We start from the raw sequence: 71688 nt of genomic DNA, 5'->3' as shown, positions 1-71688 counted from the left end.
GTGGCTAACGCGTTGCGCTGCTGAGTTCGAGGCCGCAGGTTCGATCCCGTCAGTGGGGGCCGCATTTCGATGGGGGCGAAATGCAAAAAGGATGCTCGTGTACTTTGATTTGGGTGTCCGCTGAAGAACCCCAGGTGGTCACAATTAGTCCTCTTTGACTTTTTTGCCCCACTGCGGCATGCCTCACAATCAGTTTGTGGTTTTAAATCGTAAAACTCCAGATTCTAGTTTTCTTTATTTAGAGATTATTGGAGGATGAAAACTAACACTTTCCCCTAGAGTGCAGAGCATTGCTAGCGATAGTTTCTGGTAGTTCGGATGCCCATCGCTGTTAGCCTGTTTCCCTGGGTGTTAGTTCGTGGTTGAGAATAGTTTAGAACAGGAAGCTTGTATGTCACCAGTGATGCTTGTCGGGCACTGCCTAACCCTGCGACCCCCATTGAACGTGTTACGAGAGACGACCAGCACAATTTCCGGCTAGTGAAGACCCCGTTACAGCTATAGCGTCACAAGGAGCTGGTGCCGAAGCTTTTTTTTTTTTAAATTAAGCTTCATCTCACACGTAACAATAACCACTTTGCTGCTGAAGAAAGACACTTTAATTATACAACTTGATTGTGCAGACACACTCCTTAATCGAGGAAGGACAACATATGCTACTTTCCCCTGTCCTTTCAGCTCCTGTTCCTCGTCCGCAGGTGTTTTCGCTTTACGCAGTTTCAAGGGCGTTGACTAAGCCATCAGCAACTTGTCCTAGAACATTTTTTTCGCTTTTAGTAGCTACTTGCTGGGGCCGCATTTTCAGAACATCCGATAAGTGAGGCACTTCCCAAACGATTACATCGATAACATGTCTCAGCGCCGAAAAAGTTGCCGAAATGCCGTCCTACGAAGATGTCGAAACGTGTGAGAAACGTCGATTATTTTTATATTTTCGTCAGTATGTGTTATGCACACCTAAACTGTTCATATTCTGGCTAAGCGTGAACTGAACAGACGTGGTCGTTTCCCGTAGTTTACTGCTGGTCGCCGCTAGATGCCCAGCGTGGTTGCAGGTAGGTTGGACGCCTTTGTCACAGCTGCAGCGGCCGCTTCGCTGGCTTCTTTGCGTGTTACACTCAGAAAAATCTGCTCCAGCGACGTGTCAGCGATATAGAAGTCCTGCAGCTTGAAGCGCTTCTTGGTCTTCGCCATGCGAGTGAACATCTCGCTCCACAGCATCTGAATCCCGGATACCCGGAACTCCAGCAAACCCTGCACATGAGTAAACGATTTACGCAAATTTAAAAATATTTCTGTATTTTACAAAAAGTTTATGTCATGCAATGAACAATCTTGATAAGAATAAACAATAAAGTTGAGAAAGTATGTAAAGTGTCTTCAAAGTTAACGCTACTTTTAATAATGCCCGATGCAAAATATGCGTGCGCGGGCCGTTTATGCTGTTTGGCGCAGACAGTTTTCGCGAACAATTTCAGTAATCAATCGCATAATTAGTAAAACCTTCTTAATTATCTCAATATTCCGATTGTGGCATATGTTTCTGTGCGAAAAGTGAAAACAGTCGTGTTTGATAACAACTTAATTTTTTATTCTTCTGGAGTAATTTTGTTCCGAGATATTCATCAAATTTGACGCTCAGTAAGCTGATTTTGCATTCAGGGGCGCGGCCGTTGGCACAACGTGAAGCCACCATTGTTACTCAATGAAGCCTGATGGCTACGCTGCAGCATAACTGAGGGAAAGGGCAGAAAGTCATTCGTTGCTTGTTTTCGCCAGCCAAGAACAAGAAGTGCAGGTGTTATCAGCTCCGCCCTGCTTGCAAATGATGTGCCACGCGCAGTAAACTTCGTATCCATGGGGGCTTGACGTTGTGTAGATATACACTCGTATACGGGAGGTGATCACAAATTTGTGCTCGGTAAGTGTCATATTAGCCCGTAGGCCGTCCGCCGTTGCAAGCAGACGGAGCCGCACGGATGGCGCTTGGATTGGCTCGTGTCCGCCAACTAAAGCTCGCCCATGGCTCAGGTACGACTTCCCCTCAGTGACAAATGCCAAACTCGAAAGCCATGCTTCTGAAGCAGATGCAAGTCGTGGAGGCAAATTCCGTTTTGTTAAACGCAGTGTGGCGCTGCTGCAGTGTTGTTTGGAGCACATTGGCTGTGCCCGAGTGCTCGTTGCAGTGAGGCGGTAGTTGAATTTCATAATAGAACTGCCAAGACAAAATGTGCTCCTTATCGTGTGCATTAACCATCACACAACCTCTGGACTCGTGTGTGCGCCGTGTGTTTCATGGGATGCGCCGGTGTCAACAGTGTCTTACAACAGCACCTGTCCGAGCTGCCTTTGTTACCGCCTGCCAGCGCTCTCTCGTGAAAAGCCTGGTACTGGGGCTTCGAATTATAGTGTATGGAAGAATTTGTTAAAGGTTGTGCTTTCGTGGTGCTGGAGTTCATCGGCAGTTCTGCAGTGCTTGCGCCGGAAAGAGCGTTGGTGCCACGGTACCTGTCAGACGAAGGAGCGTCTACTGACTATGTCATGAAAGGTAAGCAAGTTAGGCGCTTGTGAGCATTGTTGTAGCTTATGGTTGATGTAAAGAGCTTTGTGTAACTAGAGCAGAGCAGCTTTCTGAGCGTAGGTTGTCCATGTTTCTGTGCAAATTTAGTAAGCACTTCACGGAAGTTTTCGTTGACGTTACCGCGTACTTGTATTTTCCTGTGAAGTATGCTACCCTGTCTGATTGCTATGACTAAACGGGAACACAATTATGGAATCGCTGGAAATTACTGCTTGTTGGGTAGTTTCCTGGCAGAAAATTATTCCTTATATGGGCATATCCGTGAGTACACTGCATGTGTGTATACCTCGATGTGTTATGGGCTTCGCGCGTTGGCGCTGGATTGCTATGTTTGACGCTTGCGCCGATATTAGCTTGTATGAAGATTTTTTCTGCATACAGTTCAGTTTTAAGGCCCGCGTCGCGAGAACCGGTCTGTATTGTTAGTTTTCTATATTGCAGGGCAGATATAGGCCGCGAATGCAATAACGAGGTTTCTTTTTAATCGAGACATCTCAATTAGACGCTGGCTTTTATTATATACGTATCATCTTAAGAACAGTATTTGAGCTCTTGCAGTCATAGGTTATGACTTTGCGTTGCAGTAATAAAGTAGGGGCTACGATTTCGTAGCCATACTTGGCGCTCGATTCTACGCCACTCTTACCACCCGCCGTGAACGGCCGACTATTCCAGTTCATAACATGGGCGGAGCGTCGGATCAAACCACTGAGAAAGAGCGCAAAGGAATACCATCAGCTATACAGTCACAACTTAGGGTTCAAAAGACTTTTCATGTGCTCAATAATTTTTTTTTCATAATCCAATGCTCTTTTGTTTTGCTACATACTTGATTTTGGTAATGCATTTTTCCTGGTAGTCTGTTTGCTGCATTCTCACTTGGAATCACACTTGTTACAATATAGCCGTGTACGCTCCAGAGATATAATGAGGAGATTTGTAGGAGACGCAGATTAATGTAGCTGCTTGTGTGAGGCTCTTTTTGCAGTTCCGCATTACACTGGTAAATCACAAGTTTCCAGATTCCCATTGAAATAAATTATTCATTTCTTGCAGTTGAAGGCTATGCGGATTCTGGAGGCATCCAGCAGGAACTTGCAGCACTGCTGCAAGCTGTAGAGCACCACGATAAAGCACCTGATCTGCATGCTTTCACAAAGGTGCGTACAAAACTGTCCTAGATTGTGTGTTGTAGTATACGTTTGTGTAATATGCAGCCATCTTACTGTGTTTGCCATTTCATGATTGCCATCTAGTGGCAGATCACTTGCATTTTATCTATAGGTCACCTGCTGTTCGCACAGTTTAATGAACTTACCTAAACTAGCCTCCTCTGAGTTAAATATAACTCTGACTTGAGTAACTATGCATGATATACTCTGTACATGCTGTATATTAATCTAGTGAGGCTGCCTTTTTAAGATAATCGTTGAGAAGCATGCGGTCTCCAGATGTGTATCTTTTTGTCATTTTTATTGTGCAGTCTCTTGAAGCTCGCTTCTCACACTATTGCCTTTGCGCTTATATTGTTCCCTCTAATCGGTCAGACTTATGTATTGCATACCATACTTCATCTCCTAAAATTAGCATGCAAACAGCAAAATTTTATTCTTTATTAGGTAGCTGCTGAATCTCTAGTCACAGTATGCGAAGGTAATACCTCAAGCATATAACAAACTACATAACCATTTATTGTGACAAGTTCAATATGTGCCCCAAGTGCAGGTTGGGTTCAGGCTGGAAGCTGGTCTTCTTTGTACGTTACAGAAATTTGAGGTGGTAGCTCGAACCGCTAAATCATAACGATCCGCCGAGTGCAGTAGTTGCAAGCCACCACGACACTGCAGCTAAACACTGAGCGTTCAATGTTACATTGTTTTTTTTTTGCGTGCAGTAGTTGCAAGCCACGACAGTGCAGCTGAGCGCTGAGCGTTGATTGGCGTTATTTTTCTGCGTGTCTCTGCCCTTCTCCAGTTGGCATACTATAAAGCTTGTTCTTTGCTGTCACTTATCTGAAATGCAAAGAATCCTTTCTACCTTCTCTTTCTTATTACTTGTCGGCTGCCTAATTCACAAGCTTCCGGTGACATGGTAACAGTGCTGACTACTGTCCAGAATTGGTGCGTGCGTCTGTGGTTTGTGGTACCACATGCTCACCACCTCGGATGTACTGAGATGTCACGAGGAAGCTTGCTTCATGCTCAAGCTGCCCTCCACTTGGTGGAAATTTTGAAATAGTTACCTATGTAGTGTAATCATTTGTTGTGCTTTTAGCGAAATGAGGTTTCATACTGTGAATAATGCGCTCTAGAGGGTCTATAAAAATGTTTTTCTAACACCTAAAGACGGGGTTTAGGCAAAACGTGCTTTACGCTTGTGATCGCATTTAATGACAGTTAGGCATGTCTGGTTGAAGCCGTTCTAAAAACTTCTTTCCTGTAACTCTTTAACTCTGTAAATATCTTTCCTGTAACTGATTTACGGCTACTTCACAGAAGTGTACGATGCCTACATGTAACAGGTGCATATTCTGTGTGGCAGTACTGCTTCAGTCACTTTTTTGGTGGCGTTCCAATACCCACAAGGACGTCGCCCAAAGAGAGGATCCAGACCCTAGAGGTGTGGACGCCATTCTAAGTATGTGTGGCAAGGCAGTCAGTTGAAATCTTCGCTTTGATTTTGGGTTATTTGAAGTCAAATTCTTCTGGATGACTGCTTCATGCTTTCTCGTCCACATACACAATTCACAAAGCTATTCTATTTTCGCATTTTCCCTCCCTTAGGCTTGCAGCAAGGCGGATATCAAGAACACGGTGGATACCAAGAACACATTATCGTCGCTGCTAGCTTGTGGCTTCTGAGGACATGTATGAAAGGGTTAGAAAATAGATATCAGTGTTTGAAAAGATTGATGTGTTTCGCTAACAGCTACATACATTTATATCCCACTTATCTTCAAGGTTACATCACAACACTACAAAAAAATTTAAAAAATGCGGGAGAAAGTGGGTAAATGTCACAAGGATGTTTCTAGGGCAAGCAACAGAAGCTTATAAAAACGTTACAAGGATGTTTTTAGGGCAAGCAGCATAATGTAGGAAAAAAGTTACTCGGATGTTTCTAGGTCGAGGAGGTCGAGTTCGAGGAAGTTGGTAGAATGTTATTGTGTAGATTCTAAGCTGTATTAAGATTGTTAGTAAACCCTACTTTTCATGTTTGAAGGATGTTCATCGTTTAAAGAAAGTTTGTAACAAATTTTTAACTCAATACCTGTGGCCAATAGTCAACAGGATGTTGGTATGAAGTATTTAGGAAGTTTAAGAACGGTTTGAAAACGTTCAATAGACAGTTGGTAGGTTCTAGTAACATTTGTCTAAAAAATTTTATTCAGAGTTACTTGAAAGTTTTGTAAGGGCTTCGATAAAAACAAGAGTGACCATTTCGCAAATACAGACGCGAAATTTACCAATACAGCTTACCATTCTTCTGAAGTTTCCCGTTAATGCCTCTCATGTTCCTGATTAGTCCAATTAGGTCCTTGTTTATGAGAGAGATAAAACATCTTTATTCAAGAGTCCCTGCTTGGTTCGAAAGGGGAACGGATGGACCGGGAGGCTCGTCCCGTAGAGCTCCCCTTTCCGTCAAATATACTCAGTGGACTAGCAAAAAGAAAATCCTGCGACACGCATAGCATGCAGATACGTGGTACATTAAGCAGCATTTTCTGCCTTGGATGAATACGTTACGACCACTGTGCTACGGTAGCTTTATTTGCGTCTAGTTCAACTTAGGCATATACTCCTCTAGATAGGGCCTCTTGTTGAAAGCTCACCTCGTAGCTGTGCATGAGTTCTGCTCCGGGGAAGTTCTTCCTCACGTCGTGGGCCACATCTCTTTGATACATAAAGTCCTGCTTGCGGTCCGGGTAAGTTTTCACCGTGATTGTGTATCCCTTGCCGAACTTCTGCTTCAGATGCGCCAGCGAACCGAGGCACTGCAGCTTTCCCGCTCGGAGTATTGCGATGCGGTTGCACAGGAACTCCACATCCGCAAGGCTTGAGGTGGCATGTCGAGAGAATTTTCAAATACAAGAGACCAGGTATACTTGCCAAGCCGAGCAAATCTTCATGGTTGCAGCGTTAATCAAATAAAGCAGCAGAAAGGCGTTATCCTCGATTAGTTATGTATATGCCATGACATCGCGCCTGATATGCAGAGCCACGTGAATTGCTGAGGATAAATAATAGAAGCATTTTAACTCGATAGCGCTAAGGGCCCCGGGTCGCAGAAAATTAGGTGTCGGCCCCGTTATCCATATGAGAAAAATCATCCCGAACGACGCATCCCGAACGAAGCATCCCGAACCCCGCAGACCCTCTGCTTGGCGCATGGGCATTACTGAACTAATTGAACTTCTCAAAGTAAAACGCGACAGAAAATTTGTAAAGTACGACTTACACACAATCTAGAGACATGATGGCGTCGAAACGTAATTTGAATATACGAGAAAACATAAGTGTGTTACGCGGAAACACAAACGCCTTTTCGAGCTGCTGTTTGAGGTCTGTCTTAGTGGTCGTGTTTCTACTAATCAAAGAGCAGCGCGCCCAGTGCTTTCTACGAATCATAGCGCGGCGCCGCGGCAGCGGTGGGGCCGGCCGCGCGAAAAAAAAAGAAGCTTCATCCATAGCCGCTTCATCCCGTTGGCGGTTACGACGAGCGGCAGTTCGAGCTGCTCTAGCATCTGCCGCCATGGTGTACTTTCTCGGTCTTCCCCGCCCGCGACTAGGACCTGGTGCATCGTCACCCATAGCTATGTGGAATGACGATCTGAGCTCACGCAGCGACGTATACAAGGCGCGCGAACGGGCTGCCACCGTTTCCAGAACGTTCTACGCGCGCCGCTACTGACTTTTCCCTCTTCCTCTCGTGCGCCGCTGTTGCCCTTTCCCTCCACGCTCCTACTGCGCTCTGTCGCCCTTTCTCAGAACCCTCCTCCAACGCTGGTGTTTCCCTTTCCCGGCGCGCTCCGTTTTTCTGTACCTCACAACGCGACCTTGAAACAGAGATGTAAGGCTTTCGCCTTAAAATTGAGCTGCTCCTCGGTGGAGCTATCACGGCGATACCTTTCTAAATATTTTTCTCGCCACAAGCACATGCGGTAAACACCGCCATTCGCTGCCCGTTATCATTTGTTTTTTGCCTCAGTGCCTCACTGATTGCTCGTTCACTAGTATGCACTCTCGATTGTTATTGTAAAGTCCATGCCAATCGCTATCATCTCGGTTTGTGATGTCTGTCCGACACTGAAAACTACATCAGCCTATACCCTATAGATAAGATTCAGCAGTACAAAACCCTAGATAACCTCCAAGGCTGCAAATTACGTGGGATGAGACTGCATAAATGAGCCGATGTTCCCATTCCAAGCTAAACTTTGTACGAGTGTCTGCACAGTTTTGCCTAGTATAAGTTGCCTAGCAGCCTTCCTGGGCGACGTCCCATCGCGTGGGCAGTCCCGCTTCAAAGTGATTTATACTTGGTAACATAAAAATTTAGAACACGATTTGTCTATATACTGAAAGACATTCGCCCCCGGCATGGCGTCGGTAGCACATTTGAGTAGCGCCATGGTGTAGTAACTACTGAATTCTTAGAATTACGCCAACTACAAGAGGCATCGGCTTCGCTATAGAGTTTCGTCCAATTAGTGGAGGGAAACTTGGCGCTGCGATCGTTCAGCCACCGTGGGAATAGCGGGCAGTACATGGATTTGTCTCATCTTCGTGCTTGGGTTTTCAGACGTTCTTGTGGTTTCGTTTACTACGCGTTTCTTGGCCTCAATTGGCCTAAATGTCAAGGCGGTTTATACTTTTTTGATGCAGTATGTAATAAGGCTCTGAGTGCACGCATAATTGCTGCTAGTTGCAGTGGTTCCGCTTCTCCATGTGTCCGTGGCGTAATGGTTCCAAAATCGCGCTTCTGTGGTAAGGGTCCTGTGTTCGAATGCTGCTGTCTGACAATTTTCATTATGTTTATTGAATTATTTATAATGCAGTACTTTCGCAAACGTTATCACTTACCACTTTGCAAAGTGACGATGTCATTTAAAGCCAGAAGGACGAAGTTTGGGCAAAAGCATATACTACCCATCATTCCATTCCCCCCTGGACTGCGCTGCATGTAGCTCCCGTAGATACTAGCGCCCCAGTTCCCTCTAGTAATTGTATGAAACTCTATGGGCGTTCGTGGTCTGCGTACGTCACGTAGGGATATGGCAAAATTGTTCTGCGGGAAGGCCGCAAAGCAGAAGAAGGCTGACAAAATAAAAATGAGTAATCCGCTCGAATGTGAGCACAGAACTGTCCAAAAGTAACCAATTCGTCCCGTAAGCTTAAACCGTGGCCCGTATACCTGTGGGATGAAAGCACGATAGATATCTTTGCGTGCCTCTGCAGCGAGCTGATGTAGTTGACGATGCGCTTTCGCGAGAGAATCCCCATTCCGGAATAGGGTTCGTCCAGAAGTAGCATCCTCGGCATGCCGATCAGCGAAACGCACAGGGAGAGCTTGCGTCGGTTTCCTGCACTGCACATGAACGTAGCATAAACGCATACATGTGTTATCTACGCAGTTGTGACATCAGCTGTACAGTCGTCATCACTATGAAAGAGAACACCTAATTTTTTTAAATGCTCTGAGGGTGTAAACACACACGCCCTGCATAAAAGTATTCAATGATACTAGAAGTTCATCAGGAAAACTTATTGTATGTATTAAGTTCCTAGATTTGAACTCACGGATCACGAATTACTGTCAATTAAAAAAAGAAGCTTCGCTTTTACCATTGATATTGATGACGACTGTACGTACTGTGCCACTCTATAAAGACTGCCTTAATTGTGACAGCAATTATATGCACCCTCTCGGCGCATTTTTGCCATCGGTGTCGCCGTGATGTTCAGTATAAAGTGCAAGTGCGATAACACCTTCGCCGCGCTCCGCATGCTGTAGGTGCGAATGAAAGCGCGCCAGGGGAGCCGACGATCGCGGCTAAATCTCGCGTGCGCAAGGGAGGAAAGCGGGAAGGCAACGCACCGTCTTCCGCCGCGCGAAAGGCCCCGAGGGGAGAGGAGGGCGGCGTTGTACTCCGGCTGCAACTCCACATTGCGCGACGGCGCCCGAGGGGCGCCGACGATCGCGGCTCATTCTCGCGCGTGCAAGTGAGGGCAGCGAGAAGGAAACGCAGTTTTCCGTCGCGCGCAAGAATCTAGGGGAGGTTGCGTTGTGTTGTTTTTAATGGCGCATAAGCAACTAAAGCTATCATGCGCGAAACAGAAGGTAAAATTTCTTTATGAAAGTTGGGTTACCTGAGCGACAGTCCTTGTCTGGGCAAGGACCCCTGGGGTCCCCAAAAATTAAAGACCTCAGTTTTCTTCTCAGACAAGAGAAGGTGAATGAGGTGTATCATAAAATGACGTGAAGCGCAGATCCAGAGTTCATAGTTTCTCAAGGACACCTGTTTTCCTTAAGAAGCTAAAAACGCATGCCGGAGAGAGGGGCGGCGGCGTTTTACTGTGGCAGAAACTGCGCATTGCGTGGCCGCACGCGCCCTGTCTTGAAGGTTATCGGCGTCGGGGGCTGAGTCTAGGCGCGACGGCGGCTCATACCTTTGTACGTGCTGCGTTCTCACCGCTCAGTTTGTGTGGAAGTGATAGACAGCACGAAGGTCACTTCGTTCGATGCTGCTGCCGCGCTTCCTGACGCCGCTGTTTTGACGGCGAGTGCCCGGCGGTCGTCGAGTGTGATGTGTCCATGTTTGCCGGCGTGCGCTGACACCTTGCTTGTTCATTTAGATGGTAATTAAGGGAATTTTTGCAAGTTTATACGGCCGATAAAACTACTATCCTTACTCTGTATAGCTATTTAAGCACTTGCTATCGCAATAGATGGCTCGAATTTTGGGCGCAACTGCGACTTTTCTTTAGACCATACATAATTTTTATAAAAAGGCTGTAAGCGCACCGAAGGTGGCGTTATTGCGGAGGAGTTCCTAGGCGAGGTGGACATACTTTACCGCTAATATCGTGAGCTTCAGAAGACTAATTAACGAAAAGTAATTCTTACGGGAAAGTGTTTAAATGGCGAACTTGAAGGCAGTCACGTTTGAATTTTGCTCTATAACAAGTGCTTTGGCATTATGGAACTTGTAAATCGCGATGTGGTGCCACTTCGTGTCTTCCAATTTACAGGAAGCTAACATATCTTCATGTTTGAATCCTTTTATAATTTAATTTAATTATGGGGTTTTACGTGCCAAAACCACGATCTGATTATGAGGCACGCCTTAGTGGGGGACTGCGGAAATTTGGACCACCTGGGATCCTTTTATATCCGCACACCCTTGCGGATATATAAGGGTGTCCTTTTATTTCCGCACACCCTTATAAACAAGTGATTAGCGTTAATTGGTTGGTCTACATTCTGTCCTCAGTATGTTATTGATGGCTGCATGGTAACAGGTATGATGAATTCCAATATTCGTGTAAATGTTAGCGTTGGACACTTGTCAAACTGTTAGCGCATTTAGGTGCTCAACCACGTGGCGTTGACGTGTAACCCACTAAGAAAGTTCTACATTTTTTAGGTCTTAAATTATCGATTTCCTTAAGTTGCTCTAGGTTGAACGTTTCTTACCTTCACGCACAAGATCTGTGCATTGCTAGTGCACAACGGCACGACAGATCGAAGAATGACGAACGATAACAACTACTTGCAAAATGGGGCTTATTACTGCCGCAAAGGAATGCCTGTTGAGTTATTCATGACCTCATAGAAATGCAAGAGACAGAGAAGGTAGAAATACAGATAAGGAAAACAAGCTTAAAAGCACTTTGCTAGATGGCGTTATGCCGGAGTGTCGTGCGTTGCACGAAAATTCGTTTTGAAGACCGACTCCGGGACACGGGTGGAAAGATATAGGAGGCTAAAGTGTCTGCGCTGTGTACACGCTGGAAGTCGCAAAGGTTTTCTTATACGATGCACTTTACAAAATAAGGTGCAATGGCGAAATTAATTGCGTTAATGGAGCACCATGTTGCGACTTGGGAAGCACCTGTACGTGCCGACGAGCTGCTCTCCGATCTCATCCATGTTGAAGATCTCTAGGAGCGCGTCCACGTACTCTTTGGTGACTGGGATACCACGCAATCGGATATACAGCATCAGCGTCTCAATGCCCGTCAACGTATCCAGTAGCGCATTGCTTTGCGGGCAGTAGCCGAGGAATGCCTGGAACTGCGAGGGTTGACAAAGTTAACGACGGCACCACGCATCTGCTTCCCTCAGTATGTGCATCTGCATTGCATATGTTGACGAATACAAGTTGCAACAACATCGTATGCCTTACTGCTAAAGAGCCATTATCTTGCCTTTATGACTTTACCGGCCTTCGCAAAGTACGAAGAGCATTAACAACACTGTGGCATAGGGTAATGCCGGTCTGTCAACAAGTTCAATGTAAACACTGCACGCTATACGCGAGTGCGAGTTGATGCTCTATAAGGAAACACACCTGGCAACAATTTAGTGTCCATTTTTGACGTTCGCATGTAAAGTTTGTGTCATACTGAGCATGCGAATATCGAGGGGATATACTTCTGTTCTCAGGTGCGTTCTTAGAAACTGGAAAAAATTCCGTGCCTAAGACCAACGCGGTCATGCCATACATCATGCATGAAGATGAATTACCTGACCGCTGACAAAATATGGTGAACGTTGTTAAACGACTCAATAGAGAAACAAGTGCACGGATCACCTGAAAAGAAGCAAACATGTGTACGCTGGTCAAGCATTCTCCGTATCAAGAAAAAATAAAGATGCTGTTTCTGGACATGTCGTAGCCGTTTGCCTGTGGCATCTGACCTGCGCCGTGTCGTGGTGTTAAATTTTTTGTAAAACTTATTCTGTGAACAATATTTTACGACTGCGTGCGCGAAACAATCACAGACATGACCAACATCGAAGTAGTTTTTACTACCAGCTATACTGTTCGACCGGCTAGTCAGTAGTTGGAAATGCAACACACGTTACAAGCGTGGCTGTACATGTTCTTGGTGTGTATTTAGCCTTTATCTGCAGTCGCGTGGCCCCGATAATATGTTTCACGAGGCCCAAGTGAATTACTGTTTATTCAATAAACAGGATGGCAAGCGCATAGACAACCAACTGTCTCGCGAATTTAGCCTCCTTCCAAGGTTTCATTCACGTGCTATGACAATTTAGCATTTTATTCTATATTGTTGGGGGAGAATGCAGTACTTTGGTCCAGCTGCCCTAATACTTTATCAACTGAGCGCAAGATCGATTGAAGGTGGCGCAGCTCTTCCAAGACAATCTACGAAGGCAGGTCGTTCATTCTAAGGCAATTTATGCCGCTAGTATTGAGTCGTCCAACAAAACTAAAGCACTTTTAACGCGTTAGCGTTAAGGACCCCGCGCCGCAGAAAATCCGGCGTCGGCAACCGGCGTCGGCGTGCGATGTCGGCGATTGGCGGAGAAAGTCATCCCCCACCACGCAGGCCCTCCGAATATATTTAGGTACATGTATATGCCACGCCTTCTTATATGACATGCGGTATATATGCGGGTTATATTGCCCCACCATTCTATCATTAATGTTCTATTAATGTTCCATTCTAGTCCTCGGAATTTTGAGAATGACATTCCACAAACCCATGCCATGAAACAAAACACCCACAGCGAATTTTTATGGTAAATCTTCTCAGACTGAAATATTAAAAATGGGAAACAAAAACGGTTACCTGAAAATTTATTGGCGTGGCTGTGCAATATCTTCAGGATCACCCACGCAAGAGGCCGCGTTTCTACCAGAAAGCTCGCCTTCGTGCATAGCGTTCGCCACCAGTGTTTCGCGGTAATCATTACGGTTGCTAAGCTGCAGTTGTCGCGAAGCGAAGTCAAGGATTTTTGAATGCTATCGCGTTCCACTCTTAAACGCGAAGCTTAAGCGTCTTATAATTTTTGTACTTCACGGCAAGCAGCGCCTCGAAATACGATGAGCTCACATGAATATCAGTAATAGCAACATCTTTATGGCATGCACCATAAAAAGAAACAGGCGCGTCCCAAATAAAAAAGTTCGCCGCAGAATAACCAACTCTACCAGAAGTGATGAGCCTAGCAAGTAGGCGATACTTTACTCCCAAAATATCCACAGTATGCCAAATAAATTCAAAAGAGATTAAGAGATGAGCCCCCCTCCGCTTGGCGGCCAAGAGAAGCGACACCTGATTGTCCTCATCGGCGCCTGGCGCGCCACCTGCGGTGCTGCAGATGGCGTCTACCATACAGCATTCTACGGGTCAACATTTAGGTTACTACGAGCTGTTCAGTGCTAATTAGGCGCTTTTTGCAAAATATGAATGACCCCGTACACAGCAATGAAAAAAGATGCACGAAGTCGCGACCTCATCTGCTTACCTCGTACACATTCCGCACGACCGACACGTCAGCGATAAAGGCATCACCTTCGTGGGGCAGGATATCGCCCGTCAATATCTTGAAGGTGGTCGTCTTCCCGGCGCCATTGACTCCAAGGAGGCCGAAGCACTCGCCAGCACGGACAGTGAAGCTCAGGCCCTGCATCGGAGCAGAGAAATTGGCCGCATATCTGCTCGCTTCGCTGCAAATGACGTCGAAACACGATAGTCTTCTGCCGCCCCTGATACGTAACACCCTCTGCTCTCCTCCCTCCCACTCCTCATGCTCTCCCCTCCCCTCTCACTCCTCCCATGATGGATGCAATGGTGGTTTTGCTGAATTCAATTCAAATTTTCCGCGTTCGCCCTGCTCTCGCACCATCTGTTGGGACCTTTTATTACTGTTGGCTTACAGCCAACTACTGAGCCGCGCCTTCAGTCGGCTTGTTTTTAACGCGTAGCGTCTCTTCGACACTATTTGTAACGCGTTGAGACTGACAGACCGACAGACCGACAGACAGACAGACAGACAGACCGACAGACCGACAGACCGACAGACCAACAGACCAACAGACCGACAGACCGACAGACAGACAGACAGACAGACAGACCGACAGACAGACAGACCAACAGACCAGACAGACAACAGACCGACAGACAGACAGACAGACAGACAGACAGACAGACAGAGACAGACCGACAGACAGACAGACAGACAGACAGACAGACAGACAGACAGACAGACAGACAGACAGACAGACAGACAGACAGACAGACAGACAGACAGACAGACAGACAGACAGACAGACAGACAGACAGACAGACAGACAGACAGACAGACAGACAGACAGACAGACCGACAGACAGACAGACAGACAGACAGACAGACAGACAGACAAAGTTTTTCCCGTTTAGTTAGCCCAAGAAACACTATCGTCTTTAAAAGCTTCGAGCTATGTTTCACTACTGTCACAAGCAGCTACTCTAACCACATATTATTTTTGCTATGAGACGGTACAGGGTTTAGTGGTGTGCAAGTCATGCAGTGGTGCGAAGTATAGGGAGTTTTGTCTATGTAGGAATTCCATGCATTGTTTAGGGAAATAGGGTAATTGGTTGATGTCAACAGAAATTTCGCGCTAGGACAATGGAATGGTGATAGTGCTAGCGTGACAGAGTGACTTCAGTCACCGGAAATTACATTCACATTATCATGCAAATTATGTCTTTTGATCGTACAGCAGCGCAGTGAACACATCTCGCCTAGTATATGACAGGTTGTGGAGGCCCTGGAACAGGACAAGTGTGTGACACAAACCACACACACATGGCACTATGTTCGTGTGTGTTCGGTGTCGCTCTTTTGTCCTATGTCGGTTGCGCTACGCTTAACGCCTTCAGTATGTCGTACTGAGAATCCCAACGTGTGGCCTTACTCAAGCAGGAGGCTGCGTCGTTGCCATAAGAACTTGCCAACAATCGACCACACATCAATAGACACACATACGCGGACAGAAGAGTCGATCACGTCTTCACAGAAATAGTACCGCAGTGCAGGGAAAACACGAGTATATTTATGCTTAATATTCACAGCACGCCCAAGGATACGCTGGGCCCCTAGACAACTTGGTGCAGCAAGCGAGGCAGCTGGCTGAAGAAAACAGCATCCTCATACTAGGCGACTTCAACGCTGCGCACGAGGCGTGGTTGTACGTCAGGCACACCGAAAATGGTTGATCTCTTTTTCATAGAAATCAGTACAACAAGAAAGTGAAACGAGTCTTCACAGACGCTGTTGCATGCTGCTTCGTGAATTCACGCTCCGATACAGCGAAAGGCGACACCTGTCCCGATCTTGTGCTCGCGTCCAGCCTTCGGGACGTCGAGTGGGAAAATACTAACGAAACGCTAGGAAGCGACCACTTCATACTCGGCATCACGGTACACAAGGGAAGCTTCTCAAGAAGAAACGTACGCTCGAACGGGACATAACGCGTTCCGAGCTGACGCGAGCGATCGCAGGACTCACTCGAAACACCATCCCGGACAAGACAGGGTTGCACGCTAGCTTGCTTGCACGCTAGCTCATTGAGCCGAGGAACTGGTGCTTAAAAATCCGTCTGAGGAAGGTGGATCTATGATGTTCCTAAAATAAAGCCTCTTAGAACAACGCCGTTAATGGTAGTTGCCAAACACGTTGGTAAGAACTGCACGGATAAAATGATAAATTATTGGATAAATTTGCTTAATTGTTGTGACTGCTAATAATGTGCTAGAAACAATATTTAATCTGGTTGATGCAAACCGAGAGATAACGTCGTTGAAGTGGTATTTACTGAATACAATTTGCCTGAGCAACATTGAAAATTGATAATTAGCTCATCCAACCTGACTTATTTAACAGTCACGACAGCGGTTTATAATTTGCGTTCCTGTTCGTGCTTTGCGAATTTCATACCCTCCAAACTGTGAACAATGAAATTCGTCATAAAAATTTGGCATAAAAACGCAACCCAGAAGGAATAGAAAACTTGGTACGGGAAAAATTGACAAGCAACATACTGTCTTTAGATCCCAGTGACTCTTTCGGCGACTTTGCTGACGCCGATTTCGCCTACTTCAGGAACTCATCTGAATAAACTTTCTGAAACAAGTTATGTAGCTTTCTGATATATCATGTTTTGCGCTGACACAAGAAGGCTGCTTAAATACTTTAATAATTTATTTTTCTGTCCATTTTTATTTTGCTGTCTGCGCACCAGCCCATCTTTCAACACCTTTAAAACATTTTTTTGCGGATTGAACTTATTTTTCGTGAAACATGACGTACCACTAAATTGTAGAACGGGCCCTACCTCGTGAGGCTTACAGGAAGTTCGGAAGGATTGATAGACCTGGAACTTTCTTAGCGGAGTAAAATTACCGTGCGGCTTAGATGCGGTTCGCCTCGTCCATTCTTTCAAGCAGCGCTGAAACACTGAGCGTTAACATTTCTGAACGCTTGTTGTATGATGTAAGTCAGGTGTTGTAGTTTGCCTGCTTTGCTTCAGCGCGAGAACTAAAGCCCAGCATTTATCTATCCTCCTTCTTCCCGGGAAACAAGGCCTGCAGTGTTAAAAAATGGCAAACATTTGATGGTAGTATTTCTCAATATATTTTGAGTTTAAAGATGTTCTACCTGTTATGTTGTTGAAAAAAGAAAACAAAATGATTCTTTTTATGAGTAAAGGGGATGGGGAGGGGAGGGAGTCAAGCGTTTTTACTTGCTTTAATCATTGTGGAAGTTATGTTTCATGCTTCTGTAGTAAATTACGTAAATCGTTCATGGTGTACTGGTGAATGATCTTTGGTCGAACAGGAATTACTGCGACAGCGTTTAAAAAGCTCGATACTGCGTAGTATTTTTTTGTGCTCACTCAAAAATGATGTTTACCTGCAGGACAGTATTGTTTTCCACGTAACCGTAAGCTTTATGGAGGCGGTATACCACCATGGCTGGCGGGGCGCTATCAGGACTCGGTGGCTGATTCTGTGGTTGCGGCTGCATCTGCGACGGCATCTGCGACTGTTGAATCGATTGCGGATTCAACGGTGACTGATGCTGCTTCTGTGGCTTCTGGACAAGCTCCGCAACCAGTTTGTCTTCATTCACTACATCCGTGTCTTCGTGCTTGGCAGCCGTCTGTAAGCAAGGTTGAAGTGGCAGAGAAAACAATTTTTTGAGAATATGACGGTATTCACGGAAACGCCAAAACAGAAGATGACAAAAGATGACAATAAAAGAGGCAGCGCGACGGAGGGCCCCATCGCTTTTATAAGAAAACTCGTGTAGAAGTAACTGTATCCGTTCAATATGTAATAGATGAAATATTGACGCGAAATAAGATGGCAAGTGATGACACTGGCCATTTGAGGCGAGAACGATGAAGTTCGTGGTTGCGCGCGCGCTCTCCGAGGATCAGCCATTGCTAAAGGCAGACGTTTTTTGCCAATCTGTCGCTGGTGCAATGCAGAAGCGTCATGTAGGAACTGCTCGTGAGCGACATCGCAAACGGTACGACAAGGGTCACTCGCACCTGTTTCAGGACGGAAACTGAAGGCGGCCTGAAAAGCGGTCAGCAGAGCCAGTTGCGCTTCGCTGCAAAAGAGTTGCTCTCCGCTACTTCGACTTAGCGAAAAATTCTGTTAATTTGTGCACCGCAGTTTCAAGTTGAACATGTGGCGTATGTTGATATATTTGCAAAATATCCGAGCAACCACTGAAACGACGAACGCATTTCCACCAATCACTGAAGCGTAGCGGAACGTATAATTGCAATATTGCCCAGTTGCGAAAAACACCCGTTGTTATAGTATTGCCTCGATAGACAGTGAATAGAAGGCATTTTTCCTTCTTTGAACGCGCGCATGAAGATGCGGAATGAGATGCCACACTTGTTGGAGCATCGATATGCGTCGACCGCGCTCACTCAGGCGCGTTACACTGCAACGCACACTGCCGGAACATTCAGGCGAGCCAGGCGTGTATTTCGCGGTTCCGCGCACTCATCTTCGACGTATCTTAACGTGAAATGTGCAGAAAACAACGAGATACGTCGGACATACTTCCATAAGAAATGTTCTGGATGCGTCTAACGTACCTGTTAAAAGATGTTAGAGTACGCCGGACGTAACTATAGCCACAGCCTTGTATAAAATAACGCTGTGGTGTCCAGAGATGAAACGTAGAACAACCATATAATTGACGAACATGACTGAGGCGTGCTCCCTTAACTACGCTGCAGCTCGACAGGATTCGTAACAATTTTCGGCGCTGTAAAGAGCACGCATGTAATGACGGTTTTACTCAGTGTTTCCACTTTCGTGTTTCTCACCGCTCGTGTACGCATGGAATGAAGACCCCACTGGACGGCGGAGACAAAATGCGAGTCATTACGCATGAAATCGTACTTCGCACACAGTTGAGAATGCAAACAATATTATTCTGTTGAAAGCCATTTGGAGGCCGGGGTAATCAAATTCCACAAATGTAAAAAATTAACATTAGGTAAGAATGGTCAATTAGCAAAGCAGCTCACGACCAATAAGAGATGGCGTAGTGAAAGGTTCCAAATTAGTGAGAATAAATAAATAAATAAAAAAACGTGGGCAGCATGCACTAGTGGTGCAAGGCTGGGGTAAACAGCGGAGCTGGTGATCGACCTAGCTTCTTCCAGGTTTTACTCGGTTTGGCTAAGTTTTGCTAGGAAGTACTAAGTGCTGCTAGGCACGATATTCCGAATCTGTTCGACACCGACACGCAGATTCTCGCTTGGCTGCGCGACGCGCTTCAAGATGAGCGGCGGCTTCTTCGGGTGTCCGGATTTTCTTTGGTCGTCCCATGCCAAGGCTACATGTACTCGCCACTGAGTCAACGAGAGTTATGCCAACGTCGCGGCGGCTCCAAGCTTTATCTCCCCGGTGACGTCAAGGTCAAGCTGCGCCTCCACACTTGCAGGGGCGTGGCTAGTCGAAACCTGCCGAGCCGCCGCCAGGGGCGCCGGCGGCAGTCACGGACGCAACAGCGCTCGACCGCTATAGATACAGCGCTCGACCGCTAGCGCCCCGCTGTGGCGCTCGCGCGTACCGCGTTTCTAGGTGGTTTCTTTCGCTGAGGGCGCTCGAACGCAATCATATGGTTCGCATGAATGCAAGCGTTGGAAGCGTGGCTGTATGGCTGAGTGGTTACGGAGCTTGCTTCGGTATCATGCGTAGATGGGTTCGAATCCCGCTCTGGCAATGAACTTTTCTTATTAATATCACGCTTTTCCATTTTTTTCCCTCTCTGTTTGTCAGCGCGGTCGGTTGAACCCCGGGGCCACGGCGAAAGCCGTGGTGCCGGGCGCCGACGCGAAGCGGCGGTCGTTGGGGTGGTTGCGGAGCGCAGCGTAGCAACACCCCAAATAAAAAAATACTGCTCCAGTCAGGTAGACTGCTCCCTCCCTGATAATGAGATTAGATTTGGTTCATCAAAACAGTGATGCGTTTATAATACCACCGATCCCAACAGCAGGCTAGTCACCACCAGCCCAGCGTTTTCTCCGTCAACGCCTCCTCCGTTCCAACTTCCAACGGCTAGAAACATGGTACGCGCGAGCGGCGCAGCATGGCGCCAGCAGTCGAGCGCTGTATCGTCTAGCAATTGGACAGTCGCGTCGCGGACACCGCGCTCGCTCGCCGCGAACGCGGGGAACGTGGACGGCGTCGGCATCTCTGCGCGTTGCCTCGTTGGTGCTGCTACAATTTCTTTCTCTCTACATCATTTTGTCTTTCTCTCTCCCGAGCATAGCGAGCGTCGCGCGCATGCTCTCCTTCACTTTCCTTAGGGTCCCATGTCAAGGCAACATGTGCACGGCACGGAGAGGAGGCGGAGCACACGCCGCTCCGCGATGAGGTTCCTAGGAAACACGCGATGATCTCATCGTTCAGCGAGGTTTTTTGTACACGCTCCACGGACTGAGTGTCGGCTTATTAATAATTATCGGGTTTTACGTACCAAAACCACGATTTGATTATGAGGCACGCCGTAGTGGGGAAAATTTGAACCGCCTGGGGTTCTTTAACGTGCACCCAAATCTAAGTATACGGGTGTTTTCGCATTTCGCTCCCATCGAAATGCGGCCGACATGGCCGGGATGTGATCTCGCGACCTCGTGCTTAGCAGCCCAACACCATAGCCACTAAGCAACCACGGTGGTTGATGGTCGGCGTGAACGGTCGACTTCAACAGCTCCGCTGTTAAAAAGACAGTAAACGCTACGCAATCTGGAAATCAATGTTACACGTGGCACTTTGCTGGTAGCTGGCTATACGACCTCGTTTGGGGTTGAGCAATGTGTTGCCAGATGGCACAGCGTGTCCGTATATAAGGAGTGACTGCGTGTGTGTGGCGGAAGCGAGTGAGTGGTGACGATGACAATGCGTATACAAGTCGATGGTGTCATGACGACGACTGTGCCGACGATGGTTTGGCGACAACCACTTGTCGACGACGACGGTGGTGACGATGGCATGAAGACGGTAACCTTGCAGAAAAGCCAGAAGCGGACACCCAATGTGTCGGTAGGTAGCCAAAGAGTGATTCGAATAAAAAAAAAAGAAACCGAAAACATTGAATCCAAATCAATGCCTAAATAAATAAGCCTTAAAGAATTCGCTATGTAGAAAAATGCTGCAGAAGTCAAAAGTCTTGGAGATCGCTTATCATGCAGATTGCACACTTGTGAAGAACATTGTTGTACAATCACGAATAGGAAATTATTTAGTGGTCTCATATTTCTATCGTTCTACGCCTGTGTGAGCTTGAGTCTGTTCCTGTGAGAGAGATTGCAGCAGCGAAACAGCCAGTACCTACGTTATGCGCTCTATGCAACTATGCTTTAAGAATACATTGTCATGTTTTTTTTAAACATTGACTAATACTTATGTACCTTCACAAGAAGCGTTGCGTTCTATCTGGTGAAGTTGAGCTGTTCTTTTAGCGCTTGTAGCAGTGAGCACGAGCCTTGGTGACACTCAGCACACGTCCAGGAACTTGCCTGCCAAAACGGAACGCATACGACGGGACAGATTGCCGATTCGACCAGCCGATGGGCATGGTGTATCTCAGTGCCGCCGAATCACGCCATGCACAAGAACTGGCGCCGACGAGTTGCTAGTGGCACTATTCGCGTCAGCTCCGCAATATCACGGTCGTCTGCGGTCTGAATCGGCGATCCGTCTCATCGTGTGAATCCAGCTTTAGCCGGCGTACCAGCTCCAGAAGGAAAATATAGTCCCATAAATGGCATCATGTGCTCATTCCACAAACCTCGTTGGACGGGTAGAACTGCGTCAATAGGAACTTCAATCAAGCTTTTTTTCGGCAGAGGGCTTTCTTGTTTCGAAGAAACAATCTTTTCCTGCTATGTTTTCACTCAATAAAAGTTTCGCGTCTGTTGGAGATTATCTTCTTCATAAACATTAACCATCACCTTGAGTGTGTTCCTTTTTTTACCGCTTCGTTCCCGGTACTCTCGGGTCACAAATGACAAGCGCCGTTTCAGTGTGACACAATGTTCCAGACAAGAGTGTAGCGAGCTCAGAGAGTGAAAGAAAGGAGATGCACGCAAATAGTTGACGGTTGTTGCTTGGAGACAAGACAAGCCCAAAGTGGTGTAAAATTAGTGTACAGCTTTTTTACAATCCTGGTATTGTTAGGTCTATTCCTGCATAATAAAACTCAACACGCTTATCGATTCATAAGTCATTAGTCGAAGGCAATTTTTGGAAGCGAACAGCGATCGACACGGGTCACATAACGAAAGGACACATGACCCAGAACGACGTTGTTCCCTGTTCTGTATTTGTCGATGTTTGCTCCTAATATGTGCACCAAATAACTCCCCTATTTGCGCTGTTCTCTTGGAATTGCACGAGTTGGTGACTATTTCCAACGCGGCACAAGTAATGGGCCGAGGGTTTACGGCTTCCTTTTGTCCAAAAATACAAGCGCTTACATGCCTAAAAACCGCGTTTTGAACTAATGCTACCATATACAATGAACTTGACCGTCCTTAAGAAGCAGCTCTCTTCATGCAGACGTGATCAAAAGTGATCCACAGATATGACATGATGGTATATACAATGTGTTCTTTGTTGCTTCGGCAAACCCAAGGAACGAACAAATGAATGAATGAATCGTGAGTGAGTGAGTGAGTGAGTGAGTGAGTGAGTGAGTGAGTGAGTGAGTGAGTGAGTGAGTGAGTGAGTGAGTGAGTGAGTGAGTGAGTGAGTGAGTGAGTGAGTGAGTGAGTGAGTGAGTAGTAGTAGTGAGTGAGTAGTGAGTGAGTGAGTGAGTGAGTCAGTCAGTCAGTCAGTGAGTCAGTCAGTCAGTCAGTCAGTGAGTCAGTCAGTCAGTCAGTCAGTGAGTCAGTCATTTCAGTTTGAAAATTTCTCGATTCACTGTGCGCCCTTGGAAGCATAAACATACCTTGGAGAGCGACAGTCCGACTTGCGCCGCAGGCGAGACTAGGAGGCGTGGTTCAAAGCCGGGTTCCGGCAAGCTCATATATCGGTCAAGTCGCCGCAGCCAGTGGTAGTCAGCATATAGTAGCAGACCGAAAAGCAGCGGACCTTCCAGGAACAGGGTGATTACCTCGTAGAATGCCGAGTATCCGTGAATGTCCAAAGGGCTGATCGCGTAGCGCGTACGTTCAGTATCGGCGATGTCTGCACCGATAACAAATAAAAAGTCGTAACAGACCCCGCAGTCACCCTGAGACCGGCTTCCGAAAAGCGCAGTAATTAAAATATAACATCCAGATTTTAGGTACACCCGTGAGCAAAAGTATACGGACCATGGAGTCTGCGAACAAAGTGAATTTCTTCATAATTAACAAGCATAAACTGGAATTGACGGATACATTGAAAAGTCCGCAATGCCAAGTTTGGACTGCAGTCCTCAATTTTAAGTTGCGTTCATAGGCAGAGGAAAAAAATCAGCTTTTTCGCGCAACCCCTGGTCCGTATACTTTTGTTCACGGGAGTACATGTTCGAATCGATGGGAAGCGGAGCGTGAGTGAATCGGTTAATGCAATGCTATACGATTAAATACGATGCGTACAATTGTGCTTATTTTCTTCATATGCAACGTGTGATATCATGTAATGTTTATGGTTTATGTAATGTTTATGGTTTATGGCTTATAGTTTATGCAATGCATAGGTGAGAAGTTATGCTGAAATGCAGCCAACAAAGCTGGCGGATGCATAGTTTGTGGCCTTGACGCAGCGCTATAACGAGCACGAAGGCGGTGTGGTGATGCATGTCGATAGCACATATCTAAATACATTGAAGGATTCTATATCACTTGTGTAATAGTGGCACGTATCCATTCTGGAGGACTTGTCAGGAATACATACTCGGCACGGAAGAAAGAAAGAACCTAGGACAGATCATTGCGCAACACGATGGAAGCGAAACCAGTCGGCCCACCTGAGCAAGTGCGACTGAACAAGAGTGCATCGATTAAAATATACTGGAAGCCATACATTCTCGGACAATAAGCCGAGACTCCGAGGACCACCCTGGGTACAGCCCTCTGAGTGGGTGCCAGCCCGCTAAAGGCTCGTTCACACTAGGCCGACACGACACCGATTTTGGTCTTCGGACTGTTGACGACAGCGTTTTCCGTCCTGTCGGCGGCTCTTTCACCCTGCACCGACGCCAGCAGTCTGCAGACGGATCGTTGAAGGCAGTATCGGCGGAGTGACGGCCGGAACGGACTCGTCGGCAGGGAGTCGGGCGATTGTCTTTTCACACTGCAACAAGACTACAGTGTACTAGAAGAGTTGTAGTGCGCTCACAACGTGGCAGAGCTTGACGCACTTCGTATCGCCGCCGACAGGTGGCGCGGTTCGCAGCGTAACCTGAAACTTTCCTACGCGTCGCGGTAGAACAGCTACCGGGTGTTGCTGTTTTCACCGGGTAAAAGTAAAATGCGTGACGTGCAGCGCACGAAAGTTCTTTTGGTGCACCTTCGCATTTTGCAGTGAAATAAATTACTATAGTTGCGGCTGATCTACAGAAGGTTGGCGTTGTTTTGAGCCGGAGGCACAGATGAACTAGCCTTGCATGCTATTCATGCTGTTAAAGGCTTGATACGGCCGCTGCAGTTACGGTAGCAAGGGGCACCAGAGTTTTTTCTGCAGCTGATCGATAAAATGGTCAGTGTGGTTTCGCCACAACGACCGCACATCGGCGTTTCCAGCACCACCGCGCCGAATTTAACCACCACTTCGTTTTTTTTTTCTTTTTTTCGCAGGTAAGGCGTGCAGCGCCTTACACATTTTCACGTTGCCCCATCAATTCACGAAATATTTAGGTATCACTACTGCACAAGTTAAGCTGATTAGCGGGTTATTTATGTATTACATCTTTCGTAACGTTAATGCGACATGAAATTGAAAGGATGAAAATACCAGGTACACCCGTGAGCAAAATTATACGGACCACAAGGTCGCTGAAACAACTCAATTTCTTCGTAATTAACATGCATAAATTGAAATTGACGAGTACACTGGAAAGCTCGCAATGCCAAGATTGGACTGCAGTCCTAAATTTCAAGTTGCATTCCCAGGTAGTTGAAACAAACGGCTTTATCGCCCTATCCCTAGTCCGTATGCTTTTGCTCATGGGTGTACATTTATGCAATTCCAATGTTTATTTACAACGAAATAAAGAATGATCCCGGAAGACGGAAGTGCTGGAAGCAGCCGGTGAAAACTCCAAATAGCTACTGTCTTGTGCGCTTCGGCTTTTCTTCGCGGGTGCTTCGACCATTTCACACCTTTTCCGTTTGTTCCTGGGCTTAGGTGTCGTCTTCATCAGGTACTGTGGTGAATTCGGAAGAATCGTGGGAACAGCGTTTTCTGATAGCAGTGGCAATTGTCACGAGGAATGCACACCTCTTTGCATTCTATAAGGTGCACAAGTCCCTAATTATGAATGGCGGTTCGAAGTATAACTCGCAGACGGCGCAAGATTCCTCCAGTGTCTTATCTGCACGGTTGAGGTTCCTCTCCCATTCCTTAATTACGTCATTTATCATCACGTGGAACGCTGAGCAAAGACGCCTTTGGTGCATCTTTCACGCGACTGTAGCCAGTTCTGCACTCGGGTTCAAAACAGTAATTTCGACGGCGGCTAGCCATTCACACTCACTCACAGTGCACATTGAGTAATGTGTCAAGCACAGAGGAAAACGCCGGCGGGACTTGCAGTCGAGAGCCGACAACGTCGATATTAAGTGGCTCGTTTTCAGTAAGGAAAGGTTGGCGCTATCTTCTGCAGCCCTTGAGGGAGAACGGTCAACGTCGCGAACCAACAGAACGCACTCCATACCAAGCGAGGGAAGTTTTCAGGAGAAACTGGCGGCAGCGCCTCTGGCGGGCGCCCGAGCAGTCGACGCTGAGTGCGCCGCGGCGGCGCGGCGCAGGGATACGGCAGTGAGCACACTGCCCCTATTCTAGTACACTGTAAACACAACCATACACGACTGAACCTGACGGTGAAATCCGGCCGCTGCGGATCTATGAAGTCGTCGTCCTGGACTGTTTCCAACTATCGTTCCCAAGAGGTACCTGTATTTACTTTCGAATTTGAGTAATGACCCTTAGACAACAATCTATTAGCGACAACTTCGCGCTGTTTCCGAGATCCATTCTCGGTTTCTTAGATCATTAGGCCTAACGAAGGCAGCTATATAAGCTGGACATAGCCTCTGAGATTATACGCACTGCCAGATCTCAAAGGCGATACATTATGAATCCTTGCTTTCTTTTTTGCTCGATAGAAGGAGCCCCAAGGCGCATTCGTTTATGTTGGCCGCCATTCGTGGTTTGCTTCAACTACAGTGGAAATACAGTGGAAAGCAACTTTGTTGTGGAGACGATGCAGCGCCCACCTGCAATAGTGACGAAATGCTGCATAACATACAGGCTTTCGCTAACAATCAGCGTCGCATACCCCAGATACGAGCTGATATCAGCGGCCGGGCTTCGCAAACGGCTCTCACTGCTGATTTTAGGAGCAGGTTCTCACTTTCCGTGCCGTGTCGGTCGCTTCCCGCTTCTTGTGTGCTGATTGTACGTAGAGTGGTCTCTTTCATGTTGCTACGCGCAGAAGTGAACTGCAATGAACTCGAGAGACGAATATCAGCGCCATACTGGTATATAGCGTGACCGGGCCGTTCAGGCCCGCGGTTACAGTGTACACTGTACCGCGGCTATGGGTAGACGCGCACGAGTTGCACGAACCCCTCGGCTACTGGTAGGTTCTCCGCTGAACAAAATCGGCACCGGCTCTAGCTCGACACAAGACTGCGGGCAAGGGCTGACGATCGTGCATTTCAACTTCGGTAGTATGTTTCCATTATTTGAGAGCATGATTAAAGGGACACTAAGGGGAAAAAAGTTCTTCTGTATCAGTAGATTACCCTTCCGCAGCACCGAAAACACCACTCTTACGGTGAGAAGCCGTTTGGTTAAGCCAGAAAGAAACGAAAAACACAGGCGAGAGGCGACGCCACCTTGAAGTTCCCGCACCAGCTCACCATGAAGTCATGGATTTTCACAGCGTCTTCTATGTCTCAGTTAATTCTTTAGCGGTAAAGATTGACTACATTGTGTTCTAAAGGAGCCCAACACTTAATATGGCAAGTTTCGCGAAATTTTACTGAGCTAACGTGGCCCAAATACGAAAAATGCCTTCAGAAGTCGTGACGTCACACTGAAGTGCTGTCGTTGAAGTGCTGACGTTGGGGTTTGGGGTTTCGTTGGGTAATTAACGACAGCAGAGTTTTCGAAGAATACTTTATCAGTCTAAGTTGATTTATTGTTTTGCTTTAGTGTCCCTTTAAGTACATTGAAAGTAGCAGCTGCAGCGGTAGTCGCGTTGTCGGTGCGATGTTTTTCCTTTGCGGCCGATTTCACGAGGACTCTCACGGAATGGGTGTTGGGTCTGTTGGAAGGGCTGCTTGACACGCCAAGCAGCCGCACCGGGTGCCGCGAAGTCAACTGATTCAACAATTACCTGATTCTAGGAACGCTGTCATGTATCCGAACACAGTGTTCTAAGTACTGCCCACATAAAATGACGACTGACATGAAATTTTCAAAATTTCACGTTTTTTTTTCACATACTGAAAGCTCTAGTCCGCAAAGTCCTCGAAGGTCTAATTTTTTTACGAGCTAGTTTTTGTTCCATCTCTAAGGATATGCATGCGACATGGTGTTGTAACACAAACTCCGGCGCGCAAGAGCGTGATTGTCACTCTCTACTCCTACGCTTTACCGCTGCGCTGGCGACGACTGGTTTAGTTGCTCAGGAATGCGTTGCAGCCGAGTTTCCTACGTGCCACTAGGTGTAGGAAAACCCTAGCGAAAAAGTGAAAACCAGGAAGGTTATGTCACTAAAAGCGCTGTTTTTTCTCAGATTTTTTTCTCACGGGAAAACACTTACAATGCAGAAACATGCGGTAGATGTCTCTTCGACTTCAAAAATACGTGTCAGTAGTCGTTTACGCTTAACGTGCATGTGACAAACCACGTCGCAATGAGTATTACAGAGGTTCCTCACGTCTGCAGCACTGTTGCAGTGACATCTTGAAAGCGACGGACTTCTCTTGGCAGGCAGAGTCGAGAACCTGTCCGCCACGTCGGCAGACCGCGTTCTCGGAGGCGAGCTGCAGCACCTTGGTCATGCCACGCGAGTACGAATAGGACGGCAGCAGCCGCGCCGACTGCAGCACCGCCTCGATGAACACCGTGAGTGGGACGTTGTTCAGGGTTTCCGCGTAGTGCTCCATGAACACGGAGCCCGTGCAGCACAGCGACGCTGCGCGTGACGAGCACAAATTATGGTGAAATTATAAGCACAATATTTGACTAGGTTCCGGAGTATTACATGCCAGAACCACAAGCTCATTAAGAGGCTCGCCTTAATAGGTCGTCCAGAATCGTCCCGGCCTGGAAATAGAACTCGGGATTAACAGCTAAATTATATTAGTTATATACCGGTGGTTTAAGTGCGGCGAAGATAGTCCTAGTCAGGTATACTTACAATTATCCGACTGCTGGACGTGAACGAGCCTTGACAGTGAGTTATGCATGACTACGCCGCACACGACAGAGCAAGCCCATTGCAAGCAGTAGTTAACTTCAGACCACTTGAATTTGTTTTAGCATATTCGGGCCGGCCTCAACAGCATCACCGGAAGTGACGTCTTGCTGGCTCACATCGGCAGCATCTGCCCACGTCACCAACTAGAGCATTTTAGGTAGGAATAAGCGAGCTTGATTCTCGAATGACCGTACTCTCCCCATATAGATCGGAATTTGCGGCGTTTCTAGGGGGGCCGACATCTTTTGCTGGTGGCTGCAGGAATTGTCGCAAAATAATTGGAACAACAACCGCCATAAACGCTCGGCTTTCTCTTATCGCATGCCTGCCGGCAGCATTCGATCCTTATGCCTTTGTCGCGGGCTCTCCCCTCACCAAACCCTCAGCTCAGCGCCTGCTGGACAGAGAGCTGACGACTGGAGACATGATTAAGTGCGCGTGCTCTACACGGGTGTACGGTGGCTAGATGGGTATGTGTGCTGTCCACCGGGCATGAAGGGTAGTTCAGCGCTTCTCCGCATCATGACGACAAAATTGGCGTGGCAGTCGGAGGATTACCGCAGGCGGAGCGCGTCGTCTGCTTGCTGCGGCCGTACTACATTGGAACTGCGGCATATTTACAATCGTATTTAAACTGAATCTTCACAGTGGACACCAGTAGGCAGTTACAAATTTCTGAACGCAGCAGAGCTCTGTCACTTGCAAAGGTAACGTACTTGCCTTTTCCGTCACTTATTTGGTTCCCCGTTAGAGGTGCAATAATATAAGCTATTAACGCTGTTTAGTTCGGTAAACAAGTTAAACTTGAGCCTACGAGGAGAAGCACCAGTTCTGCATGGACGAAATAGCACTTCATCAGTTCTTCTAAAGCGAGAAAGGACGAAGTTCGCTTCGAGGAACGGATGTATACAGTAGTATGAAGGGGCTGTACGCGAACGTACAGGGCGCATTCTTATACCACGGAATGAGCAAGAGAAATGATTTAGCTTGAAGGGATGTAAAACACAATGGCATAAATATTGATATCCGTACAACTAAAATACTTTGGATGAACTTCCTTGACTGTATTGGGCTTATTATAAATTGAATAAAATATAACACAAAATTGTTCGTGATGAAAAAAAAAAGTTCTTACGCTGTTCGATTGTGTATGATGAAAGCAGTAGCCTGTAGCATGAAAAGTCATAGTTTGGACTCGTAAAGATTGTACATATATATCTTTAACAATATTTAGTAATTCTTCAGTCGCACACGCAAACCATGAAGCAACACCAAGCTTTTATTGCAACTATAGCTTTAAATGAAACACTGCACTGCATTACAGCGCTCAATGTGCATGTAGCGTAACGTAAGGTGCTTTTTCTTTTCTCGAGTACGCTCGGGAGCCACGTTTTGGTCGTCACAAGGAAGTGCGGGCCAGCAATGTATTAGCTTGATGATGCTGTTCGTAATTTCGATTTTATGCTGCTCACAACCGATGACTCTTGAACGCTTTAGCTGGCAAAAGGAAAAAAAAAATGACAGCGGCAGGGCATATATGCCGGTCGTTGTGTTGTAAATCGCGGCCGCTGCACCTGAAGCTGAATTTTTTGCACACACAAACATTTAGTCGGCCGTCTTTGAGCAGGTTCATTTCTTCACTTGTCTACAAATACTCATTCTTCACCTGTGGAACACGCGACATTTTCATTCGCATCCTATTTGCTTGGATCGTGTGTAAGTTTGCTTAATGCTCCAGAGGAGGCATTCGTTTGGCTCGCTGTCTCTTCCGGATTATCTCAACGGCCCACATGCCGTTGGAGCCTCGTTTGTTCTTTTTCTAGCAATTTTCTTCAATATGTAAGGCGCAGCGTCGGGTAGCGCCGAAGGAATAGTGTCACTCATTAGCCACACATACGCCATAGTAATCTGCACAATCTTCCTGCCGGTCATACGCTCGATGACATGCTCTTGAACTGGCGCTGACTAATGTGGTTGAATGATTTTTTTTTCAGCATGGCGAAAGACAACCTCACGTCTCTCGGAAAGTTCTGGGTCTCAGCGCATCGACACCAATGATTCTTTCGCGCGTGACTTGCATGTTTGTAGTCGAACTTACAATTCGGCGCAAAGCAAGTGGTGCCCTTCCGGCTTCTTTTCTTCTACGCAGAAAAGCTTTCACGCTGTCCCGGAGTCTCACGAGCTTGGTGTTCACGAATATCACCCACCGTCTTCACTTCGTTCCTTAAACGTCTAAGGAAATTAAAGGAACTCAGTGAACTATCGTGACTGCGAGAGCAGCGCTTCGGGCCGAGAACGTGTTAACAGACGATATAAATGACCGCTTTTGAAAATTACTCATTGCAACAAGAAAAATCGCACTGTTAAGCGCTCTGTCCACATAATTTAACCATTTTCTTTCAGGTTTACCGTGAAAACCTATTTTAAATATAACAGGCGCGCAATAACAATCTCAGTAGCAGACGAAGCGCGCTTCGCGGCAAACCTCTGACCGCAGCGCCACTCCTGCTGTCATGATGCGGAGAAGCAGTGAACTACGCCGGTCGGCACACCTACCAATCTAGCCACCGTAACAGGTGTGCGATAGTAAAAGATTTTCATCTGTCAGAAGAAAGTAAAGCGAATGAGTCAAGTCGAGGTTACAAACGGCCGGGTCATCAGATGACTAACCTCCGCATTCTCAAACTATCCTCGACTCGTAGTTCTTCCTTCACGTCATCGAGTTGAGCACAGCGCTACACCTCGACTGAAGAAGGCGCTTCGATTGTCAAGAATATCCATGGTGCGTCAAGGAAGCTCAGTGATAACTGCTCTCGAAGGGCGGCGCGGCCATCCACTCTCTTTAGTCTAGGTGGACCGTTGAGCGTGGGGACGCTCTAAAATACGGGGGTCAGTGTATGGTTGCGAAAGATACGGTGAAGTTCATTAGCTCAACTACGAATGCTTTGTCTTCTAGAAAACATCATGTAATTTCTTGTAGGCGCACGATTATCTTAAAAGCCCAACAACTTTACGTTTATCAGTTGTAGCTCGAACCCAGCTCTTTCGTGAAAAAAAAATCAAAATAAAGGTAATTACTTGCAGTAGCTCCATGCGTACAGTAAAACTGCCTACTCACATATTATAAACGTGGAGATGGCAAGCGTAGAGAATCCATAGCCAGGGTTGTCAAAAAAGAAGGAACATATGTAGATGAATGGTAGCGCGGCGTAACCATGCAGGATATTCAATAAAAAGATGAGTTCTGTGGGGTATGAAGAGAGAAGAACAAGCAGACACCACCATATAATGTTAGTCGGTAACTAATGGGTCAGGAGCGCAACGTTATAGAACACGGAGTTGTGTAAAAAATAATAGAACGCAAGAAGCTTTCTGTTTCACACTTTACTTACTAATTATAAGTCAACAACCGAGAATACCATAGTTTGCTAACGAGAAATGTTGAAAAGCGATCAATGATGTATGCAAAGCGACCTAAGCTACGCGAAAAGATTTGACGGTTGTCTGCTTCTAAGGCATTACAGATGCACGCGATTAAGACGTGATGCAAAGAACAAATGTAAGTTTTACTTCAACACCGCATCGAATGATTGACCGAAATTTTTTACATTTATTACAGAGGACTGAAAATATATAGGCACCATGGCTCGATAGAAATCGCCAATACTAGGGAACATTTATTCCGGCAGCACCATTGTGCAGATACAGGTAAAAACCAAAACAAATGATCAGTATGTTGGGCGCTTTGAGGGGGCTTTGAGGAATCGGCAGTATTCAATAATGACCGAGACATTAGACAGTTTTAGTTACACGTACGTAGGGACTTCACGTACGCAAACGTGAAAAGTCTGCGTACCTTACGTGCACGCAATCTGAAAGGCTTTTAGCTACACGTACGCGACGCGCTCCAAGAGGAACCACGTAGCTCCATCTATCGGGAAATATGAACACTGCGGTAGCCAAGTCAATCCAATATGAGTATTTCAGCCAAGCCGGTGATGTGCATTGATGCGGGCTGGCGATGATCTCCGCAATGCCTGGAAGTGTCTTGTACAAGCGTTACCTGCTGTCATCGTTGTCTTGGAATGAAAAAGATGACCAGTCATCTCGTCGCCGTATTTCGATGCAAGCCGTCTGCGCGCGCTCGGCACGCTATCGCTTGTTCGTGATCTCGCGAAACGCCCACGTGAAGCTGTCTACGTGCGCAAGAAACGCACGCAAAGAATCGAATCTCACGTACGTCCATGAGACCAGCGCGTGGCCGCTACATTCTGCGCATGCGCACTGCTTACACGTAGAGGCTCTACGTACGCAAAGCCTCTACGCACGTGAAACTAAAACTGTCTAGTATACGCAAGAGCCCACTGTATTCGGCTGGTGACATATGAAGTCGCACATCTAACGTTAGCGTGATTAAACTAAATCTTTTTTGATATTTATGAGGAAAACTCAATGGTTGGGCCGCAGGGCAGCTTTGTGTTCGCGCAATGTTACGTATCTCCTTGTTCTTGCCAACGGACGTTTGCACGAAATGCCAAACGCCGGCTGAGAAGCAACTGACCTTCACTGCACTGTAAGAGCTACAGGCGTAATATTGGTGTAGTGTATAGCATTGTAGCACAGTATTGAAATATTGATAGACTTACGAATGTAGTTGAAATTCAGCGAATCCGCGTGGAAGTAAGCTATTGGCGGCAAGATAAAGATGGCAGTGCCCATGTAAAACATAAAATCCCAGAGAAAATTGGTGATCCAGTAGAGAAACGGGCCGATTCCCGAGATGATGTGCAGGTGCTTCACCTGCGGAGAAAAAAGAATTACTCATGCACACAAAATAAAGAGGACTTTGCTCACAGACTTGAGTCTAGAGGTCAAGGAATAGTGTTATCGGAAATAGTTTTGAACGGGAATGTGCTAACACATGGCAGTTGATCAGAAGAAGAGACGAAGAGACTGTGAATGATCAAACGCAGTCGGGAATAATACAAGATTAACGAGACTTCAACCTTTGGATCACGTTAGTTGGAGAATGCGAAAGAGTGTCGTGTTTTATCGAAAGCGTACAAAACGAAGACTACTAGGACCACAGGCATCACAAACTAAAGTTTCCCTTTAAAAAGAGATTGCACACGCGTGTCTGAGAACGTGCACTCCACCGACACTAGAGTGTACTAGATTGGGGAAGTGGGTCCAACGCAGGCTCCCCGCTAGTGGCACTGGTGGCACGGGGTCATACACATCAACATTGTACAGCCCAAAGAAACCTCAGGACTATTTGAGGCAAAATATATGTACATAACCGGGATCCGCACAAATCATTTAATTAAGAATACACATAGCACTAGTTTACACGTTAGTAAACGAAAAATCAACGCGTTGGAAATGGTGTCGAAGACTACGCGTTAAAACCAAGCCGACTGAAGCCGCGGCTCTGCAAAATTCAGCAAAACCCCCCTTGCATCCATCATGGGAGGAGTGAGAGAGGATGGGAAGAGCATGAGGGGTGGGAAGGGAGAGTGGAGAGGGTGGGTGTTACGTATCAGGGGCGGCAGAAGACTATCGTCTTTCGACGTCATTTGCAGCTAAGTAAGCAGATATGTGGCCAATTTTTTACTGAAAAGTTGGTGGCGCCACCGTCGCTTTCTCCTGAATAAGCGCCCCCCCCGCGCCGGCCGCAGGCTTGTCGCGTCGGAGACCCAGCCGCAGCTTGACAGGCGTTGCACTCTGCTGCATCTAGTTCAGATACTCGGTGGCGGCAACACTGATATTCCCAACGATCTGTTGTAGATAAAACAGAAAAAGAGCGGCGGAAAGAATGCAAACAACGCAACAACGACGGTGCGTCGATCAGACGAGAGCTACTCAGCCCGTGAACTCGCCTCAGCCAATGGGCGCTGCCGAAACAGCCGGAGCCAACGTTTATTGGCAGGAGCTTCAGAATAAGGTGATGGCAGCGCCGCCACAATTTCAACGTTTTTGCTTCGCCTTCGGAGCTTGCCAAGGCGTCCGCTGGACCCCTCCCCCCCCCCCTCCCTCCATTCTACTACACTCTACCGATACTGAACAAAGCAATGCGGGACATACTACGTGCAATATTGCTCCAGCTATCGCGTTAGGGCTTTGAAATATGGGTGAAGCTGCAACTCGTTTATAGTTCTAGTATGACGTACTTGCGTTAGAGCGTTTCATTACAGTAGTATAAGTTGTACTGCTAATGTATTTCCTCATGCAGAATTGGGCCCATGATTAAATCATGACTGTTTACCATTATGTACATGGCTAAGCATATATATTTCCGGTACGTCCTATTCACTACGAGGGAGTGGTTGTGATTCTCAAAAAAATGTTTATAACTTTCTGAATGTAAATGAATGACATCAATATATGCCCACCATCATCACGACTGTTTACGGTATTTGCGTAGCTAAGTTACATACTTCGGGTGTGTCACACACTACGGGGAAGTGCATCTGATTAAAAAAAAGTTTGGAACGTCCTGTATGATCACGAATGTCATCAAAAGCGTTCGCTAAAAGTGTTTGAGTTAACACTTAAAATTTTCTTTTATTTAATTGCCTATGGCAGATAGCAGAATTCAAGTCCATCTGCTGGTCTACTCGAAGGGGCGGACATTACTAGCACGAAAAAAACCCATGCAGAATCGACTAATTAACAAAATTCTCTAATATGTTTTTAACTAAATACCTTATGGCACGTATCGCAATTTACAAATTCAGCCGGTAAGTTCGTAAGGCTTCCACTTATTCCACTTGGAGCGAAATGTCAGGATGACACCATTTTTGGGAGATTAATTTCCGCACTTTGCGGAGAAATAGATTGGCGTTCCAGTTACTTTTGTGCTTCAGTGCATAAATCGACATTTTGTGAAGAAACCAGGTGGAACTACAGTGTATATTTACACTAAGTATGACGGCGCGTACCTCGTAAATGGTGCGTGCCATCCGCACAATTCTTTTCAATTGATTATGCCTTGCAGTCTCTCCCGATAGAATTTGAAAATTGCAAATATGTGCCATAATGTAATTACTTGAAACTTAATTTCTGAAATTTTGGTAATTAGTCGATTATGCATTTCAAATGTTTCTGCAAGTAATGTGCGCCTCTTCGAGTGGACCGGCTCATGGACTAAAATTGTGCTGTCTGGGACAGGGAATGTTTAAATATTTTTGAAAGTTTTCACTGAAACACCTTGCACATATGCCAATCTTTTCTTTTCATAGCTGGCGCCTCATGACGAAGGCAGACCCTGGTGCCTCATTTTCTCGTAGTATTCATCGTGTAAAACCTTACCAGAAAAGTTTAGATTCACGCAAACCCGCGTAACGCATGTGCCAGAGACTAAGCAGCTTTATGCGAGAGGGATGTGTGCAGAAGTTGTTTGGGAAGGTGGCTGCACCTTCGTACCGTTGTATTGCAGCATCTTAAGTAAGGTTAGCGTGTCTATCAGACGAGCCGCGACGGGGACATACGCCTTTGCGTCAAACTCTCAAAATTTTAGTCCAATGAGTGCTTCGCTTTAAAGAAAATCAACGTGGTAGGATGGTGCTTTGTGTGTTAAATTCAGTGAGTCTGTATGACTGCGCATTAATGAAATATAGATTTATTGTACAGTGAGACAGTCACCTCTTTCCCCATAAAGCGAATTTAATGTGCGGGTAAGACATGCACTAGTTAATGGCATGCAGGTATTACAAGAAAGGTGTAGCAATTATTTTGCTATAGCTGACGGAACACGGCATTTCAAAGATCCCAAGGTTCGTGTGCAAGTGTGTGAGAACACTGGCGATAGTGTGCATTGAAGCTGCAAGTATTTTGAGTTATAGCATGGGATTGATGGGCAGTGGATAATATGACCAAACTTCGTCCATTTCGCTTCGCACGGTTTTGGTGAGCTCTAAAATTATTGATTTTTAGCAATATTCTGTTATACGGCAGTTTTAGTATAGCGTACGCAAAACCTTTGCGTACTCTATAAAATAGTGGGTCCAAAATGTACTTGCGCAGAACGCTGTGAAGAACTTCGCGGCATAAAACCCAGACAAGGTCTGTTTCTTTAACAAAGTTTGTTTTTCTCTCTCCTTCTGAGTGACATACATAGGCACGCTAAATTTTGGGTTTAGCGTTGCGTGCACTGCTTGATTAGCAATGCAACATGGCCGCGCCGAAGCTACCTTCTTTGATCTGAATTCGTCCTTGTTACTTGCTCTTCGTCACAGCAGGAAAACACAAATGATGAAATCATCTTTCGCTTAGTCATCTCTTTTTGAGGATCAGTTGGTGATGTTTTTTTGTAATTTTTGAGATCAGCCGTCTTATCTAACACAGCCAAGCCAAACAAAATAAACCGTGGCTGCCGTGAAAGCGCTTTGATTTATATATACGAGATGGAGCCACCATTCGCCGTACGGAACGTTCTGCTAAATGTCTCGTTGAGAACGTACGTGACCTTAGCCGGTTTGCGTGCGTCAACGTAAACGACCGGAACGCTATACTAAAAGATCATGAGCCGTTCGTGAATTTGCGACAGAAGAGAAGCGAAATTCAAAATGGAGAACGGCAACTTGTCTTTCTCGCTTGCTTATATAACGCCTTCGCGGGAGAGCGTTATGAAACTAGATAAGTAAGCGCTGGGAACGCCGACAAAGAGAGGGCGGTGTGTATTTAGACATGGACAGCACAATTTTAGTCCATGAGCTGGTCCACTCGAAGAGGCGCACACGACACAGACATGACACAAATTTTATTCGATAGCAATTATATGGACACTTCAATCGAATTTTTGTCGTCGCCGCGGTCGTCGCCGAGAGGTTCCGCATAAAGTCCAAGGGCGATAAAATTGTCACTGCGTGCCATATGTGAGAGTGAAAGCGCGCGGGGGACGCACGGCGGAGAGCAAACGCGACTTCTTCCGTCGCGCGAAAGGCCGTGGGGGTACGGGAGGGAGGGAGGGGGGCGACGCTGTGCTGCGCCACGAAATGCGTATCTTGCAACCGGGTGCAAGGTGAATTGGCGACTCAATCTCCCACGTGAAAGGTAGAAAGTGGGAAGGCAGAGCGGGAGAGAGGAGGGTCGGCTTCTACTGTGACAACTACGAACATTTGCGCCGGTGCGGGCTGTCGCGCGCACCGTATCTTGAAAGCGATCTCCACACGGATCTGACCTTTGTATGCGTTGTGCTTTCGCCGCTCAGTTTCCGTTGAAGCGATAGACCGCACGAATCTTCGCTCGCTGCGGCGGGCGCGCTTGCTTACGCCAGCGTTTGGACAGTGGTTGGCTGCGGTCATCGAGTGTGATCTATTCATGTTTGCTTGCGCGCACTGACACCACGCTTGTTAATTTAGTTAGTAAGCGAATGTGTCCAAGTTTATGCAGCCGATAAAACTACTATCCCTAATCCGTATAGCTCTCTACTAATTTGCTATCGCAATTGATGCTTCGTCTTTCGAGCGAAACTGCGATATCTTTAACAAAAGTACAAACACATTTATTGTCTTTATCAGTGGTCATTGTGAGTAAAGGTACGCACACACATTTATTGTCTTGGTCGGTGGTCATTACTTGAGTTGATCGGTGGGCAATTGGTGCTTGCGTTCCACCAGCGCCGAGTGCACTCTCACATCTGTTCTCGCCGTCGCTCTTCATAGGCGCGTTGCTCCTCGGAAGTCCGGACTATACGCGGCCTCCTCATTACGACGACAGAAGAGAAGCGAAATTCAAAATGGAGAACGGCAACTTGTATTTCTGGCTTGCTTATATAACGCCTTCGCGGGAGAGCGCAAGGAAACTAGATAAGCAAGCGCTGGGAACGCCGACAAAGAGAGGGCGGTGTGTATTTAGACATGGCCGACGCGGTTCGCACAACAGAAAATCTGTGGGAAACCTTTATTATCTACCTGGGAATCTACTGATCTTGAAAATTGTGCCTATTGATAACTGATCTACTCAAAATACATATCCGAGGGACGCCGACCAGCCAGTTTTGGAAGAACACAATATCCAACACGCGAGCACAGCACGAGCGCGCTCACGCCGACGAGCTAGCTGCGGAAGAAGATGACGAACGCGAGACCAGTGGCACTGGCGCATTCGCGTGGGGCCTGAGGTTTTGCTTACGCGCGCGAAAAATCCACGAAACATAAGCCATAAACAGCTTCGCGCAAAAATGCCTCTAAATCCAACACTTCGCAGTGATCGCTCACGTGGGCTGAGGTAAACTGCTTTGCTGTATTTTGAAAACTATGCCCGCTTGGGAAGATAGAAATAAAATGTACTATTACGCTTTATATTCCACAAACGCTTTATTGAAGCTGAGCTTGAAGCCACAGGTACAAAGTTAAGACAAGTCCACGTACTGATCGTCATTCTATTGGTAGTAGAACGATGGCAGTGCGACAGTTCCCTCTAGTAGCTTTTGTAGGGAACTGCGGTATATACAGCTATGAGAACAGACACGCCGCTATCGTTTCCACAGGTCCTACCTGCGAGGCCCTCTCGGTGATGGGGAAAAGTACAAAATTGCTGCACATCAGGCTGGACACCATGGGCAGGAAGATGGAGCGCAGAACCTTGGGCAGCAGCTGGCGGTAAGTGCCTAGACTCTCCTTCCCCTCCTCCTCACCGGCCACGTCGACACCGTATTCGAGTGCCGTCACGTCGAAGCTTAACAAGGCGTCGGCTTTGCCGGTGACGTAGCGCAGGCGGGCGTTGTTGAACAGCGTCAGGACGAGTAGCGCCATGTGCTGGATCTCGCCATTGTACCAGAGCACCGTCCTGCGAAGGCACAGTGATCGTGGAATGACAGCATTTCGACTGAGCAGGGTTTCCCCATGGTTAGGCGTAGGAGCGCCTTATTAGTATTCCAGTGTTCACAGATCCTTTAGTTTGGTGCGATGACCCGAAACGTACATTTTGGGAATAGATGTCCGCCTAAAGCTTCACTGCGCCCTCATTTCTTTTCCTTAACGTAGATGTCTTGTATTGGAATCAATAATAAACGACGGCGTAAGTACATGTGCGGACAGAAGCAATTTGAAGATAGGATCTGTAGCCCAGTTCTATTCCAATGCCCCTTAGCGGTCTCGAAAAAAAAAAAAAAACTGGATCACGCGTGCACTCAAGCCAGTACTGATAGCGAGCTTGCAGTTCTCGATCAGTTACTTTATTTGTTGACCGCAGCCTATTTATGCTGTAAGGTTGCAAGCCTGATGAAGCTAATAGTATAGCGCATAGCTGTCTGTGTAGGTTGAATCCAATTGGCTCGAAGGCGCTAGACACGTCCCCGTGACACAGGCAAGTGCGCCATCGCGGTAGTGAGTGCTCAGCAGCAGAAGCGGTGATCGACGCTTCGATCCAGGCGTAAATATTGTCGCGGGCGAAACAACAGAGACAGCCAGAAGTCCACGTCTTTACCAGAACCGTGTCTAAAGAAAAACGTTCTCTTCTTCTTCCAACCCCCAAGCGTGTACGCAGCATATGGCTAATATAGGACATGTTCCAGTACCCCCTCTCCTAAAGAAGCATCGTCTCGATGCTGTAATGAGGGTAAAAAATATATAAAAATGAGGGTTACAATATAAATGAAAGAAATGTGTCGTAAAGCGAAACAACAATATGCTGCTGTGAAAGAAGGAACAAAAGTAAAAAAAAAAACACAGGACACACCGAAAACAAACAAAAAACAAAAGAACGACGTTAAGTCGTCAATGTAGTATAGTCACTCGACGGTCGAGTCACGGCGCGAAAAATATGGTTTTAGTTTTGAAACATGAACCACTTCGGTTTGAGGAAGCCGACGGACATTTCTTGGGTTGCCTTCTGGGAGAACCTCGTAGGTAACGTCCCTGAGTCGCCGTACAATCTTGTAGGGACGAAAGTAGCGACGCAGCAACTTTTCTGACTGGCCACGCTGTCGGATGGGGCTCCACACCCACACTTAATCGCCAGGATTGTAGGCCACCCCTCGGCGGCGAAGGTTGTGGCGGCGTGCGTCTGCGGTTTGGCGACACTGAATACGGCATCGCGCGAGTTGACGGGCCTCGCTCAGCGCGCTGGGCGAACATGGCCGCATCCGTGTGAAACATTCCCAAGTTGTCGGGAAGGAGCATGGCGTCGAGCATCGGAGTGACATCTCGACCATGCACTAAGTGAAAAGGTCTGAAGCCTGTACTTTCTTGAATTGCGGTATTGTACGCAAAACTAACGTAAGGAAAGATACCGTCCCAGTTCTTGTGGTCAATGGCCACATACATTGACAGCATATCCACGGTAGTCTTGTTCATCAGGCGTTCAGTCAGTCCATTTGTTTGGGGGTGATAAGCCGTCGTTTTGCGATGTGCAGTGCCACTAAGCCTCAAGACTTCCTGCATCATCTCGGCGGCGAAAGCTGCCCCACGATCAGTAATGACGACCGCTGGCGCTTTGTGACGGAGGACAATGCTGTGCACGAAAAAATAGGCCATGTCGGCTGCGGTAGCTTTTGGGAGTGCCTTTGTTTCACAATACCATGTTAGGTAATCGGTAGCGGCCACAATCCATCGATTGCCGGACGAAGACGTGGGGAATGATCTCAGTAAGTCCATACCAATCTGATGAAATGGCCTCTGCGGTATTGCTATTGGTTGTAGCAGTCCTGCTGGCCGAACAGGTGGAGTCTTACGCCGTTGGCAGTCGCGACGTGTGCGAACGTACTGCTTCACAGTCTTTGCGAGACGTGGCCAGTAGTATGAGCGGCGAATTCGTTCCAACCTGCGTGTGTACCCCAGGTGTCCAGACGATGGTTCGTCGTGACAGGCACGTAAAATATCGTCACGAAGCGAGGTTGGCGCAACTAACAGGTACGTAGCTTGCGTATGGTCAAAGTTCTTCTTATAAAGGACGCCATCCCGGAAACAAAAGGAGGCTAGCGCGCGTGGGAATCTAAGAGGAAGACTTGACGTGCGTCCTTCCAGGCAGTCAATGAGAGGGCTGAGCTCCAAGCTGTCGCGCTGTTGTTGAGCCATGTCTTACTGATACGGCAAAAAGAAAACTGTCGTCCTCTTCAAGGTCAGCGGGGGCACTTCCGACTGGTGCACGTGAGAGACAGTCAGCGTCGGTGTGTTTGCGTACTGACTTGTGAACGATGGTGACGTCAAATTCTTGCAGTAGAAGGCTCCATCGCGCCAGGCGACCTGAGCGATCTTTGAGATTCGCGAGCCAGCAAAGCGAATGATGGTCGCTGACTACTCTGAATGGGCGACCATACAAGTATGGCCGAAACTTTGTTATGGCCCAGACAACGGCTAAGCATTCTTTTTCTGGGGCAGAGTAGTTTTTCTCCGCAGCGGATAACGTTCGGTTCGCATAGGCAATCACACGCTCTACGTCATTTTGCCACTGAACCAAGAGGTCTCCAAAGCCGACGTTGCTGGCGTCTGTGTGCAACTCTGTGTCAGCGTTTTCGTCAAAGTGACCGAGTACAGGTGGGGCCTGGAGAAGGTTGCGGAGGTTATCGAATGCGAGGCCCTGATCCTGATCCCAAACAAACGGGAAGCCTTCCTTCGTAAGTTGGTTGAGGGGTTCAGCGATTTTAGAATTTTTGACAAAGCGTTGGTAGTATGCACAGAGCCCTAGAAATCGGCGTAGATCGCGGTTATTTGGTGGGACGGGAAATATGGCGACGGCGCTCGTTTTCTAGGGGTCTGGGCAGATGCCGGCATGGCTCACAACGTGACCTAGAAACTTCAGTTCTTCGTACCCAAAATGACATTTCTCGGGTTTTAGAGAAAGTCCAGCTGTTCGAATTGCCTGAAGAACTGTCTGAAGGCGCTGGACGAGGTGTGCAAAAGTGTCCGAAAAGACCACCACGTCGTCGAGGTAAACGAGACTCGATTGCCATTTCAGCCCAGAGAGAACCGTGTCCATCATTCTTTTAAAAGTAGCCGGCGCTGAGCATAACCCAAAGGAAGCACCTTGAACTCGTACAGGCCGCCAGGAGTAATAAAAGCGGTCTTTTCAGAATCACGCGCGTCAACTGCGATTTGCCAGTAGCGACTGCGTAAATCAATGCAAGAAAGTAGCGAGCGTTGCGTATAGGATCCAATGAGTCATCTATTCGGGGCAGGGGATAAACGTCTTTCTTCGTGATCTTATTTATTTTCGATAATCCACGCAAAATCGCAAGGTACCATCTTTCTTCTTTACTAACACAACTGGCGAAGCCCAGATGACGTCATCTTTAAGCATCTGTTGAACTTGGTGACGTATAGCGTCTTGTTCCTTTTGCGATACCCTATAGGCATGTTGTCGAACTGGCCTTTCGGTAGGTTCGGTAATGATACGATGCTGGGCAAACGGCGTCTGGTTAAGCTTCGTCGTTGTAGCGAAACAATCTCGAAAAGAATCAAGTGCATCCAGAAGCCTTTCTCGTTGTTCTGATGGTAGGTTCGGTTTCACATCGAGAGTTCTCGCAAACGCCTTGGCAGAATGGTCACACGGCGAAAGAGCAGGTAATACTGGCGGACCGTTGACGTCGGCAATTTCAGCAAAGTAGGCAATCGCGGTGCGTCTTGTAAAGTGACGATGTTCCTCACTGAAGTTCGTGACCAGCAGGTGAGCCTGTCTGTTTCGAGGCTGAATAACTCCTCTGGCAACGCATATTTCTCATGCAAGGAGGAAAGACAAATTTGCCTCCGCAATTACAGCGTGCGGAACGTCCTGCTCACATTCCACACCGACAAAGAGGCTGCTGCGAGGGGGGAAGAGTCATGGATTCATCGGACACACGTAGCGCGGTCTTCGGTAATTGGGTGATGTTGTCAGATTCAGAAGGAAAAGCGTGCTCGAACGACACCAGCAACTCACGAAAGTCAATGATTGCGCCGTATTCACAAGAAAGTCCATTCCAAGGATTATTGAGTGGGAGCACACAGGTAATACGAGGAAAGACCCCGTGAACGTCGACGCACGGATTCGAATACGTGCCATGCACATACCAGTTGGCATCACCAGATGGCCACCTGCCATGCGTAACGGGGGCCCTTGCCATGGCGTGGTGACTTTCCTCAATTTAGATGCCAGTGCGCCGCTCATAACTGAATTATCGGCATCGGTGTCGACGAGGGCAGTGACAGCCTGATTATCAAGAGCTACGGCGATGTCGGCAGAAATAATCGTAGTACTGCCGGAAAATAACGAAAAACCGGTATGATCGTCGTCGGCTACTTGCGTTGGGGGAGGTTCTTGAAACGTTCGTTGGAAATCGACTACACCCCCAGAAGTCGCGGTTCCTAGTTTCCCCTGTGAGGACTCGGTGAGCGGTTCCTTAGGGTAGGTAGGGGAGCGTAAGACGACGAGGGCAAGCTAGGTTACACGGACCGGCGAGGGGATGGCGATCACGATTGGCGGCGCTGAACAGTCGATGGAATTCGCTGGCCCGTCAGATACGCTTCGATTTCGCGGGGACGCTCACCGTAACGTGGGCACCACGCGCCGGGATGGAAGCCGCGGAGACCTAGCTGGCGGTACTGGCAGTCGCGGTACACGTGACCCGCTTCGCCACAGTGGCGGACGCATAGCGTACGGTTATCCGACGAGCGCCATACACTTTTGCCTTAGTAGCGCTCTGTCTGAGTGATCAATCAGGTGGTCGATACGTAGGTACGCTCGGGTACCTTGAGCCGGGTAGCGGATGCGAAGAGGTGTCCGGGAACAGATGTGTTGCCTGGTCCACTGTACGCATGATGTTATCTGTAGATGGTGGTGCAGGAGCCCTCAATGCCGCCGCATATGTTAGCACAGGGATCTCAGGTCTTGGTGGTGCGAGTGGTTGCACCGCCTGTCTTATTTCACTCCGGATGACGTCGCAAGTGCTGTCATAGGTGGTTGGGGTCCCACTGGTGCCACTGCTTGGAGTTGCCGCAGTTGGTCACGCACAACGCTTCGTATGAAGTCTGCGAGGGCCTGCTTCTTGCTGTCGGACCCAATAGACAACGCAGTAGCCGTGATGTCGTGGCGTTCGTACTGTGACGACCGCTGCTGGAGAGTACGCTCCATCATGGTTGCCTCATTCACGAACTCGGCCACAGTTGTTGGTGGATTGCGTACGAGTCCGGCGAAAAGCTGTTCCTCGATTCCACGCATTAAATGTCGCACCTTCTTATCCTCGGGCATTGCAGGGTCTGCGCGTCTGAAAAGAAGAAGCATGTCCTCGACAAACATTGACACTCTCGTTGGGCCGCTGGTTCCTAGAAGAGATGGCTTGTTCAGCACTCTCCTTTCTTTCGGCGTCGCGGTACACATCGCGGAGCTGTCGGCTAAACTCTTGCCATGTCGCAAAGGAACCCTCATGGTTCTCATACCACGTCTTTGCAGAGTCTTCTAGCGCGAAGTAAACTCTCCGCAGCTTGCGAACATCATCCCACTCGTTGATGCTGGCAACCCGATCGAAGTGGTGCAGCCAGTCGTCAACATCTTCAAAAGTGTCTCCGTGGAATGCTCTGGGTATCTGTGGCGCATGAAAAACATGCGGGAGAAAATACTGGGCATCGTGCGTTTGGCTACCCTGGTTTGTAGTGGTCGTTGAGATTGTGATTTCCAGTCTCGATGACAAGGGAACGAATTCAGGTGGTAGTCCTTGCAGGCGGCGGCTGCTTCTTGTTGTGGGAGCTGTGGCTGTCTGTAAGGTGCTAGGAGTGACGGCGGAAACTTGGGAGCGAAGGTGCATTTACCCAGCACATCCACCAGTAATGTCGCTGGCGAAACAACAGAGACAGCCAGAAGTCCACGTCTTTCCCGGAACCAGGCCAAAAGAAAAACGTTCTCTTCTTCTTCCAACCCCCAGGCGTGTACGTGCCACAGCAGATGGCTCATATGTGACGGCATATGCCAATATACAGATCCAGGGGTGTGAGTTGGCCATCCGAGCAAGCCTGCGCAAACGCGCGATCCCATTTCTAGCTTACCCTCGAAGATGAAAGAGTGCACTGGGACGCAGTTTGTACGCAGCTGCCTCTTGCGTTCCAGTTAAAGTTGTCAGAACCTGTACAGTCCACGTCAAACGTTGGCTGCCAAGAGTTGCTGTACACTCTCCGTCAAAAGTGAGGCTTGCAACCGACAAAGTAGTACAACACTATGTTCGCATGTACGCTTGGTACAGGTAGAACACCTTTAAATCCGGAGGACGTGTACCAGGCTCGAGAAATATTCTGCGTTTTCTGAGGTCGCGCGCCCCGTAAAATCGACTGCCTACATGGATAATGCCTAATGGCATTCTTCGAACACTTCACTGAACTATAAATTATTTCGATTTCCTCATATGCGCTGTATGAATCTCCAACGCTCAGGTTTGCGGTATCGGGACATAAAGAGCGTACCTCCCTTTTTCCAGCAGCTGCAGTACGAAGTGCGTCATGAAGACGTAACGACGCAAGTCATCCTTCCCCATGCTGAGGAGTAAATCTTCCACGTTTTGTTCGGCCATGAGGATGTCTACGTGGGTGTTATCCGGTTTTAACATGGGCTGGACGTAGTCAATATAAAACGGTCCGTCATCCGTAACTTGGGCGAAGCCCTGAAAAAAAAAAGAACAGAGGTGTTAGACAAAGCGTTGCGAGAATTCTGTTCATTGATTGCTTATGAAATAGTGTTTGTTTCCTATAAACACAAAAAAGCTTGACAAAACGTCGCTTAACACGTACTACGTACAAACGCAGTTAAGCCGAACTTCCGCAGCCGCCACTGACGCCTGGTAAGGCGCTCAGTGGGAGACATGTATCGGTAGACCTGGAAGAGCCGACTTTGCTAGCTGCACGATAAGCATATGGTGTTTCTTTGGACATAAACAACTCTATATCCGCGTCAATGATGACGTCAACACCTGCAGGGCTGACTCCATAGAAAAAATTATTTAAGGAAACTTGCCTCCACCGTCTTTTAATGCGCATAGCCACCACAACTGGCGGGGCTCGCGCATGATGCAGCCGAAATTGGCTCGGATACTTCAGTGAACTCTTTTCCGTCAAGATCAAGGCACTAAAATTTAATAAAACTGCCGGCATTTGGGACAGCGCACGTGTTTTAGAGCGGCGGCAAGCAGAAGTTTCTGATTTGCTCATTAAAAAAGGGTGCTAGAAAGCAATACTCTTTTGAATACAATAATGCTTTTCTTTTATCTGCCTTTGTTTTAATGATATTCCATTTATTACTGTCCTGAATATTTTGGTCCATCAGCTAAATTGGAAACTTTAGTTCTGTGGAATAATTCTGTTACGACTAACTCTCATAAGAGAAACAGATTTTCATGGTCCCTTCTAGTTCTTAACGGTAGTGTACTGGGTAGAAAATTTGTGTAAAATGCTAGACTTAGCGCACAGTTGCTTTTGCTGAATCATCATCATCATCATCATCATCATCATCATCATCATCAGCCTATTTTATGTCCACTGCAGGACGAAGGCCTCTCCCTGCGATCTCCAATTACCCCTGTCTCTGCTGAATCGTTTTGCTGAATCGAAACTGGCCAGTGCTCCAAGAACATCAAGTTAGAGCAGACATGGGCCGTACTTACAAACCTTTTGTGCTAGAATCGTTAACAAGATCAAATGCCGTCCAGTCTGATGCAGGAAATATTGTGCGCGTTTCAGTATTGCTATTTGTAAGGACTAGTTACGAACGAAAAGCTTTGTGGGTTCTGCCCCTTAAGTTTAGCGCCACCTTCGAGGTGCCCGTCCTCAAACTTGACAAAATGCATTGGCACACGCTGTGGTCGCTTAGTGGCTATGAAGTTGCGCCGCTTAACACGAGGCCACGGGATTGTATGTCTCGCACGAAGAAACGGCTTCACTATCGCCGGGATTGGCAACTCGATGAGATACCTAACGAATTGAATTGAAACCAAAGAATCCTTACAAAATACAGTACCTACATGAAGCCGTGAACAACCCTGGTAAAACACGGTCACTATTAAACCCGAAGTATGCACAAGGCTGTGCACCGCGAAAAGTGGCGGCAGTGGTGACAAGGCAGTTTCGCAGTCCGTCCTCAGATGAGCTCGTGTAGTTCCTCGGATCGAGCGAAAGACCCCCAATATGGCACCAGCGAAAGAAAATGCAACGGAGTTCCTCCGACTCTCCAAGGCAGTGACAGAGGATGCTTTCCTAGTGGACCCCGTGAAAAAAAGTCGCAGTTTCGTCCGAAAGGCGAAGCATCAATTCCTATAGCAAATTAGTAGAGAGCTATACGGAGTAAGTATACTAGTTTTATCGGCTGCATAAACTTGACCACCTTCGCTTACTAACTGAATTAACAAGCATGGTGTCAACGCGCGCAACCATTCATGAATAGAGTACACTCGAAGACCGCAGACAACCACTGTCATAACACTGGCATGAGTGAGCGGGCGGCAGCAGCGAGCGAAGGTTCGTGCGGTCTATCGCTTCAACGGAAACTGAGCGGCGAAAGCCCAGCGCATACAAAGGTAGGAGCCGTGTTGCAGATTGCTTTCAAGATACGGTGCGCGTGACCGCCGGTAGCCGCGCAAAGTAGAAGTACGCAGCGGCTGGCAGAGTAGAAGCCGCACCCCCTCCCTCCCACGCTGCCTTCCCGCTTTCTCCTTTCGCGCGGGAGATTGAGTCGCCAGTTTCCCGTGCGCCCGGCCGCAAGATATGTAGTTGGATCCGCAGCTAAACGTCGCCTCCCCTCCCTCCCTCCAATCCCCCCACTGCCTTTCGCGTGACAGAAGACGTTGAGTTTGCTCTCCGCCGTGAAAGCGCACGTCCTCACGCGCTTTCACTCGGGCATACAGCATACGGCGCGCGGCGATGATTTTATCGCCCTTGGACTTTATATGGAACCTCACGGCGACGGCGATGGCGGCAGAAATCTGCTTGGAGTGTCCATGTAATTGCTATAGTATTAAAAATATCTTACGTTAGCCTTGCCGACGAGCTCGACGAATGTGTAGGAGAGCGTACTGCCCACATGTTCGGCGACAACTGCGCTGCGGTACAGTGCCACGCCCTCGAAGGTGAATAGCAGCCAGAGCAGCATCACAGGCAGCAGCCAACTGAACAGTGGCACCTTCAGCTGTCGCGAGACACACGTGGCTCGCTTGCAGAACACCGCCCACATGCGGGCCGCGGGCCCCGGATTTGAGGACACCGTGTTCGCCATCACGTTGACTAAGGACTCTGCACAAACACATGACCGATGCTCTAACGTGCGATTTAAACACACTCAAAAGGAGAATTAGTTGGTCCACACAAAAAATAGGCTAGGTGCTACTTTTGAAGAAGGGGCATGCTGTTGGTAAATATTTTTTGAGGAATAGAGCAAACACCACACCACACAGAAAAAGAACGTAACACTTTTTGTATATATATACATATGTACACATACTCCTTTTGTGTGTTGTGGATTCTTGCGTGATAAGCCACAAAACCAAAAGCAAGAAGAAACTTAGCTGAGTTTACAGATCAGGGCGTGAATTCACAAAAATGTTCTTGCGCTAGAGCTATGCGTAGAACCAATACCAGTCAATGGCAATGTTGGACATATATCATTTGCTACGGCGGCTGACTAATGACACAGAACGAACAAATAGCTTCGTGAATTCGGCCCCAGATGTGCTATTGGAAGCACATGAATGTCGGTGTATACATGAGACGTGGCATGGACTTTCAGCACGCCTCTCACGCAGTCTTTCCGAAGACGACTTCTACTTTTCATTAGAGGAGACGTGGCAGTTTTCCACTCGCTACACACGATAGTTCACTCACTTCCTCTGAGCACTGCATGGACAATTATACGCACGTTTGTCAAGAAGAAACACGATGACGCATTCGTGACCAAGAATATTCCGCACAAGGATCACGTGGATCAGCCTTTTGGCAGGATGGAAATTGATCAAAGTGGCCAACTTTGCATTCAAAGATGATTTTAGGCTGATACAGAAGATCCTTGTCGTACTGGAGTATGGTCTGGCTCTCTCGTCTGTCAGTTGTTTGTTTTTTTTGTATTTTCCCGCTTTGTAAAAATTTCTGGTGGAATAATTTTCGCGGTGCGAAATTTCGTCAGGACGTACTTGGTAAAATGAGCGCCTGCCTTCGTGTACATGCGAGTCTAGAAATCATAATTTCCTAGAAACACGTTTACCATGCTACTCCTACTAGACGACAATGAAGGGCTTTTTGCCTTATGTTAGCTTTAATTGTGCTTGAGAGGGGCTGTCAGAAACAGGTGTGTAGATTCTAAGGTAGCACGTTATCAAGTGCGACAAACAAAATTTAAACGTTAAGGCGTGGACAATCTATTTCCGCTTGCGCTCGACTTTTGTTAATGCGGAAGCTTGCGTGTTGGCATCCCCAGTTTCAACTTCGGCTGTGAAGAAGCCTGGCATGCCCAGAAATCAGCCACTCGCTTGTGTGATGTAAGCTCAAGCGTTTGTGGTCGCGCAACTGTTGTGGACCCACACTGGTCTACACCAAAAGTTTATGAAGGTGCCTGCGCTCAGAAAAGATGTTTGTAGTCAAGTCGAGGGTCAGCACCGCGTATGTTTTAGCAGCATGGTATGGCTTTCTGACGAGGCGTCGCGACTGCGAGTATGAAGGTGAGTCACAGGTTTCTGTCCCACCTTTAAAGGGCGAGTGAACGTTTCAAAGACTGTGAGAGCTGCTCGGAGATTGGTCCTAAGTGCAAAGAAGCGTCGTCGTTGATGGTAGTTGAGAACTGTCTACAAAAAATTAGAGCTTGGAAGGTTATAGTGGACGTGAACAGTGTTAGCTGTAGCGGAATTTTAGCGTTGAAAAGGCTGGTAATGTTGCCCGTTTTGTTTCCGAGCATGTGGGAATCCTAATTAGGGATTGTACCTTCTAGCCTGTGTTTAATGTTTGATTTTTGCAGTGGAGCTGTTATACGCTAGTTTCCAGCGGATCGCTGTGTGCGTAGACGAAGCGCGTAGACCAAGAACGCCGTAGCCTCGATACAAAGCAAAAGCGTATCGCCGGTGTGCCCCAGCTGCGTTTAATAGCCAATGGGTGTGTCTGTTTGGCCGGTGACGTCAAGAACTGCACAGGCACGTTATATCAGTTGCGTCTGACCGGGTAATGGGTAGGCCGTGCGTTGTGCGGACCAAGGCGTGAGCAGAAGCGGGAAAGGACGCGAAGGTGGCGGGAGGCGTTAGCAGCCTCCCGCCGCCTTCTCGCCCATTTTTGCTCAAGCATCGTTACAGAACCCATAGCCGTCTACCATAGCGACCACAAAGCTATAGCCACCTTATTGACCAAATTATAAAGACGGTAGAAAATGACAATTCATGTGGTATGCGTCTTTGTTTAAATCAATATAGTTTATCACCATATATTGATCTCCGTTGGTCATCCACCTTATAAAAGAGTGGAACGGCACTGAGTTTTTTTAAATGCAAATGCATTTCTTAGGCGGGGCATGTCAGGCGTCTGTCCGTGTCCGCGCGCCGGCAGGTGTTATCTCTCCGCTCTCACTCCCTCTCCCATAGCAACAGCTGCGGGCGCGCGCGCTTATCCTCGCCCCTAGCAACCGGAGCAAGTGCTGCGGGCGGAGTAGCGGAGAGTGAGTGGAGAGAAGAGCGCTCTCTGGCGTGTGAGGGCGCTCGCATCGCGGGAACTCGGCGGAGCTCCCGCGTGTGTGGAGAGAGTGTAGGAGAGGGTAGGTGCAGTGCTTCGCTGCTCCTTCTCTCGCCGTTCGCTCTCTCTCCTTCCTGCGCCCCACTCTCCCGTTCGCTCGCTCGCACGTATATATAAATGGAGTGAAGCGCGCGCCTCACTCTCGACCGTTCGCTGGCTGGGCGCCTCTCAAGGCCATGGCAGAAGTCGGTGAAGGCGAATGTCGGACGGCAACGGTACCCCTAGCAAGAAGTGTAACACAATCCTACCCGAGCATTACACCTCTCGCTGGAAATGACCTCACTGCAGTAGCTTCAACGTCATCATCAACCAGAGGAGAAGAAGCGGAAGACAAGGCTGCGAAGCGAAGAGCGCGTGATGCCGAACGCAAGCGAGCGAAGCGAGCTGCCGATACCGAACTCCGTGCTCGAGAAGCCGCTGCGAAACGCCAACGCCGAGCCGAAGACCCGGAAATGTGTGCTCGATACGCCGCTGTGAGACGTCAACGGCGAGCCGAGAACGCTGAAGTTCGTGTTCGAGACGCGGCGGAGAAACGTCAACGGCGAGCCGCCGATCCTCGAGTGAAGTACATGCGGACAAAGTACTCTATGCAGTGTGCCTCCGCCGAGTCCGACAAGTGTCCGACTACCATTCACGGGAGTTGCATTGATCTCGGCTTTACCCGAAACTGTGACGTGCGCATGCTTCTCAAAGACCCTTTGACTGTACACTTTAGCGACCACAAGGCTGTGATTATGGCCGTCAGGTACAATGACAACACAAACAGGTGCTGATGAATGTGTAAATAAATGGTTACGGTACAAATCCTCGTCTCGTCATTAATTTACGCCATTATAAAGTTACTACGCCGTGTACTCTCGGCGCAAGAAATGCATTCGCATTTCCTCACGATTCCCTTCGGGGAGGTGGGGGCAATTTTTTGTTCTTGCGTGAAATTCAGAGGCATGCTCCAGATAATTAATGAAGTTTCCGAAAAGATACGTTTGTGCGACGTTCTTGTAAGCTAACCATAGATGCACCTCACAGGTGTAGAGTTGTATCAGGTAGGTGACGGGCGCTTTGGCGCGTTTTGTAGTTGCATTTTGACTGTATGGTCTGTCTCACATTTGTGTGTTTGCTAGTAGTATATTGAAGTCTGGGTTGTCGCGCTTTTCGGCGCGTTTTCGTTTGCAAAGAAAAATTGTTGCAAGAAAAGCGCTATATTTTGAGTCCGTCCAGTTTTCGATTCTTCCGTCAGAAGCAGTGTGCACACTGTCTACTGCGGCTGCAGATAAAGTCTGCGCTGGGCAAAAACTAACCTTTGGTTTCGATCATGGACGGGTCATCCTTGGTGATTTCCGTATGTCTCTGATGCTGCAAGTGGTGCTCTTCGCCGACGCGGATGAGCACGTCTTCCAGCGATGTGACCGTCATGCCGAGCGACTCGATGCCCAAGGCCTTGCTCTGCTTCTCGATGTCCTAAAACATAGACAGAATTTTGTTCTTCGTTTCATACGCTACAAAGAAAAATTCGAAGAGATGATGTGAACTTTGCCATCCCTTCTCACAATTTGGCTGCGTTGAATGCAAGTGGTGAAAACTGTGAGTATTCGTTTTGACAGTGATGAATAGCTAGATACCTTGAAGCTAATACTTTTATTTATACAGTTAAGTGGAAGCAAAATTACGGCCTAAATAAAATGAAAGAAAAGAACATGAATTTCGGAAACAGCAAGCGAGTTGTTATCGCAGCTTGAAATAGAACGAAGATAATCTGCGCTTTAGGTTTGCACGTAACGGTCAAACCAACTTCTAGAGAAGCGACGGAGTTAGCAAGAGAAAAATATTAGTGCTATTAACAGAAAATAAAAAAAAAAAGCAGATGGCGGGATATTGGGGATTTGTGGCTGCATAGAATTGACGCGATCAGTACATCACGTGGAGAAATGATAAGTAATCGGGGCGTTCCCCACTGGCTCATTGTAGGTACGCGAGGCGAAGCCGATAGTTTGTGAGGGGAGATAATGAAGTCATTCTGTTCACCCGTGAGAAATAACTCTTCCGCATCATTTGCTACATAAAATGTCGTAGAACTGGGCGAGCCCAACTTGTCGACTACGTACAAACGCAAAGCAGCTCCAGCTCTGGTTAATTTTATTAAAATACATGTTCAGTTCAGTCACGTTACAGCCCTTACAGCAGGTTTGTTATATCACGGGCATGACGTCCATGTGCATAAAGGGTACGACGCGCTAAGCACATCCATGAAGCAACAGTTCAATCGACGTGACAAAAAAAAAATTCGTGCATTCAATAAAAGTGGCATCTATTGCTGTATGTATGTTATTGAATGAATCCGCAATTTTATTAGAAAGGATAACTAAAGTCGGAATAAGGCGGCGTGTTCTTCACGCCTTTACTTTGTTAGGAAAGTGGATACCGATACTTTGTTCAAAACACTTGTAGAGCATTCAAGGCAGAAAAATAAGTTGACGTAACTTGGGCGTGGGAGGATAGTCTTAGTTTGTGACCAAGGTTTTACAAATTTACTTTAGCTGAGTGTAGGGTAAGCTACAGACTTGCGAAGTAATTTTCCACATTCCAGAATGGTAATACATGTTTTATTGTTCAAAACAGAAGTGTAAACTCCAAGTTAAAAAAGAAAATAAAGAAAACGAGAGAAATGTTGGAATTTCTGCCACTTGTTGCCAAAGTAATATGTCCTTATAAAAAATTGTGCTTTCAACAATTACACAGCTCAATGTTTCTTAAAATGCAATAGATTTGGTTCAAATATGTGTAGAAGCTGAAAACATTCGTGCGTTTTAAACGTATCCGAACAGGAAACGCTTCAGTTTAAGCGTGAACGTTCACCCCGGTCAGGTCAAGGCAATGAACCGGGAGGCAAAAAAGTGGCCTACAGTTGTTATAGCTGACTTTAGGGATATCATTTTCCACTCACTACAGTTGCAAAGTACAATGTCACAGGTTCGTATCCGGACTTGCAGCTTCCTTATGCTAGAGGTGGTATGCAAAAACTTTCATATGGTGTGTTTGCGGGTTAAAAAAAAACACATGGTCAAAATAATAATGAGTGGTATGTGGCTGCGCCTCCGTAGTCGCAATGTTTTGTAGCGTACAACTCAATGAATGAGTGAATGCATGACTTAATTATCGAATAAACTATTCGACCGTTTAGTGAATTCATGAATCAAGGTTCTACCGAAACGCGTGGTGACGCTAGTTGAACTCACGCGGAACATAGTGACGATGCCTCTGGAGGAGACTATTTGCCCCAGGAGGAAGACGGCCTCGTTGATGGAGTCGCTCTGCAGTCTCGCCTTGGGCGCATACTTGCGCAAAAGCGTCTCGATGCTCGGCACGTCGCATTTATGCTGCTTGTGGATTAGCATGCGATAGCCCGTGCCGAATCGCTGCTTTAGGAAGGTCGGGGAGCCAGCACAGCTGAAAAATAAACGGGATTCTTTTTAAAATGTTCATACATGCATGGGAGACAGAGACGTTAAATATTGTCTCCCTCCTTAAGAAGGGAAACGTTAAAGATTTGAAGAATTGCAGGCCTATAATGGGGGGGGGGGGGGGGTCCAGCTTACAGTATTGTATAAAATATTCACCAAGTTAACTTCTTATAGAAACAGAGCAACACTTGACTTCAGTCAACCCAAGAGAACAGGCTGGCTTCAGGAAGGGATATTCTACGGTGGATCATATCCATGTCATAAATCAGGTAATCGAGAAATATGCGGTGTACAATCAACCTCTCTATATGGCTTTCATAGATTATGAAAAGGCATTTGATTCAGCAGAGATACCAGCAGTAATGGAGACATTGCGTAATCAAAGAGTACAGAAAGCATCCGTGAATACCTCGGCAAATATTTGCAATAACTCCACAGCTACAGTAATTCCCCCGAAGAAAAGTGGAAACATACCTATCAAGAATGGGGTCAGGAAAGGACACACAATCTCTCCAATGCTATTGACTGCATGCTTAAAGAAGTATTAAACTATTAGACTGGGAAGCATTAGGAGTGAGGGTCAACGGATCGGTTTGCAGATGGCCTTGTCCTGCTCAGCAACAGGGGGGTGAATTGCAACAAATGATTGGTGACCTTGACCGACAAAGTAGAATAGTAGGGTTGAAGTAATTATGCAGGAGGCAAAATTAATGTTCAATATATATAGCCTGACACAGGAACATGAATTCATGATGCGTCGTCGGCCTCGAGAATCTGCGCAGGAGTAAGTTTATCTAGGTCAATTACTCACAGGGTACCCCTCATCATGAGAAGGAAATGGATAGGAGCACGCACGGCAGGCATTACCAAATTATGACTGGAGCTTACCGCTATCATAAGAAAAGTATACAATCAATTACATTCTACCGGTATTAACATAAGGTGCAGACACTTAGAGGTTAAGAAGGAAGCCTGAGAACAAATTATGAAGCGTGGAAAGAGCGATGGAGCGAAAAAATGTTAGACGTAACGTTAAGAGACAGGAAGAGAGGTGTAAATCAGGTAGAAAACGGGGGTAGCCGATATTCTAGTTGACATTTGGAGCAGCAAATCGAGCTGGGGAGCCCTTTAATTGGGCGTAGATCATATAACTGGTGGTTCATTAGAGATACATAATAGGTGCCAAGGGAAGGAAAACGCTGTTGCGAATGGAATAATATTAGGGGGCGTCATGTAATTGGAACCTTTGGAGGCGAAAGTTGGAATCAGCTAGCGCAAGACAGGGATAAATGGAGATTGCTGGGAGAGGCGTTCGTCCTGCAGCGTAGGTAAACATAGGGTTGGGTTGGTGACGATGATGACAGTGACGATGATGAAATGCATGGGTATTTCCCATGCAACTAAAGAGGGCTTTTTAAACAACATCGCACTTTAATGAATTGACTGTCCAAGTGGTGGTAAAGGATGACTACAGAAATCTGCGGAAGAGGAGCTGCGAGATCCTATGGACTAAGAATTTATATTTTAAAGTGAAATATTTTCACCCAAGCAACCAAGTTAGAGACAATTATTGATACGAGAACCGCTACAATATCTTCGCGTTTTGAAGCTGAATATTTACGCGTTGAGCATATTAGGAAAGATTGGGTTCCGAGAAATATGGCGTTTTTGATGAATGAATGAATTAATGAATAAATGCGCTTAACGTTGAGCCTTATGGCATTGTAACAAACAGCCTCTGCAATTGTCTTCTCTTACTGGGGCTTGTACAGCTCAAGCAAGAAAAAAAAGCGTGGAATCTGATGTTACATTACATGTTGTACATAATATTCAGCACAGGCGTAAGTTTCGCGGAGAATCTACGACTTTCCATGCAATTCGCAAGACAGCAGGGAGAACCATAGTTAATGTTCGCACATTACATCGTGAGTTGATTTTCTAGCGATCTTGACACACGCATGAGCTGGTCATTGGTTTTGAATGTTAATGATGACGATTGCTTCCCAGCTTGCTCTTGGGTAACCGAGATTCTGACACTCGAAGATTCACGTCCGTGCAAATTAAATATCTTTCGCGATGCCTTCATAGGTAGTGTAGTGGTGCGTTTTCAAACTGCAATCGGTGAACACTACAGCATGAAAGAACTCAAGCGTTCAAGATCACATCAGGTCACCCGTGGTAGCGGCAAACGCGAGGCAGTGATCATTGCCTTGTTGTAGTTCCTGAGTTTTCTCCATCACTCCCTAACGCGTACAAGCGTCCATGCGGTGTTTGCAAAAATCAAATTATGGAGATACCAGGTACTGTGGGAATCAGCGCAGTGAGTAGTGTTTCACGTGCAGCTGGATACTTAGTGGCATGTGGCCTGCGAAATCGCACCCGCGCACATTTTGCGCCTCCGAGTGAAAGCGGGTCCATGAGCATCATTTAGATTTGTGCAAAGCATTACCAGACGGCGATGCATATAAGTGTAAGGCAGTGCAATGCGACCAGAAATGTATGTGACGCGAGCGTACGTGTGAGACGACAAGGGGAACACAACGGCACGACAACGACGATGGCTTAACGACGAAGTATGTTTGCTGTCCACAGCGACAACACTAACACGATTAATTAATTCATCGTACTCGTACGAAGGAACGCTGTCACCTTCCCAGTTGGGGCCGAGTTCATATACGGCGTCATGTATCATATCGTCATAAAGCACAAGCTTCCACGCCAGAAAAAAAAAATCGCCACATATCCACGAAGTGAATCCCGATGAGTGGGGCGAATCACTGGGGACCGTTATACCGTAAAATCACCCGTGACATTGCCCCACTCGCGCATGTAAATGCGTGACAACGCGGTGTACAGTATATACAATGTGTTTTACTGCTGATAACGCGTATATCGTGTTGAGTTCCGGGTTGCGTTTCGATTTCATTATTACTGCTTTATGGTCGGTGAAATGCAGAGCCAGCGGTTCTTCTAGCGGATACATCTTAAAGTTTGCAAAGACGAGGCCTATGCACTTTCCCCCCGTGGTCGTGGGTTGCTTGTAGTCGTAAGAGATGCACCGTAAGAGAGCATCTCTTACGAAATGCTCTCTTACGGCGGCAAAGCGGCGTTGCCGCTTTGCCGCCGCTTCCCTCACTTTGGCCTCCGGGGTAGCTTGCTGTCGGCGATGCCGGCGAGCCGCCGCTTCCCGCGCCCTCAAATCCGGGTCCGCTTGGCGTTCTTGCTGCTTTGCCGATGCTTCCCGCGCCCTCGCCGCCGGAATAGCTTGCTGTCTGCGTAGACGCTGAGCCGCAGCATGCCGCGCCTTACGTTCGTCCATGGCAGAAAGAGATTGTGTGGTCTGGAACGCGCCATACACAGCAGCGCCATCTCGTGTATAGACGTTGAGCCGCTGCGTGTAACGTTTCATCCATGACAGACAGATGGCGTGGCAGTCGATGTGAGCACGGATGACAGCGCGCCATACACAGCAGCGCCATCTCGTGTATAGACATTGAGCCGCTGCATGCAACGCTTCATACATGACAGACAGATGGCGTGGCAGTCGATGTGAGCACGGACGACGGGGAACAGACAAGGCTAGACCCTAAGGAGCTTCGCCCCTAAAAGGGGGGAAACTGGCATGCTCTTGTTTTCTTAATTCAGCTGTTGCTAAGCAACTTGAGGCAACCATCGCAAAGCGCTAGCTTGCACGGGGGAAGCAGAGCGGTAATGTTGTTATTAATTCAATGCCATGGATAGCCATGTAGATTATGGGTAGAGCATAGGGCTATTATGTTGGAGCATCCGGTTTCAAAAGCCACGATTTAATAAGTAGCACTTTTTAACAGCGGAGCTGTTTAAGCCAGCCGTAATGAGTGTCGCCTGCCACTGCGTCGCCTAACAACCACCTCACGGAGTGACGCGCGCTATACCTGTTGTGCTCGGGAGAGAGAGAAAATGAGAGCGAGAGAGAGAGAGAGAGAAACAAATTATAGCAGCACCAACTAGGCAACGCGCACAGGTGCTGCCGACGCCATCAGCGCTTTTCCGTTTCCCCGCATTAGCTCCGAACGCTCGCGGTGTCCGTGATTGCAGCAGGCGCCTCTGGCTGCGACTCGGCCGCGCTCCCACCAGCTGCGTGCTACTGCGCATGCGCCGTGACTTCATCCCGGTGTGTCGTCTGCTGCGCGCCGCCCGTGCACTGTTCATAGCTTTCGCCCCACTTCCCCTACGTGTGCTCGGAGTGCAAGTGCTTCGCGAAGCCTTCCCCGATGCCACGGACCAGGAGAAAATGCTTAGACACTTTCGTCATACTTCCATCATACACTTCCATCAACACTTCGTATAACTTAGCATCACTTGGAACCACTTCGTACAACTTAGCATAACTTCGTATAGCCAGGATCAGCGAGGAACCGATCAGCTCCGCTGTGCCTTTAGCCTTGCGCCACTAGTGCAACCAAACCCATTTTTTTTATTCAGCAGCGGGCACCTCCCGCTGCGTCTACTCGGCAAAACAGCAGCCAACATCCGTAAAGTTGGAGGTACAGCGAAAGAAAGTTCGCCTTAAAAGCAGTATTTCAAGGCTATTTTCTACGTTTACGGTTCAGAATGAATCGCGTGCAGGGAAGTACACGTAAACACGCAAGATGGAGCTTTGAACTCCGGTACCTATAACTTCGCGTCTGCTGGCGCTGCTTGGATGGCAGCACGCCGCTCAACAGTTAAAAACAGAAGTATGGGCATCTGGTACTATCCTAAGCACAAGATATCGCCGGCGTGCTTGTTTTTTATCTTCTCGATTCTCCGTAATGCAGATTACGCTACATTAGTTGGATGCTGAGCTTAGTTCGGTGGCATGTTATAAAAATTTTAGCAGACAAGTTTTTCAACGATGCTATTAAGCGCTAATTAGAAATAGCTTGCCCCAAGGAAATAACATTCAGAATGAGGAGAACTTGTTAAACCCCGATGGAGACACAGAACCGCCGCTGAAACCTTGCATGAAGGTTCTAAATAACCTGGGGAGGTATTCCGTAAGAGTACACCTAGTGGACATGTCCATTTCGACTGCTGTTGAAGTTCTGATTGGCTAGGCTAAATGCGCTACCGCAGTAGCTAGGTGCCGCAGCCAATCACCACTTCAACAGCAGATGGAACGGACATGTCCACTAGGTGGACTCTTACAGAATACTCTCGCCCCGTGGTGTGATGTGTTAGTTTCATAAAAGCATGCTGATGAACAGTAATCAAGCCAGAATATCAAGGCCATAGGGTGCGCACCGGATGCGGCCATTGGCTATGATGACTATGCGGTCGGCCAGCACGTCCGCTTCATCAAGATGCTGGGTCGTGAGAAATACTGCGCAGCTCCGGCGTATCTTGAGGAGCAACTCCCACATTTCGCGGCGGCCATCCGGGTCCATGTTAGACGTGGGCTCGTCCAAGATGATCACCTGTGCCGTGGTTCAGAACGTCTGATTCAGTTGCGCGATAAGTAATATTGGGCACAAAAGCAGTGCCCCACGAAAGTTCACATAAAGTACTGAGGATTGCAAAGACAGCGTTTCAGAATTTGAACGCCACCTCCGTCGCAAATGTCGTGGGCTTGTGTGATAGGCAAGGCACTATACAGCTGTTTTTACACACTATCGAGTTGATATCGACCTTTGGTGACCCCATGAACATATGAACGACAGTGATATCCGCTTAATTAAGACAAGGTATTTAAGGAAATCAAGAGTTCGACGAAAACTTGTCTGGTCGGGATTGCTCATAGTCAAGGGTAAAACAGACGTCGACCAAGAACATAAAAAAGAAAACGAAAAACAAGGCGTTCCGGCTCCCATACGGGGGCCTTGTTCACAATGAAAAGGAAGTTTTCATTGTGAACAAGGCCCCTATATGGGAGCCGAAACGTCTTGTTTTTTTTCTTGTTGTTTTTGGACGGCGTCCGTTATACCCTTCACTGCAAGGTTCTTGAGCTAGTTTTAGTGTTACCAGAAGAATCCCCTCTAACCATCTCGTGGACTGGCTCACACGCTTTCTCTTATCTTCAACGTCAGCGAGCATTATTCTACGTTCCATCGAAGAGGCATTGCGCTATACAACTATTACTGCCGTAATAAGTCTGACATTGGATGAGGAGTTACGCACGTCATCGTTTATAATGAATATAGCCGCAAAACGCCCACACAACCTTCATATTTTTCATATGTGTGAATAAAGATAGACTAAGTAGCTAATCTATATCCAAACCCACGTCGGTATTGTTTAACTGAGGCACACAATACGGTTTCACAAATGAGGATCGCGGCAACAAGACCCGCAAATCCAGGTCATTACCGGTGAAATTATTTCCCCCACTAGCAACTCTAGTGACTACGACCATCGCTCCCCGTCAGCATGCGCTGTGCGTAAGTTGATCAGGCTTGAAGTGCATCACCGAGATGCATGATTACGTGTCATGCCGTATTTATGCTTTGTACACAAGTTCTTCCAAATGGTCGCACCTTCGGCTTGGACACAATGGCCAGAGCGGTGCAGAGGCGTCGTTGTTGGCCCAAGGACAACGTGACCGCCAGATCCGAACGGTACTGAATAAGACCAGTGTCGTGCAGCAAGGTGACGACTTCGATCCGGACACCATCGGGGGGAGTGCCCTTAACCTGGAATGACAGATGCGTGACAGAGGCGTCCAATTGGTAACGAATGCAGGACAACAACGACACAAGGTGCATGCGGTAAGCCAAAGGCGACAGGCAGCTCACGACAGCGAAGAACACTAAGTGCTCTTCGACGGTGAGGTCGTCGAACAGGATGTTGTCCTGAGCGCAGTAGGCGATGCTTTCGCGGGCATCCTTGGTGCTTGTCATGACGTCATATCCGCCCACTAGCACGTTGCCAGAGGTGCAGTTAGCGAAGCCTGAAAAGTTAGAAAAGGGAAAATGTTTAGGCACAGCTGCCAGCCTGTCGGGATATCAGCGAATAATGAAAACCCTTACCGATATATCATTAGTCAGAATATCTATCATTTCATATTTGAACAAGCCTTCTCAATTCTTACTTTGAGCACACATAGTACCAATAAATAGAACATTTTTGAAACAAGAACTACGGCTGCATGCTCGTAATTTCAGTTTGATACATCCTTCAAAACAACATTCGTAGCCGCAGTATGAATGATTCGGACTAAATGCGAGTGTCGTCAATTCGTAAGTCTCTGAACATGCACGCTTAAAAATAAAAATTTGGTGAGAAACTCCGCACTGGGGAATTGTATATAGTACAATAGCATTCTTTGTATTCGTTACTTTCGAAGCTTATACTGTACTCTTGAAACTAAGGTTGCCGTATTTTTATAGATAAGCAACCCACAAGAGTACCACGCACATTATGACCCAGTAAACTCTTGTTTTACCAGCGATATTGTAATCGGTAAATGAAAGGAACGTTATAGTGCTTTTTTACTAGCCTAATTTGCCCACCGACGCGCTAGAGTAGACGTCCTGTTCGAATCTTGCTGCTGGACAATACTGTTGGTGTTTATTTATTTATAACACAGTACTTTGTCTTATATGATTAGTTTACAGTCACGAATCCACTAGAAGGACGAAGTTTACGCGAATCTATGTACTAACCATAATCCCATGCTGGCTCAACCGGCCCGCTCGCTGCTCCTGTAGACACTAGCGCCGGGGTTCTCTCTAGTAATTATGCCTTCTTTGCGCGCTCAGAAGCCTGAACGATCAGATCGTCTATATATCTAGTATCCTACAATTATTTCCCGGCCTCCGTAACCAAATGCTTAAAAACATGGTTGCAGGCACACAGTGTTTTCGACCTGACTTACATTTTTGCCGTGCAATTGAACCCTGTAATGTCCAAACACAGTTTCACCTAAAGAGACATTGGAACAACTTGTTCCCCTTTGTTCTGTGAATGAAGAGTACATGTGAAAAAAAAAACACTGAAAAATGTTTTTTGAGTTAATACCTAATTCGTATAGTAATTTTAGAGTAATTGTTGTGCTGAATTATTCACAGCTGAACCTTTATATCAGCATATAAAAATATAAACAACTATAACCTCTGCGCTAAAAATCGGGCGCTTGAATAAGAAATTTTTTTCCCGTCGAACTCCACGTAACTTTTAATCACATGTTGGGCATTAATGGGTAACGATTCTAGAGCTTTATTGCTCCAGGTCATTGGCAGAGGCGCAGGAAGGTCAGAAGTTCAGAGCTCACCGGTGATCATGTTCAGCAGCGTGGTTTTGCCTGCACCGTTGTGGCCAAGGAGCACGGTAATCTGGCTGTCGAATATCCGCAAACTGACATCTTGAACGGCGGCCACACCATCGTAGTCCTGCATCACGTGCGCATTGGGAGCGACGTGTCAAGATTGCCCTTAGTCTAGCTTAACTGCATTTGCTTACTTTTGGTAGGCGTTCATTGAAGCAGACAACCAATTTGGAAAAACCGTAATTCTATATAAGCTCTCCATGTAACCTAACGATTGGTAAGTCATCCCATTGTGTTAGCTTCTCAAATTGGCGTTGCAACGTGACACACCTGACGCGCTTGTCTTCAAATTGTCGTATGCTTTTATTGTTTCAGGTGGGTTACACAGTGCTGGCCTCGCCTTTAAACAAACTTGGCGGAAGCTGAAACATCGTTTGTTTGTGCAAACGTTCAATGGTTTAGTGAAAGTCAAGGGTACCACACCAGCGGGGAGTGTTTTGCCGTGTGACTAGTTCAACAAATTAAAAACCTTCACAGAAAGTGCGTGCATTGCGTATTTACAGGACTGCTATTTCCTTTTGATTTATGCTGCCGTTAAGAGGAAGCTCTCGGGGTCTTCTATGTGAACACAGGGCAAATGAGAAATCGCTTTTTACGGCAACAACTGCACCAAATTTGGCGACGTTTGGTGCATTTAAAAGAAATAGTTTAAATGTAGTGACAGTTGGAAGCGGATGTTTGACTTAGAGTGCTCATGTTTTCTTAAAAATTGTTGAAAGACTGCTGCAAACTTTCCGAAATAGAAACTATCAAACTGTCAAGTTTCCAGCTCTACAACTCAGCAATGAAAAATGATATCAGATTTCTATTAATTGCATGTAATGGTAAATCTAAAGCGGTCGCAGTTGATGTTGTTATGCATGGCAATTATGTACGCCACTAATATGTGAGTAGGGCGCTTGCAAAATTCCTTGTAACCATGGTAACAAATCCAACTAATAGTTAAAATATTATACTAAAGTTGTCCGCTTTGGTTGTTCTAACGGATACACTTTACATGACTACGATATCTGTTCTTGGTGCGGAGTTACGGTTTGTAAACTTCGTTTTTTATTTTCCTCAAGCTTACCAATTTTCGGTAATTATTGTAAATAAGTTCAGGCCCTAAATCAACATTATCCTCCAGTAGTGACTTGAATTTAGGTTTATCTCCCTAACATAACAAATTTCATTAACCCTTTAACTGGTAGCTCAACAATATTGTTGACTTAACAAAAGCACCTGCAAAAACTAGACAATTCCAAATATTAGTTTATGTCTTTCAATTTACCTTCATTTATGTACCTGCTCAACAGTGGCATTAAATAAAATGTCGAGCGTGAGCATCAGCTGATGTATCGGTGACAAAACCTGAAGGCTTTGTAGTTATCTTCTTAGCGCATGTGGGGGTCATATTCTCGTCAATGCGATTTTTTCCTTCCTTTTTTAAGCAAGCTCTTATTTCTTAACTCCATATAGGTACAGCTCAAGAACACACATTGACCTTGCCAAAGGAAGTGCCAGGGACCAGTTTGGGAGCATACATTTACCTTTCACCACCTGGTCAACAATAATTTTGACCTGCTGTATATCGCTTAGTTTTTAGAGAAACCGTTCAATATTTCAATTCGTATGTATTTGAGCAAAATAAAGAAGAACTAAACCAATAAAATCATTCTAGGTCGTGTTTCTTATCTTGCCAGTTAAAGGGTTAAAATCGACCAAATGGTTATCTTAGGAAAGCATTTCTCCGTTTTACATGTATTTGTATTGGTGGAATCTGAATTGGGCTCTAGCAAGTGCTTATAGCGTACAAGACCTCCAGTAAAAGTGACAGTAGTGCCTGCTAGGTATTCTAACTCTAATCGTTTCTTTAATTTCCCGCTACAACGTTTGCCCACCATAACAGCGAAATCTGTCTTCGAAGACATTCGGAGGAAATGCTGCCGTACATACTAGCACACCCTAACAAAGCCGAATAAAAGGGCTCGAGGAATGGCACACGGGTGTTCCAAGTAGCAAGGTGGCAATCCTTTCGCATTTGGGCTTTCAACCACATCCGGGCTTTTAGAGAAATATTTTATTTTTAATTACTATTTAAAAATTTTTAAATTACCGTCGGCGTCGCCGTCGCCGACGCCGTGAGGTTCTGTATACGAAAGAATTTTCGCACTCGGAGTGGACAAACAGGGCACATGAAGTGATAATCACTTATGTGTTGTTCATATTGATGCTACGCTAAACAGACACTTTTCTTTTAAAAAATGAACCAATGGATATAGAAATTCACGCCTTGGGTGACGCATATCTATGTTAACGATTGCATGTAAATGCTGTTTATCTGCCATACGCTCTAGCGGTCAACATTTCTGCAGTATTCAGGCGGTCACACCGACTTAAGTATAAGGCGCATTCCTTTATATTTATCAGTCATGATGAATAAGTTTTTTAGGTGTTGTATACTATATTTATATATACGCCCATGAAGAGACAGGAAGAGAGTGGAGTGGATCAGAGAGCAAACGGGGATAACCGATATTCTAGTTAACATTAAGAGGAAAAAATGGAGTCGGGCAGGCCATGTAATGCGTAAGATGGATAACCGGTGGCCAAATAGAGTTACAGAATGGCTACCAAGAGAAGGGAAGCGCAGTCGAGGACGGCCGAAAACTAGGTTGGGTGACGACGTTAGGAAACTTGCAAGCGCAAGTTGGAATCGGCAAGCGCAAGACAGGGTTAATTAGCGATCACAGGGAGAGGCCTTCATCCTGCAGTGGACGTAAATATAGGCTGATGATGATACTATATGTCTGCATTTTAATTGAAGAAATGTCTAAGTTATATTTGATTGAGACCTCAAGAGGTGTCCCCCCACACACACACACAAAAGTTACACGGTAACACGCTTACATTTTTTTGCCCAGAATTAAGGATGTTTTCTTATCAACATGTGCGGTTACAAGAGATGGGCGTGAAGAAATAATCGGTAGAACAAAACGGTTACTCTTTAACAGACTGGAAATTGCACTACTAATGGTGTTCCTTACAGTGACGCTTCCAGGGCAACCTAGGGGTCAGGTGGAATACTCATTGGATAACTACTGAAATATTTAGCCATATTAGTCATAGGCGTTTCTTCGTCTGTGTATGGTAGGTATAGAACACAGTGGTTGATAAAATACGGCGAAAACTATTCACTTTATGATAAATAATTCACAGAAATTGGCAGCCTTTGCAAGAAATGCAGAGCCAAAAACGTCTTGGAGCTGCCTTTCTGAGCACAATCACAAGAACTCGCATTAATATTCTTATGCGAGAAAATGCCCTCCCACAAAAAACAAAACACAAAAACAAAAACGCGCGCGTACTACTGAACGAAAAGGATTTCCGAGGTTGATTCCGCGTGCTAATTTATTCAAATTGTTAGGAAAGTTTACTGGCATAAAGACAGGTGACGGTAGTGTAATTTTGTCTTCTCGAAAAGAACTTACTTTTCCACAAGATACGCTGACACAATATTAGCCGAATGTTGGTGTGTCATGTTAACACGCGGGTGCATTAAACGGCGCACACAACCCGCGCGTAGCAGAACTCGCTATGTATACAGATGCTGGCATAGTACCCGCTGTGCGGGCTTGGCACGGAAAATTTGCGCATAGGTCAAGCAATGGTCGAAGGTAGCGCTTTTTTCTTATGTTTCTGCTTCATCCATGACAAGCGCAGTTGTGGACTCTTTACGGAGCAATGCCAACGCATGTGTTCGACGAAACTCAGGATTCTTAACTTTGGAGGAAAACCGCAGGGTAAACGTCGAAGACACGCTGTGGCAATAAAAGGCGTTTATTATTGCGATAGGAAATATATGGACACTTCAACCGTATTTCTGCCGTCGGCCGTCGCCGACGCCGTGAGGTTCTGTATAAAGTCCAAGGGCGATAAAATCGTCGCCGCGCGCCGTATGCGCGAGCGAAAGCGCGCGGGGGACGCGCGCTATCACGGAGAGTGAGCGCACGGCGGAAAGCAAACGCGACCGTCGCGCGAAAGACCATGGGGGTATGGGAGGGAGGGACGCGGGGCGACGCTGTGCTTCGGCACCAAAGGCGCATCTTGCAGCCGGGCGAAAGGGGAACTTGCCACTCAATCTCCCACGCGAAACCAAGAAAGCGGGAAGGCAGCGCGAGAGGGAGTGGGGGCGCAGCTTCTACTCTGGCAACAACTGCGCTCGCACTTTTCCCGACTGTGGCGGTCGCCCGCACCGTCTCTTATCTCCACACGGCTCTGACCTTTGTGTGCGCTGTGCATTCGCCGCTCAGTTTCCATTGAAGTGATAGACCGCACGAACCTTCGCCCGCTGCGTCGGCTGCGTTTGCTGGGCCGCTATTTTGTAGCGATGCCTTTAAAGTAATAATACCTAGTGGTCAGAGCGACGGTCCGCTCGCGTTATCAACGTTGATGTCGGACCGTCGCTCTGACCAATGACAAAGCGCGATAAGCGCGAAAAGACATTGCTACTTTAAAGGCATCGATACAAAATACCGGCCCTGCCAGAGTTTTTACAGTCGTTGTCTGCAGCCCACGGTGTTAGAAGTAGCTGCGGCCATTCAGTGTGATCTATTCATGTTTGCTTGTGCGCGCTGACACCACGCTTGTTAATTCAGTTAGTAAGCGAATGTGTCTAAGTTTATGCAGCCGATAAAACTACTATCTCTACTCCGAATACTAATTTGCTATCGCAGTTGATGCTTCGCCTTACGGGCGAAACTGCGACATTTTCTTTGCCCCACGCTTTTTCTTCGTGCTAGGGTGCATTCACACATGCGATTAACAGAGTTATTCCTCCTCTGCACGCGCCCATTATTACAAAAGGCTTCCGTCGTAGTTCATGGTTGCTTTCGGTGCAGCATGCAGAACGCAAAAAAAAAATAAAGACTAAGAAGAAATCAGCAGAAACGCACTTTCCGGAAGAACCGCGTTTTTGTTTCACGCCAACTTGGGTTACTGGCTGTGTGCTACTGAGTATGTGCCGTTCTTCAACTAACTGAAAGTGCGTTAAGTGTCCTGAGTACGCTAATCGCATTAAACGGTTGTGTTCCGGTACAGATAACGGCCCAGATACCATGAAAGTATGTAAGCTATCCTAGGAACCTTAATCGCATTAAAGCTATTAGGTACCGGCACAGATGCTGCAACATGCGTGAAGTAATAAAAGAATGGAAACCGCACTAAGAAAAAAAAGCCCAGGATGGGTAGAATGTGCGGAGACCTGTCTATGTTCAACCCGATAATATAGTTTTTTTTTATTCGTACGTGTTGTATATAACTGTTTGTTGCTGAGTAGTGTGTTCATACTTTTTGCTGTGGAAAAGAAAATGGGCAAATTGAAAAGAAACAACTGAACGGGAAAGGACGTTCTTTCCCATCCGGTCGTTTCTTTCATGTTGTCGCATCTTTTGCACGGCAAGTAGTGTGATGCGTTTGCTGCGCTGAAAGCTGCCAATAACTCGAAATTTCAGCTCACCAAGATCAGCATTAGTAAACTCAGTCTGAGAACATGCACCTCCTTCCGATCACCGCACCCGCGACCTTCTGTGCAAATCTGCGCTCTCGTATGGATCGTAGTAGCCCTCGCCGTCTTTGGCTTTTGCTTGGGAGTTGGTGCTGGGAAAGCTGAGTTCAGGCTCAGCGCAACTTCACAATGCATACACCGCAGACGCAGAAGTATGAAACAAAAGAAAAACGAAAAGAAAGCAAAAGCTTCGTTCAGCTGTCGCGCTCCAACGGACGAGGTTGCACTGGACGTAAAGACCAGCAGCTGTATGAGTCACTCGTATAACAGGCATTAGAAACCCAGAAATGTGTTAATTTTTATTCGAAACAGTTAACGTGAAAGAAAATTAACATCTCTGATTCATGTCGTATTGTTGTTGGCGAGAGGTGCTTGCCTTGCTGACATGGAAGAGGTCTATTGCAACCATCTGATCCCTTGGCTCGGCCTCGAAGTTCTGGTTCTCGTTCGCCGTCCTCGTGGGTGCCTTGACGAACGTCATACCGGGCAACCAATAATCCACCTGCGCAGTGCAGTGAAATGCAATGAAAATTCTGGCGGAACTCATTGCGATTTTTTAAAATTTATGCAAGGTTGTGCGTCTATTTATTGTACGTGCAGAACACCGAGTAATGCAGTCTGTAAATGCAATGCAATTTATACAGCGTGAGCAGTTAAAGATCGCCTAATAGCGCTGTACTGCTGACGCGTTGTTCCTTATTATGGTGCTAATCGTTAGTACATTCAGCAAATATACCGTGGACAAACATTCTCGAATAGTGGTTTGCTTGGTAAACATTCAGTGGGAGGACTCGCAGAATACGGTAAAAATCATGCCATCACACCGCTGCACGTTCACTTTTTTCTGAGTGTCACACGTTGTACAATTCACAACCGCGCGGCTCCAGCGCTCGACAACCTTTACGCTGTGCTATTAGCTGCTCACGCAATGTAATCTCAACGCATCCCTCCCGCTCGCCTAGTTTGAGCCTTTCAAGTTCGTCGGGTTTTTACTAGAGAAAACGTCGTATGCATGGTCATTATTCAGCTTTTAATGGTAGCACGAAAACCTGCACAAGACAAGACGAAAGAAAGCTTTGTCATTGTTCTGTGTTTCGTAATAAATTTGTAGGCCCAGCACCTGAAATGGGTAGAGGACCGGCTTGGAGATTCCCGGGCCGATGGGCATCACGTTGTCCAGGTACCAGACTGCAGCGACAATGAAGCAGTCGCACAGCAAGCCCACGAACACGATCTCGGCCAGCGTCACGTTGTCTGGCGTGGCAGCACGGTCGGCGAAGTTGGACCAGTTTGCTCCGAAAGTCACTGGAATGCGCGCAGAGTTCTCGAGTCGGACGCACGTCAGTGCGAAGTGATTTCAGGTGTTCTGTCGGTTCGACAGAAACCTTTAAATCAATAGGTGAACACAAATATGGCTTCAGATCTTAAGCGATTTCTCAGAAACGTTTAGCAACGTTGCGCTGCTTTCAAAGACAGATATAAGGAGTGTTTCACGAAATTCGGCCAAAATTTCTTCAAAAATAGGAAAAGCGAGATAACTAAAGGAATTCCTGTTGATTGTTTTTACCATAGAGGCATAACGGAATCTGACTGGAGTAATTACACAAGTGATTGAGCAAGTTAGACAAAATAAAATTTTAAGCATAAGAGACTTGCGTTTAATCTGAATTAAAGACAGGAAGCCCGCCAACCAAGGTGCTCAGAACAGTTTCAATAGAAATGACAAACAGTTACCGCGGTTAGTTTTTACAGCCTAATGAATTGCAGTAACATCAATCAAGTAAGGTGTTTGAATCAGTGCGCTCCTTCCTACATTTACTGTGTATATTTATCGACGCAGTTTATTACACAAGCTGAAGAAAGCAAAAATCTGCGTTTCGAATTTCGATAGAAATTGCGTACTTCTGGAAGTACGACTATCATACTATCGCAGACTATCGTCTGCTAACGCTCGGCCATGCCTGCCTGTGTAGGAATTAAAGGCTTGGCCGCACTTCTCAGTGTCGTAGCCATCGGGTCTCGCTAATTTCTATTACTTTTGAACAATCAACTAGCCTCGAACGACGCGAAACTTAAGGTCAGACCAGACGTACGATTGCCAGCGCGCGCTCACTCCTGACTGCTCTTGGCTAGACACCTTGGCAGACTTCGTTTCGTATCGAGTTATTGCGCTAAATGCGCCATTTGCATGTGGCTACTACCCGTTGATCAAGGTGGTGCAGCGTCCACCGCAAATAGCACGGCCACACTAGAGCGCGAGCGCGCACTCAAGGCCTGTCACGCACGTAGTCAGCCACTGCAGTTGCGTGTGGCTGCGTCTTCAGCGTATACCGTAGATACCGCGGCTGCCGCGACGACTGCGCTCGCTGAGCTCACTGCGGCTCGCTAAGGACAGCAGAGTGACAGCGTGCAGGAATGTGTGGGTGACGTGACTCCAGCGCGAACATCTGACGAACAGGACGTCTGCTTCTCGAGTTGCACACCTTGGATGTGTGTTACCATCATTGTGGAAGCTCGTTACGTTAGGAATCCTTTCAACGCGAGTCCGGAGTGCGGCATTCATCGCTTAGCCGGTGTGCACGCTGCCGACGTACTCGCACGAGCGAACATAAAGATGAAGACCTTCAGAAATGTTGTGATTGTCGTAGGGATAAGAGGGAAAGGAATGTGCTACTCATGTCACTCGGTGTGAGAATAACCGCGCGCCGCTATCTAGTAGATTGTAGCACAACAAAGGGATGAAGTCATCCCTAAGCTGAGGAACAGCCTCCAAGTTTGGCGCGTCGTAGGCGCCATAATTGGAAGCAGTGACGTCTATGTGAACAGCCAAAATCCAATTTGAACTGCGCTCCACGGTGACGTTCTGTCTATAGGCAGAGCGTTGTTGGCACGCTTCATCCGCCGTAGCCTTCGCAGTACAGTGCATCGAAGAAGGATTCGGAGCACCGCGAAGGGGATCACAG

General features: G+C 47.0%; 3 protein-coding genes across 3 annotated transcripts in view; all 3 read right to left on the bottom strand.

Moving 5' to 3' along the window:
- Positions 1–1032: 1032 nt before the first annotated feature.
- Positions 1033–9172, bottom strand: LOC125943528 (ATP-binding cassette sub-family A member 17-like). The gene is made up of 3 exons (XM_049662887.1): positions 8996–9172; positions 6414–6636; positions 1033–1254 (listed from the first exon to the last, which is right to left on the bottom strand). The coding sequence occupies exons 1-3, from the start codon at positions 9121–9123 to the stop codon at positions 1033–1035; spliced, it is 573 nt and encodes a 190-aa protein (XP_049518844.1). The 5' UTR covers positions 9124–9172.
- Positions 9173–21572: 12400 nt separating this feature from the next.
- LOC119440373 (retinal-specific phospholipid-transporting ATPase ABCA4-like) lies at positions 21573–63250 on the bottom strand. The gene is made up of 13 exons (XM_037705287.2): positions 63127–63250; positions 61649–61803; positions 61391–61546; positions 60162–60334; positions 54672–54882; positions 52737–52896; positions 48707–48966; positions 46153–46349; positions 39283–39574; positions 33430–33583; positions 28241–28498; positions 23093–23331; positions 21573–21659 (listed from the first exon to the last, which is right to left on the bottom strand). The coding sequence occupies exons 1-13, from the start codon at positions 63248–63250 to the stop codon at positions 21573–21575; spliced, it is 2466 nt and encodes an 821-aa protein (XP_037561215.2).
- Positions 63251–69053: 5803 nt separating this feature from the next.
- The window catches only part of LOC119440372 (phospholipid-transporting ATPase ABCA3), a 19113-nt gene continuing 16478 nt past the window's right edge, over positions 69054–71688 (bottom strand). Inside the window, exons 7-8 of the mRNA XM_037705286.2 lie at positions 69846–70030; positions 69054–69227 (exon numbers count right to left, since the gene is read on the bottom strand). Of these exons, the coding sequence (XP_037561214.1) occupies positions 69054–69227; positions 69846–70030 (359 nt within the window). The remainder of the gene's footprint in view (positions 69228–69845; positions 70031–71688) is intronic.

The sequence above is a fragment of the Dermacentor silvarum genome, chromosome 2 (assembly GCF_013339745.2).
Source record: "Dermacentor silvarum isolate Dsil-2018 chromosome 2, BIME_Dsil_1.4, whole genome shotgun sequence".
NCBI lineage: Eukaryota > Metazoa > Arthropoda > Arachnida > Ixodida > Ixodidae > Dermacentor > Dermacentor silvarum.
Note: the sequence above shows the minus strand (reverse complement) of the source record. Positions and strands in the feature narration are given on the sequence as shown.

Bases quoted from the DNA above. Each gene is read 5' to 3' on its own strand.
- LOC125943528 (XM_049662887.1), bottom strand. From the start codon at position 9,123: ATGCCGAGGATGCTACTTCTGGACGAACCCTATTCCGGAATGGGGATT. The intron at 6,637-8,995 runs GTATACGGGCCA...TGCCACCTCAAG, and splicing joins ATCGTGCTTTCATCCCACAG to CCTTGCGGATGTGGAGTTCC. The intron at 1,255-6,413 runs GTGAGCTTTCAA...ACTCATGTGCAG, and splicing joins AACTCATGCACAGCTACGAG to GGTTTGCTGGAGTTCCGGGT.
- LOC119440373 (XM_037705287.2), bottom strand. From the start codon at position 63,250: ATGCAGGACTACGATGGTGTGGCCGCCGTTCAAGATGTCAGTTTGCGG. The intron at 48,967-52,736 runs GTTAGTTTTTGC...GTGTTTGTGCAG, and splicing joins GTCCATGATCGAAACCAAAG to AGTCCTTAGTCAACGTGATG. The intron at 28,499-33,429 runs GTAAGTCTATCA...CGTCACGCGCAG, and splicing joins GCTGAATTTCAACTACATTC to CGTCGCTGTGCTGCACGGGC.